General features: G+C 44.3%; 1 protein-coding gene across 1 annotated transcript; it reads right to left on the bottom strand.

Annotated features, from left to right (window-relative positions):
• Positions 1–14,359: 14,359 nt before the first annotated feature.
• On the bottom strand, positions 14,360–32,537 carry pgap2 (post-GPI attachment to proteins 2). Its single transcript, XM_083987342.1, has 6 exons — positions 32,261–32,537; positions 28,273–28,447; positions 23,109–23,358; positions 22,922–23,028; positions 16,765–16,873; positions 14,360–14,747 (listed from the first exon to the last, which is right to left on the bottom strand). Exons 2-6 carry the CDS (start codon positions 28,444–28,446, stop codon positions 14,617–14,619), a joined length of 771 nt encoding a protein of 256 aa, XP_083843468.1. The 5' UTR covers position 28,447; positions 32,261–32,537; the 3' UTR covers positions 14,360–14,616.
• Between the last annotated feature and the right edge of the window lie 38,024 nt (positions 32,538–70,561).

The raw sequence follows: 70,561 nt of genomic DNA, 5'->3' as shown, positions 1-70,561 counted from the left end.
AACAAAAAACTGTTAATACATAAATTGCATCTTGACAGCATGGAAATGTTATTTGTTTTTAACGATAAGTGTCTTGCTTCTCAAGAGAAAATCTGATGTTTAAAAATGTCACTCTTACATTGACTGCAGTTGTTCCCATGAGAGCAGAATTTAAAATGTTCTCAAAAATTCAGTTTTTGAGATAAAATTCTGATATTTGCCAAACTTCATCAACCATGACTCCAAAATATTCTCATTTTTTTTCAGGAAGATTGAAAATGTATTTAGCAGGAATTGGATGGTATATGTTTACAGTCAAACATTTTCATGCACTGTAGGCTCAATTTTTGTTTTGAATTTACGTGTTGGCATGTTGCGCCACCTAGCGCTCTCTCCCAGTCACGGCGGCGTCAGTGGCATTTCAGCCTCCGGTCTGGTCCACTGAGCTGCCGCTACGACTGGGAGGAAAAACCAGATCGCTGTGTTTTGAATTTGACTGCAGTAATCGTTTTTGGCCACATTCTTACATATGGCACCTTTAAATGCTTATTGTGCGGGGGGGGGGGGGGGGGGGGGTAACTTAAAGCAGAAGTAAGTGATATATTTGTGTTAATATAAGTCTTAAATAGTTATATCTTCCGACAGCAATCACTTACATAGAGTGTTTGGACCGAAACACGGGTCTGTCAGTCCCTCTGCTCTGCTCTGAGCCGAGGAGAAAACATTTATCGTATCCTACAGTTTTTATCCAATGAGGAGAGAGAACGGCATGCAGGGCTGTGTGTGCAGCCAAGGGACGCCGTGAATGTGGTGACATAGGGACGAGGACTGTTATGGTGCGTTCAAGGCAACTCGTAACTCGTGTTTTTCCGATCTGTGAAGTTGTACCAGTTCGATCTGGTACGAGTTCACGGGTCGGAAGTTACGAGTGGCCGTTATAGTGACTTTCACAGGTAAAACAGGTCGGAAAAACACGAGTGGGTTGCCTGGAACGCTACAGAGTCGTAAGTTGTGACTTGAAGCTGTAATTTACGGTTTCAAAAGCCTGCCTTGAACGCAGCATTAGCCAAAACGACCGGATTGCTTACTTCTGCTTTAACAGAATAAGTTCAAGTAAAGCAAAATAGAAATAATTACATAAAAGGTAAGGTAAATGAAAAACTAAAATAATTATGATATTTTTAAGTCAAATTAATTGAACGTTTATTAGTATTACGGTGTGTAATAGTGGTCAACCGATTATTAGCCGTTATTCTGCAGTTTTACATACTCGGCACCGATATCTGATTAAATAAATGGAATCGACAACGTGCTTCTCTGGCTCTGATGCAGTGTCTCTCTGCCTGAAGCCACTACTGTCCCACCCACAGCCCCCACTGAACCAAGGTTTGTGTTATTCTTCAAAAATTGAAGGTCAAAGTGTTGAAAAACTAACAATATACTGTATTCAGTCTAATCCCAGGTGTTTTATTCAAAATTTTCACACCAACTCAATATCGGTTCTAAATATTGGTTACCGTTTCCTGGAGTCATCCCTGCATTCTATGTTCCCCATTTATCCAAAAAAAAGGCAGGAAACTTAGCATTAGGGTCAGGGGTTAGGGTTTATGTTCTGTTGTGTGTTTAGAGATGTTAAAACTCATATTAATGCTAGTTTCCATAGCACATAGAACCCGGGGAACATAGATACGCTCCTGGTTTCCTTGATCACTTCAGTTATCAGCCCTGAAATCGGTGGATGTAACATGAAAACCAAACATTCAGGGGAAGAGAACAGGAAAGATAGAAAACACCCTGGTTCACATCAGTGGAGCTGGGCAGGGCTAGCTGGTGGATCATCCCTATGTTCCCCGGGTCCTATGTTCCCCACTTTGTATGGGACCGTGGAACATAGAACCCTTTTTCTAAAAAAGGGTCCTATATTCCCCGCTTTTCCCCAAAAGGACCTGGGGAACATGCAATTTTTGTACCCATAACTGGAAGTGGAGTTGTGAGCGACTTGGCATATTTTTGCCTATTTTTGAGTGAGAAGTTGAGTTGTGACTTTGAGTGAGAAGTGCAGGCTAATTGTCCCATTGGTTGGGTTTAGGCTGAAGAAAGGAGTTGGTTAAGTTTAGTAAAAAGACCAGGTAGAGGCTAGACAGGCCAGATAGATAGAGAGAGTCCACCGACCAGCAACAGTGGGGAACATAGGACCCTTTTTCAGAAAAAGGGTCCGATGTTCCCCAATATGTATTGCGACCAGGGAGCATAGGACCCTTTTTGGTCAAATCGGGGAACATAGGACCCATTTTCAAAAAGAGGGTCCTATATTCCCCTATAGGGGAACATAGAACCTGGGGAACATAGGTACGCTCCCCTAGCTGGTTAGCATGTTAGCATTACAGAAGCCAGAGTTGACACCTGAACTCCAGACACCTGCTAATGCTAACGTTAGCTATGTAGCACTAGCTGTACTGAAGACTGGCCACGCCCACTTTACATCCTGGTTACTCTCACCTGTATCACAGTACACTGTGTGTCCACACTTCCTCCAGGTGAGCGTCCTGCTGTTCTGATAAATACAGTTGGGGGAGGCCAGTTTCATAAATGTCCTGCAGAAAAAACACTTCCCCAAAACCATGGGAGGGCTTTTATGGTGTCAGGTGTGAAGTAACCGAATCACAAACACCTGGATCATGTGACCTCACTCAGACTGACTCTGATGTTTGTTTATGTTACTGAGCCATGATCACACAGAGGAAACAGATAACTGTCACAGATGTAGGAGGATCTATAGGGCCTGTGGAGGCCCCTACAGTCCCCCAAAGGCTCTGCAGGCCCTACAGACCCCAAGTTATCCCCTCCTAGAGCCACTGACATGTTTTAAAAACCAAACATGAGCCAGAGTAGAGACCTGAGGACTCATTTGTCTGGATAAATGAACATATTTGGAGACTTTACTGTCAAAAACTTAAAGGGATAGTTCACCCAAAATTCAAATTTCACTCATTATCTACTCACCCTCATGTCGATTAAGAGCTGTGAGAATTTTCAGAGTCCTCCGTTCCTTCTCTGAGTTACGGGGGGGTCCGCGCAGCAGTATTTGTCCATATAATGGTTGTGAATGGATACCAACTTTCTTCGTCCAAAAAGACACACCAAAAACATCCAAATACCTCCATACTGCTCGTCTGTAATGTCCCTCTTGTATTGAAGCCCCGACATGAGAAATTGTTCTGAAAAAAAAAAAAAAAGTCTATGTTTTAAGCTTGTTTGTAGCGGAAGCTCCCAGTGTCTCAGTTCACTGCTCTTCCTGTGACCGGCGGAACAATTTCTCATGTCGGGGCTTCAATACAAGAGGGACATTACAGACGAGCAGTATGGAGGTATTTGGATGTTTTTTGGTGTGTCTTTTTGGACGAAGAAAGTTGGTATCCATTCACAACCATTATATGGACAAATACTGCTGCGCGGACCCCCCCGTAACTCAGAGAAGGAACGGAGGACTCTGAAAATTCTCACAGCTCTTAGTCGACATGAGGGTGAGTAGATAATGAGTGAAATTTGAATTTTGGGTGAACTATCCCTTTAATGAAATGAGGGTTTCTGGGTAAATGGAGATGTATGAGGTGACATCATTGTGGCTCTCTGGCCCATAGAAACACAGACCACTTCTTAGAAGATTCAAGTTGAACCAAAATGAAGGAGCTGTAGAACCGGCCCAGAAGTGGCTCCAGGTTCATCTGGGTGGACAAGGGTCCAGCTGACGACCCTGAACGCCTCACAGTCACCGACAGTTTGGTGAGAAAACTCTCCGTCAGTGGGAGGAAGACAACCAGCTGACCACCTTTGACCTCCACTCAGTCTGTTTCTGTTTCTCCTCGGTTCAGGATGTCGTCTTTTCCTCCACAGCGTCTCCGTGGAGACAGGGAGCCACTTCCTCTTCCTGTCCCTCGTCTCCTGCTGCAGCGTCTCTGACTGTGAGTTGACCAGAGATAAAGGAGACGAGGAGCTGCTGCTGTCCTCAGTGCAGGACCGGAGCTCAGAGTCCTGTTCAGTCTCAGTTCAGGTCATTCCAAACCTTCCCTATGAGGAGGAGGAGGAGGAGGAGGAGGAGGAGGAGGAGGAGGAGGAGGAGGAGGAGGAGGAGGAGGAAGGGCACTTCCACTACACTGAGCATCACCTCCATTACAGAAACCATTTCATATAAACAGCAAACTGGCCATGTACTGGGTGGCACCAGTTCTGGTCTAGAACCAAGAATGGTTTATGTCAGAGGCTGGAGGTGGAGTTGTTGTGTTCTAACCAACTACTGTACAACATGACGTCAGCCAGTTTAGAAAAAACAGGCAGAGCTGAACCAGAGACTTCATCTACACAATATACACTGACAGACCAGAAAACAACACTGACAGACCATAGTTACAGAAACATGCACTGCAAAAACTCAAAATCTTTCCATGAATATTTGTCTTATTTCTTGTCAAAATGTCTAATTTCTAGTCAAAACTAAACTCTTTTCACTTAAAATAAGACTCATCACCTAAAAATGAACTTGTTTTTAGATCATTTTCACTTGTTTCAAACAAATTTTCACTTGAAACAAGTAGAAAGTTTTTTGTGCTTGTAATAAGAAAGAAAAACTTGCTCCACTATCAGATTTTGCTACTTATTTCAAGTGAAAATATGCCTGAAAGAAAGAAAAAAAAAAGTGTCTAAAAACAAGCTACTTTTTAATGTTGAGTCTTATTTTAAGTAGAATGAGATTTGTTTTGACTAGAAATGAGACAAATATTCTTGGTAAGATGTTGAGGTTTTGCAGTGTGGAACAAATAAATTCCATTTATTTGTGTGTTTGTACAGAGCTGTTATTAAAGCAACATTGCAGAGTTTTTCGGCCTTAAAATAATGTTTCCAGACTCATTGCAATGGTAGAAAAATGGTTAATAGGATGAATGGTGCTGCCGCTGCAGCCTGAAACTGCACTATGTAACTTCCCTGTGCGGGTAGGAACACGGCCCCTCCCCCCTCTGCGTAGAGCCGTAGAGTGCGACCTGCTTTACGGCATACGTCACACGCTTACCTGACTGTAGCCTAGAGTGAGACAGCAACGAATTCCCCATTGGACGGTCTGATGGGGGAGCGGATAGCAATTTGAACACATTAGTACAACAACAGTAAATGAATAAAAGGCTGCAGACGTGGTTCACTCTGAGCAGTCGGACCTAGGAGCCAGGCAGCAGCAGCTGATCCCTGCCTCCTCCTCCTCTGGTGGGGCACTCACATCTCCAAAAGCACCCACACAAACTTACAAGCAGGCACCATATTTGTCATATTTGACATATCTGAGTTTTAAAGGGGACATATTATGGAAATATCATTTTTTGAAAGCTCTTTAACATATATTTAGGTGTTTGTCTTGCTTTCAGGACCCTAAAATGTGAGAACTGACACAAAAATCTGTAATGTTCAGGGTCCCTAGGTTGAAATCCATGTGGTTTTATGAGCTGTTCCCTCAGTTGTTTAATAATTATGTTATTAGTTTTCAAATTTGCATAACCCCACCCCTACCTGGTACCAGTAGAAGGGGCGGGGCAAGCAGTGGTTCATTTGCATTTAAAGGGACAGGCACTGAAAGCAGCCGTTCTGGACAGGGATGTTTAGAGAGGATGAAAAGAGCTGTGGTGTTTGATCCTTGGGGGATTTTGACCAAAGCATGTCACAGACATGTCTTTAAGACACCTGGGAACTATTTTAATTTGTGGAGAAGGGGCAGAATATGTCTCCTTTAATGGTCAGTTTCTCACCTGAAATGAAATGGACGAGTGTTGCTGGGGAATGTAGCATGAGATGATGTCCTGAAGAAGTTCTACTGTAGCTCCGTGGCCTGTAGAAATGCTACTGGTTCTTAGATGTTCATGAGTTGAAGCAGTTAGAAAGCAGCTTGAGCAGCAGCCCAGCACCAGGTTCACCAGAGACACATCAGGACTGAGCAGTCTCAGCTGAGGAGTGACTCACCAGACCTGAGTCAGCTCAACAACAACGCCTCTCTCTCTCTCTCTCTCTCTCTCACACACACACACACACACACACACACACACCTCCTGACTCTGACTCCAGTGTTTGTCCTCCAGCTCAGAGGGCTCAACAGTGAGAACTGAACTGATCAATAATGATCATCCTCATGCCCATTCTTAAAGCTCTGTGTTGTTATTCTCCTGTATTGTATTTTGAAGTGTTAATCATCTATAAATTTAAATCATCCTAATGTACCGTAAAACTTCAAATAATGGCCGACTCCCAATTTGCCGCCGGGTCTAGCAAAATATTTTTTGTATTAAACACCTATCCCAAATAAACGCCAGGTCAAATATTGTTTTTCTTGTTGCCAAAAATTATTCTATACAAATATAGCCTATACCTTAATACAAACAAATAACCTTAAACGAATTGAAGAGGGGGTCTAGAGACATTAAAGATGGCCGGTTGCTCCTGCCTGGTCTGTCCACTCCTCTCATCCACACATCACCTGTCCTGGGCTCGGCTCGCTGCTCCTTTTAAATGACTTATTACTCCTTTTGGTCATCACTGCGCATGTGTCGGCGTCCATGTCGCCCGTGAAAGAGCTCCCTTCAAACTGACTCTTTTACTCGATTTTACCCAATTTTAAGCCTTATTTTTACAATACAGTTATCCAGATTGCACGTCTTAAACCACACCGCTTAACCGGGTAAAGAATTTCAGCCATCGGGCGAGGATTTTAACGGATTTTTACAGATCAAAGTCCTGCTCCGGCCGACCACCTCACCTGACAGCGTGGAAATAGCCTACCTGTCAGCTGTCAGTTTTCTACCTACAATGGCCTAACCCTTCATCAAGAAACAAAATCTACTGAGCCGAAATCACCGCAGTGGGCCTGTCTCAGGCCCCTGTCCGTAAGTTTCCTAATACTCAGCCTACCTTAACCACATTGTCGAGTTGATTTATCCGCTGCGGGCTCCTACGGAGCCCTGGCATGTATGTCCCCGCTCCGGCGCCTTGCACTCTTCTGCCAAATAGTTCCCTCAGAACTCCGCCACTGTCTGTCCACGTCTTGCTGGCTGTGTGTCTTTCCTGTTTTCAGCTCCACCGATGGCTCCATCTGAGACTATAAGTGCGGAGACCGTGGAGCTGAAGACCGAGCTCAGGTCCATAGAGCGGCTCATAGAGGAACTTCTTCAGCGGCAATCTGACCTGTGTTCCCGGCTGGCGCGCCTTGAGCCCTCGGTCGACCAGCCGCCTTGGATCGCTGCTCCATCTGCTGCTCCTCCTGATGTCTCCGGCCCGTCCTCGCCTCTTCCCCCCACCTGGACCTCGATAGTGCAAGGCACCAACCGTCTTTCGTTTCCCCTCTATGACCCCCCTGATGTTGACATCCCGCTCAGTAACTTTTTCTCCCCGCTCGCCGAGCCTGAGCTGCCCGATCACTCCCCCCCTCAGCCGGCCGACAGAATGACTGTGTCCCGGCGTGCGACAAGAAAGCGCCGTGCACCTGTCCCTTCCATCTCTCCGTCAGGCTCCGCTTCCCCGACGGTCCCCGATGGCAAACGTCCTTGTCTGTCACTCGCCGACTCGGACCCCTCCGTGTCAGCGCCGGGTTTCTCTGCTCCTTCACGAAAGTCACCTGTTGTTGTGCAGGCGTCGGACCAGGTGCGTAATCACGCAGCCCCCCTGACCGCGACCAGCTCGCTGCCTATTGGTCATCACCTGAGATCAAAGCTTGCCGTCTACACTGATAACCTCGGTACAGCCCGACCGGAGATTTTAATTGTAGGTGATTCAATCGTGAGATTTGTAAACCTCCCTGGTGCAGTAACTTACTGTCTCTCTGGAGGTAAAACGACTGACTTTATTGAACTAATCCCAGTACTCCTGGACTTTCATCCCTCAATTCACACAGTGATTTCACACTCTGGCACAAATGACGTCATGACCAGGCATTCAAGTAAGCTTCACTATGACCTTGAGTCTCTGGCCACTACAGTTGAAAGCCTGGGGAGAAGGTTTATTTTGTCTGGCCCCATCCCCTCCCTGTCAAAAAGCTCTGAGCGTTTTAGCCGGCTCTTTAGCCTACACCAATGGATGGAAAATTTTTCTACTGCCACTGGTCTCAGTTTTATCAGCCATTTTGACTCCTTTTGGACCAAGCGGGTCTTGTTTAAACATGATGGGCTACATCTAAACAAGAGAGGAACTGGTGTACTTAGCCGGAACTTCATAAACTTCATTGCTTTTAACCTTAATTGATGGTTTCCCCAGCAGGCCCCTGCCCAGATCACTGGCGATTCATATAGCCTTGTCCCTGACAATGCGGGTCCTGCTGATGCCGATGCTGTCACAAATCCTGCTGTCCCGACTCATTCTTCAAACCTCTCAGTGTCATCTATTCCTGTTAGAATAACCAACAGGCGGCAGGCTATTTTTGGTTATACCTGTAATAGTCCACTTATAAATAATCTAATTTCTGTTCAAACCATCGCTCCAACTCCAGGATTTAAACCAGCTAAATTCTGCCTATTAAATGTAAGATCCCTGGCAAACAAGTCTTTTATCTGCCAGGACTTTATTTTAACCAACAAAATTGACTTTTTTATTGTCACAGAGTCCTGGATTAACCCTGATGATTGTTCGCCTCTTATTGAGTCATCCCCCCCAGATTACTTGTTTTTCCACCAACCTAGGTTGACTGGCCGTGGAGGGGGGCTTGCGGTAGTTCACAGAAATGATTTTAGCTGTTCCCGCCTCTCTCTAGGTCAATTTTCCACCTTTGAGAGCCTAGGGTTCATCTTAAAAAATAAATTACCTATTTTATGTGTTTTAATTTACCGACCTCCCAAATTTATCTCTGGTTTTATACAGGAATTCTCAGACTTTTTATCAGACATTATTCTAAAACATGACAGAGTTCTTATTGTAGGCGATTTTAATATACATGTGTGCTGTCCTACATCCTCACTTGCCTCTGAATTTATTAACCTTTTACAGTCTTTTAATTTAACTCAATCTGTGAAGCAGCCTAGTCATGTTAAAGGACACACACTTGATCTTGTGCTTTCTCATGGTTTCTCTGTGGACGATGTGAACATTGTTGATTTTGCAGTATCTGATCACAACGCAGTGTTTTTCACAGTTCCATCTCTCTGCCCTGATCCTAAACCCACCACTCTGATTCGCTCACGTCCCCTAAATTCCAGCTGCACTCATCACTTTTCGCAAGCCTTTACTGCTTCAAGATCATTTTTAAATCTTGATCAACAAAATCTTACTGTTGAAGAACATCTCAGTGTTTTTAACAACTCCTGCCTGAACATTTTAGACTCCATAGCGCCTGTCAGACTCAAAAGGCCAAAACCCTCATTCACACCCTGGATGAGTGAGGACTTAAGGATTCTTAAAAGACAATCTAGAAAAGCAGAGAGGAAATGGAAGAAAGACAAGCTTGGGGCCTCCCTTGTCTCCCTGAAATATCTTATGGCTCAATATCAGCACTCAGTCAAAGTGGCAAGAAACAACTATTTTGCCAAACTTATCGCTGAGCAAAGAGGAAACCCCAGAATTCTATTCAAAACTATAAACTCTGTTATTGCCCCCCCTCCCAACCAGCCAGATGACCCTTCTCCAGAGAGATGTGAAGAATTTTTAAACTACTTCAGTGACAAAATATCTATGATCCGGCAACGGTTCTGTACCGATGGCAGAAAGACTCCGGACGACTGCTGTCCAACCTCCACTCTCACACATTTCTCTGAAATCACTCTCTCAACCCTGGAGCATACTGTTGCACTTTCTAAATCCTCCACTTGCTCCTCTGACTGCATTCCTACCTGGTTTTTAAAATCAGTCTTTCAGACGGTTGGTCCGGATATTTTAGCTATTATTAATTCGTCTCTCACCTCAGGTATCTTCCCATCAAATTTTAAACATGCTATTGTTCACCCCCTTTTAAAGAAGCCATCCCTTGATCCTTCTGTTCTAAGTAATTTTAGACCTATTTCAAAGCTCCCTTTCTTATCTAAGATTTTAGAAAAAACTGTTTCTACGCAACTAATTTCTTTTATGAACAATAATCAGCTCTTTGAAAAATTTCAATCTGGCTTCCGCTCCCTACACAGTACCGAGACAGCTTTGGTCAAGGTTTCAAATGACCTACTGCTCACAAGTGATTCAGGCCATTACTCGATTTTAATTCTCCTTGACCTCAGCTCAGCTTTCGATACGGTGGATCATGGTATCTTGATTAGCCGTCTGAAAAATTTGGTTGGAATCAGTGATGTGGCGCTCGACTGGCTTACTTCATACCTTTCTAATAGGTCCTTCTCCGTCATGCTTGGGGACTCTTCCTCCTCTAGGGCTCCTCTTGTTTGCGGGGTCCCGCAGGGGTCCATTTTAGGACCCCTCCTATTTACAATATACATCCTACCCCTTGGGGAAATTATTGAGAAGCATGATGTCAATTTTCATTGTTATGCTGATGATACCCAGCTGTATGTACCTTTAAAACCTGGCTGTTCTGATATGTCTCGCATAACGTCTTGTCTTGCTGACATCAAAGAATGGATGTCTAGCAACTTTTTGCAGTTGAATGACACAAAGTCAGAAGTGCTCATTGTCTCCCCTGCTGGCTCCAGCACGAGCACTGTGTTTTTCTCTTCTAGTCTGGGTGCTCTGTCCAACAGCGTTCACAAAGAGGCCCGTAACCTGGGTGTCATCTTTGATTCCGAACTCTCATTTGATACTCAGGTTACCAAGGTGCTGCAGTCCTGTTTCTCACAGCTAAGACAGTTGACCAAAATTAAACCCTTCCTTTCCCATATTGATTTAGAAAAGGTTATCCACGCCTTCATTTTTTCCAGGCTAGATTATTGTAATGCTCTGTATTCTGGTATTAGTAAACGCAACATTCAGAGACTACAGTCTATCCAAAATGCAGCTGCCAGGTTTTTAACAGGTACCAAAAGAAGTGACCACATCACACCAGTCCTTGCTGCTCTTCACTGGTTACCTGTGAGTTTTAGAATTGATTTTAAGATTTTACTGCTTGTTTTTAAAGCCTTACACGGTCTGGCTCCTGCCTATATTGTAGACATGCTGGCCCCCTATGAGCCAGACCGGAGCCTGAGGTCCTCTGGTAGGGCCCTCTTACATGTTCCCAAAACTCGCTTGATCACCAGAGGGGACCGGGCTTTCGCTGCCCGGGCCCCTCGGCTCTGGAATGCCCTGCCTGGGGATCTCAGGCATGCAGACTCAGTGTCCTCTTTTAAATCACTTCTTAAAACTCACTTTTATCGTTTGGCCTTCTTAAACTGATTCTCTTTTACTATTGTTGTGACTCTTTTTATTTTGTATTCCTGTATTTTAATGTTGTTTTATTGTTATGTATTTTAATATGCATCAATTGTTTTATTGTTAAGCACCTTGTAACTTTGTTTTGAAAGGTGCTCTACAAATAAAATTATTATTATTATTATTATTTTAAAAGTAGCGTAAACAATTTACTGTTCTGTTAAGTCCTACGCTTATTTAGTTACCTCACATTGCGTTGGACCGACATGGCTGGGGGTCTCGGTCTCCTGGTACCTGTGCGGTCCAGGACCGCGGGGGTCAGCGAGACTGAAAACGAGTCCATCGCGGCCGTCTTTAATGTCTCGAGAAGCAAAGGTTGAATGGAGACACACTATTTATAAAGGCAGGTCCCTAATAAACGCCTGTTGATTGGAGCGATTTAACCAGAGATGGACAGAGTACTCCACCCCAGTACTTGAGTAAGAGTACAAATACTACAGGTCAAAATGTACTCCGTTACAAGTAAAAGTAGCTCAGTCGACATATTACTCCAGTAACTTTAAAGACCCCCTCCCGTGAAAATCGTGTTTTTTGAGCTTTTCACATGTTCCTGTGGCATTTTTCTTGTGTTAGAGCACATATCAGCAGAAAAGGAAGTGCAAAATTGCATTTCTGAGTTTTTCTGCCTTCAAATTGCTGTGAACCAACGGCAGACGCAAACTGGCAGTTTCAGGGAGACTGGAGTTGACGTGTCACAGCTCCAGGGGAGGGCACTAGTGCTACAAGCTCCCGCCCCGCTCTGCATCTGGCTCAGAGGTGAAAGCCTTCACAGCTCGGTGTAGCTGTTAAGGTGTAACAAGTGTAGCTCAACTGGTAGAGCAGCTTGCACCGTGAGCAAGGCCTACAGTCCAGTCTGGGATCGAATCCCAGTGTGGAGTTTTACACTAAACGCGCTGAATCTGTAATTGTACAATGTCCAGCTGTCAGCCAGCGGGGGGTGGGGTGTGAGGAGGTGGCTGGGCGGGTGCAGAGCAGCGCAGTCTCCGCCCACCCTCCAGAGGTGCATTGCTAATGAGCTGGTTTTAAAATTACCAAAAAGGGTCGCGGGAGGGGGACTATAAGTAAGAGTAAATTTCTTAATTTTCACATCAATGAATTACTATATTTTTCTGAATGAATTTAAGGAGCTTTTAACTCACCTGCTTGCTTTTAGGGGTTAGGGTTTCCTTCTTTGACAAACACAGCTTGTGTCCAATAGGATTTTAGAAAAAGACCTGAAAGTAACCAGTACTTTTCAGTCTTCCTACAAATTAACTCGAGCAAAAGTAAAAATATTTGTCTTGGAAATGTATTCAAGTAAGAGTAATAAGTACCAAAGAAATCTAATACTCGAGTAAAGTACAAATCCTCTGGATATGTAAACGGAGTAAATTTACTTGAGTACTGTACTTAAGTACAGTACTGTACTTAAGTACAGTACTCAAGTAAATTTACTCCGTTACTGTCCACCACTGGATTTAAGCAAATGAACGGCTTAACGGTTTTACGGTAGCCCGCCCCACTCCAGCTGACCTGTATGGTCCAACTCGCAGCCCTTTGCTGTATGCCATCTGCTCTCTCCATTGGTTTCCTGTCTCTCTCCTACTTCATAACAAATGTCATTTAAATGCAAAGCCTGAAAAATATATATGGAAAAATTATCTCAGTTTATTACACGGCTCTATTGAATGCTGCTCTCTGATTGGTCCAGCGCTGAGTTCTGCGGTCTATTATTTCTGTATAACGGACCGTCATCATGTATAACAGACCGTTGCTAGGGAAGCCGCTCTGATCAGCGCAGCACAGAAAAGAGAAACTATGCAGGATATTTACCTTGTGTTTCATTTTTACCGTCATTAAACAGCGTCGGACTAATAGTGATGTTAGAGATAAATGACTTGTAACTTGTTACAAGTAGAGTGGAGGCTCCTTCCACACCATGCTGGAAACCAAACCTGCTGATCAGAGCCTCTGACCCGGTGTCAGCTCTCCTCTCGTCTCGGTGCAGCTGGCACCGTGGCTCCGCGACACAAACGCACCCCGTAAACGGTAAAGTTAATCTCTTGTTTATGACAGATACGACTACACACAATACACACATTTTAACACGTGTATGGTAATCCATCGATCCACTGATTGATTATCAAAGGCTTCAAATGCACGAACGGGAGGAGGCTCGGCAAAACAGCGGAAGTGACCGGTCTTGCAGATTCGCTAAATGCAATTTTAAATCGATGAAAGTCGTATTTTGATCAACATTATGTTTCAAATTAATAATTTCACTCGTAAACCGTGTAATAAGCGGGATAATGTACAGTTGGTCGGTTGTTATGGAGAAATAAACCCCTTCATGTTGTATGAAACCCCTCCGCTTCGCGTCGGGGTTCCATACAACCGTCGGGGTTTATTTCTCCATAACAACCTCCGAACTATACATTATCCCTTACGTAGTTTTCCATCTCCTCTCTCAGCTGCTTTTGGTGGGCTTTGTTGTGACATCACAAAGTGACAGGAAGTCCTGACGGCTAGTTTAAAGGCTCAGTTTCTGAATACAGGCTGTGTGCATTTATTTACAGATCCTAGAGCTGCTTTATAATCACACTGGACATCTACCTTTATACTGTATGGAGCTTTAACACAAACATCTACCTTTATACTGTATGGAGCTTTAACACAAACATCTGCTTAAATGACTCATTATTTCTTCAGTCATTGACAATGTTTTTTTTTTTTACGTATTTCTCAGGAAGCTTGTTCTGCTGCTCATTTTACTGTCAAATCTCTACACTATACAGTTGCCTATTGTCCCACAGCATATGTGTGTGTGTGTGTGTGTGTGTGTGTGGGGTGTTTGATACGTGATCCTAGATCGTAATAATTTATAACCAGCTGTTTTGCAGCAGATTTAGTGTCTTGTTTCCCGTTATGACGTTTGATAATTTCCATCAAATCATCTGTTTCACACCATGTTCTGTTTCCAGTGATTCACTATGAAGCTAAAACTACAATGATGAAAGAATGAAGCAAACTTAATAAACACTTTTATAGCAACGTCTCTTTATTAAAACTGTGTGTGTGTGAGTTTTGAACATATGAGTCCAGTTCAGTGTCAGTGAGTTGTCCTCTACAGTTTCAATCTTTGGTTGGACTAATCCTCAGGGTAAAGGAGACTTGTCTTCTGTGGACACAACTGTTCTCTGCAGGTCTGGGACCCGTCTCAGAGTCCATTCACCAAAAGGTCCGTGAGGGTTTCAGGGTTTCAAAATCCCAACCTGGAGCTACTGAAGCTGCTGCTCAGTACCGTTTGTCCTCAGGCGGCGTGGCCACCATCACCTCTTTGCCACCGAAGTCCCAGAAGGCCGTCATGTGGAAGGCCATGTTGGAGAAAACCACCAGGTACTCGAAGAAGGCAAACAGGGTGTAGACTGGAGGGGGGAGGGACAGACAGTGAGTAGAACTGTATTCCTAAAGATTCTAAGAATCCTCTCAGAGAGCTCCTAACTTAACCTAAACATTCCTAGCAAGGAGTCTTAGCTTAGGAGTGATTCCAGAACACTCTCAGAGAACTCTGATCAAGGAGTGGACAGAAACTCCTATCTTAGGGTGTTTTCACACATGTTTAGCACCAAATGTTAAAATGATACATTGTTTCATTTTTCAGTTAGTGCGGTTGCTTTCACACCTGCTTTTTGTCACTCGGGACCAAACTTGGAGAACGTCGTGTCTCCATGACTACCGGTTGGAATCTGGAAGCGCTGCTTGATAAAACTTTCATGATGGAGACTCCAGTAGGGCCGGTTGTTAGTAGCTCTGGTCATTTATTTCTATATTGTTTGCATGTATAACTCTGTTTGGTACTTCCGGCTGGTTTCCGGTTGCGTTCACCCAGCTCGGTCCCGTTAGTTCCCGGTTAAACGTTAAACACGGCGGACCTCTGCAGCTCGGTAATCAGCTGCTCCGCGGACCCGAGGGACGGAGCCGCCGACCTGTCTGGTGTCTGAGCGGACTCAGCGGACACGCACCGACCGGCTGCCCCGCTGCTGCTGCTTCGTTTGTGGGGACAGAGCTCCGCAGCACCGGAGCACCGGGCGTCCCCCCGCGGCGTTAACCCGTTGTCAGTGACTATGGGAGCCCTTTTAGCTCAAACTTGTTGAGTTCGCCTGGCAGTTGGCTCGCACCAGAGTGCGGTTGCTTTCACACATCAACTAGTGCGCACCAGAGTTCAGCTGGAGCCGAACCGAGACCACCTCCTCAGGCCGCACTAGTTCTGGTGCATTAGAGTGCGATGGTGCTTTCACACTGACCCAAATGGGACCAAATTTAGTGCGATCTAAATTTAGTGCGCACTAACACTGCAGGTGTGAAAACACCCTTAGTGAGGAGGTGTGGTTGACCCCTGGTGCTAGGTATGAGTCATCATTTCAAACGCTGTGATTGGTTGATCCTAAAAGTTAGATAAAGGGTCGGTGTTTAGCTCAGTTGGTAGAGCACCCGCCCCATGTGTTGAGGCTATAGTCCTCACTGCAGGCGACCCGGTTCGAATCCCATGTCGAGCGGCCCTATCCTGCATGTCATTCCCACTCTTTCTGCCTCCCATTTCCTGTCTCCCTCTCAACTGTTCTGTCAATTAAAGGCCAAAAAGCCCCAAAAGAAGATAAAAAATATACTTTTGGTGATAATGGGCCGAGGATGGACCCTCAAATCGATAAATTTAACCATAGAATCCAATCTTATGAAGACTGTGTAATTGTAAAAAATATTTCACATAAAAGAAAATATCTGTTAAATGAATAGTAAGCTATACTTTAAAATTATCCTACAAAATGTGTGAAAACTTGCACAGTATTCACATAGTGAAACTTATATTTATTTGCTTATATTAATTACCATGCTGGTAATTTTTGCACTTTCAACATTTCAACTCAATTTGGTATTAACGAGGGTAAAATGGCTCAGCTTTCATCAGTGTCTGTGATTGCTGACTGGCCTATAAGAAGCAGTGTTGGTTGGCTTTGAAATCTACCACAAACCAGTGAACAGCAGTGGAGAAGAAAAGAACAAGGAAACCCAACTGGACAGAGGAACAGGAACAATCTGTAGCGTTTCATTAATTCACTGTCATCCAGTGTTTGGAGAATATCTCTCCTGCCTCTTCTGTCCACCATTTCCTCTGCTTAGGGAACTCCTAAGCCACTTAAAAGTCCTCTTCCCTGCTCTTAACAGATCCCACCTTAGGAGCTCTAAGAAAACATCATGATTCTAAGAATTTTCTTAGAATTTGGCCACTAGGAGCAACTCTTTGCACTAAGAATCTTTAGGAGTACGGCCACTGGTCTTTAGTCACTGAAATCCAATCAGGTTTGTCCTTGAGTTCAACCTTCTGAACCAGATGTGAAGGCCTGAGCTGGGACTCAGCTTCAGAGTCTGGACCTGAACACTTACCTCCGCTCTCACAGTATTCGTTGTGGCGTCTGAAGAAGTACGCCGCGGCCAGACAGCAGCCAACGTTGAACAGGAAGAGACGCACTTTCCATCGATACGACGTCACTTCCTGAGACACAGAGAGGAGAGGAGATGGTTTCTAGATACGAACCACAGAGGAGATGCTGCCTCCTGATACACACTTACAACTTCACACACACATTCTGCCAGTGGACCAAACATGTAGCAAAGTGTCAATGTGAGTGTGACTTGTAGAACACACCCACACAGTCTTCAGAGGGGGCGTGGCCTAAAGAGCTCCAGATCTAGATGTTTTCTCACATGACCGGAATCTTTTATAAAGTTTCATGATAAAACTTCAACTCCCCGTCAGCAGATCAGCAGAGTTCTTCTAGACTGCAGGAAACATCACCATCTATAGGTCGCCTGGCAACCAGAGCTGCAGCTGAACTGGACTCTGGATTCTGTTATGTGCAGTAGTTGTAGCATTTGATCTCTGAGCAACATCTGTGTGAAAAATGTTCTAGAAATAAAGTTTATTTTTATCCTCATTACATTGTTGTTGCATCTGCGTTCACATGCAGACTGATGAAAGGGTTATTAGCAGGGATGCAAACGGGTCAGGACCAAAAAAGAGAGGAATTGTCTGGCGCTATCATGGAAAAGTCTATTTCCAGTAGTTCAACCCCAACCAAGTATTGATTGATTGATTATAGATGGACATAGTTTTCAGAAGGCCAACATTTCTATATTAAAAATGATTAAAAACTTAAATTTTGGAGATACTGAATTTTAGGTCTTCACTGAATGTTAGTCATAATTATTACTATTAAAATAAACTGAATAAATAAAGACATGGGATGTTTCATTCAGTGTGTAATGGACATATATATAATGTGTTAGTTTCACTTTAGTTGAACACATTCGACATCGGAGGCGACGTCTCTCCTTCACCTCTGAAACGGGGCAGAGCTCCGTGGAAACACCTGCCTGACACAGCAACGTAGGGAACCGTGCATGTCCGCGGTGCACAGCTCCACGGACGGGAAGGGGGGGAAAAACGGCGTCGCAGTCGCACCGACTGCACGCGGATACGCGCCGCTTTAATGAGAGCGCACGTCGCGCGTCTACTTTGGAGGTAGGCTGTTATCAGTATAATCAGAGACAACCATGAATGAGTTCGCCTCAGTTTCACGTGATTGTCACTGTCACTGTCAGCCAGAAAAACATTTTACTGACCCCAGCTGAGACGCTGAGACCCCCCCCCCTCCCTCAAAAACAAAAACTCTTCGGATCTGAACGATTCACACAAGTCACCTAATTGGTCATGAAAAAAGCGAGTTTCGCTTTTCGGCGCGCTGTTTGCATCCCTGTATTAGGAATAATCTGTTAATGCTAATAATGTGTATGATGCATCTACGTGCTCTTCAATCATCTGTTTTCTAAAAACCTCCAGTAGTGGAAGGAAAATGTGAAAGCTTTCATCATCGTGAGGTTTCCTAAAGTATGAGGATTGATTTATTTGGATTTATTTATTCTTTACTTATTTTTTTTGTTTTTCTCTCTCTCCCTTGTTGTTTATTTTTGCTTTACCCTTCTTTCTTTTTCACACTTTATTCAGTCATTCCAGTTCAACCTCGGCCCAATCCTCAGCGCATACTCTTCAATGCTCATAGGGACACACACACACACACACACTCACATACACACCTTCCACCACAATATATATATATATAAACAGCACCGCTAGCCAACACCATAGCACTTGTCTTTGTTATTTTGTCTTGTCAATCATTGTAATAAGTAGTTTTCTATGTCCTGTAACTGTAGCATAATAAAAAGACAAAAAAAATATGAGGATTGGTGAGTGAGACTTGTGTTAAAAAGGTACACTGTGTAGCATTGTGGTTGTATATCACAAGCAACTCAATCCTATTCTTCATGCTGCATTCACGTGAAATTGGGCAGATGGCAGACGGACGACAGCCGCTGCACGTAACGGCATAAACAAGCCTCTATGTAAACAAGTGGCAAAACAATACACGTGACAATATGTTGTCATGGCGATGTGGTATTGTTTACCTGACCCACGTTTTACCGGCTTTCTCTGGACTTCTGTGACTAAAATGACATCTGGTTTGTTAGCGACGGCCGTCTGCCCGACTGCAGGTGAATGCAGCATCAGTGTAACGCTCCATTCCTCCTCACTGCGTTACCGCGGTGACTTTTCACAGACGCCACCTCCACCTGAGCCGAAAACTCCAGTTTTCAGATGACAATAGTTTGAGTGTGCCTGTAAACACACTCACTGGTCTGGGTTTCTTTATGGACAGCGACAGAAAAAGCAGCAAAGGAACTGGACGGGGAAGCAGCAGGTCTTACAGCTGCACAACTCCAGAGAGAGTCACGGCTGGGCCCGCACATCTGGAAACTGAAACTTTAGTCCATTATTGTTTTGCAAAGCTGCTTAAAGGACAATTCCGGGCAAATTCAACTCAGGGGTGTATTTTCCTAACATTTTAGGTCTAAAAGAAGGAATCTGAAGATTTTCAGTTTAATTGCTCCTGTTTTGCGGTAGTTGTGTCTGTCCCCGCATCGCCACGGCAGCGATGAATGGGAGCGGATGGAAGTTCCGCTGCTTAGGCTGTTTCCATCCCTCAAACCCACAGACAGCGTCAGATGGAGACTCAAACATGCACCCAGAAGTTTATTTACTTCAAGCAAGCCGACATGTTTGTAAAACTAGATCTAATTCAAAGTCTCGCACGAGACCCAAGTTGACGTACTCGGTGTATTCAGGTGCAATGGGAAAGTTACCGTTTGTGTCATAAACACAGGCATATCAACTCTTGACTTGCTTCAAGTGTAAAAATGTTTCCACAGACAGCGTCAGGTGGCGACTCAAACATGCGCAGATTAGTTTTTTTTACTTGAAGCAAGTCAAGAGTTGATATTCCTGTGTTTATGACACATATGGTAGCTCCAACTGCCCCTGAACACACCGAGCACGGCAACTTGGGTCTCGCTTCTCGGTTCATGTTTGAGTCGCCATCTGACGCTGTCTGTGGCTTTGAGGGATGTAAACAGCCTAAGCAGCGGAACTTGCATCCGCTCCCATTCACCGCTGCCGTGGCGATGCGGGGACAGACACAACCACCGCAAAACAGGAGACATTAAACTGAAAAACTTCAGATTCCTGCTTTTAGACCTAAAATGATAGGAATATAGACCCCCAAGTTGAATTCGCCTGGAATTGTCCTTTAAGCTCTGTGAAAGATGACAGACGGTGAGTGGTGGGCTTCTGCAGGACCTGTGGGAAACCTCCAGAACATGAAGGTCAATGAAACGGGCTGACCGAGGTTTCCTGACTCACATCATGTGACGGTGATGTCCGACAGAAGGAGCCGTGTGGATGTGTGAACGGCTCCGTCAGCAGGTTTGATCAGCGAGCGACGCCTCCACGCCGCCCAAACAGGGAACTACCAAAATAAAGTCTGAGTCACAACGCTAATTTGGAACTTATTCATCTATTTCCTGCTCGAATGGGAGAACTGATCCGAGTTCAGTAAAAATATCCACTCATCTGGTTCCTGCTCTGCTTTGACTGTTTTAATGATATGCTGAGAAACGCGATCTGGACTTCTCTTTTCCCTGAACATCAGACTGCTGCTCCCACATGATCAATGAAACCTCTTCAGAACGTCAGAGACCTGCTTCAATCTCCTCCAACACTCCTGACTCAGAGAACTCCAGGCTCAGTCCACTCCCACAGAGCTTCACTGAGCTCTGCTGCCCCCTGCAGGTCAAAGCTGCTCACTGCTCCTCAGGATCTCAACCTGACCTCCACAGACACACTGAGCCTAGAGAACATCACCACACCACTTTGAGATAGCAACATTATTTGTCATACAACCTGAAATTAAAACCCATAAAACTAGTTTTTTGGCACCCCCCCTTCCACTGCATCTGAGAATGTGAGAAGATGCTAAACTTTTAGAAGAAGTAATTCATCTGATTTCCCATTCCTGTCTCCCAAGAATCCTGTATCTTAGGCCTCCACCCTGAAAATCTTTCCTTAAAATCACATGAAATCGAATTAATTAATCTTTGCCTTGTCCATTCAAAACGTCTCATTGTATTGTATGCAATAGGTCATGTCCCCCTATTAGTCATTGGCTTAAAGGGACAACGAGGAGTTTGTATTTGGATATAAAAAAGTCTCATATTAATGTGGATGAATCTACGTTACCCACACTTGTTAATGGCTCCATTTACTATAAATATATAGTTTTGTCTCTATCGTTATTTTGTTATTATTAGTGATGGTGGAAATGCTGGGTGAGCCGACCAGCGGTTCCTACTTTCGGCGGCTGCCCAGCAGGCCATGAGAATAACACCGCCGAATCGCCGTTTATGGTCGGAACTATGACGGTATCTGATCGTCTTCCAACCTCCGACTTTCATTCTTGATGAATGAAAACATTCTTGGCAAATGTTTTTGCTTTTGTCGGTCTTGCGCCGGCCCAAGAATTTCACCATACGCGCAGAGGCTCATGGGAAATGTAGTGTGAAAACACTTTGCTTTCCAAAACTCCTTGTTGTCCCTTTAAAGACTTATCATTGTGCCTGGCTTTAGAGAAACTGACTTAGGGGCTGTGTCCACCAGACGCGTTTTCAGCTCTAACAGCGCTCTCAGCGCTGCTTTCCCAGCGCTTAGCGCTCTCTCTCTCCCTCGTCAGAATGCTGCTGTTGCTAGGTTACAAAACGAGTCCTCTGACACTTCCGTGTTCCGGCCTTGTTTAATGTAAACACTACAACGAGTGTCAGAAATACACAACAGCATTAGCGGCAGCTTTTGACATGGACCCTGAGGTCGGCCTACCTTCAATACAAGTGTGGGTCATGATATAAACCGAGCCACGTCTCCGGTTGTGTTGCTGCCGGTAACGTATGTCCCGCCCCTTCTTGATTCTGATTGGTCAGTGCGGGGAAAAATGACATTGACGAGCGCGGCGCTGTTCTAAAAGTTGAACAGATTTCAACTCGAAGCGCTCTGAGCGCCGCGACAAAAAGAAGCAAGCGCCCAGGGCGTTTTACCGCCGAGGGCGCTGAGAGCTGTGAGCGCCCAACTCAATAGGGTTTGAATGTAAAATAGACGCCCAGAGCGCTGAAAACGCGTCTGGTGGACACGGCCCCTTATTAAACATAGGCTTTGTGAATTCCATGAACTCTGGAGCCTTTTCTTGCATTTTCTTGGAAGCAGCGATCTGCAGTGACCCTTGACCCTTGAAATTCACGGCTCTACACTGGCTCTGTAATGGTCTGGTTGTCGCTCTGTTGTCTGTGCATTATTTTCTTTAGTGGCATTGCACTGTGTGTTTGTTTTTATGGCTCTATGTAGCTCAGCTGCCAGGACACTATTGTATTCCTAGGAATTCTTCTTCTTCTTCTTCTTCCAAGGAAGTCATACTTCCCATGGGTGAAAACTCACCAAACTTCACAGAAACATCCAACCTCATGCCAGATTCACTCAACTCCAAGGACATGTGCCCCCCCCCCCTCCTCCTAGGGGGGGCACAATAAGCGTTTAAATTTAAAAACTTTAAAAATTCCTACCAAACCAACGGTAGATGCTACAGTGTTGAAACTTCACCACAATGTAGCCGCAATACTGCTGAAACTTTTGTCCACTTAAACTCATTACACTATAATAAAACAGAATTCAAAATAGGCTAGGACAATAAATCAAAGGCAAAGTTTATCCAAAAAAAAACAAAAAAGCATTGCTCCACTCCACAAAAATAAAACAAATTAATAATCTTCTTTTCTTTTTCATGTACCAGTTCATCTTTGTTTTTTTAATAAAATGAATAAATTCACACACTTTTACAATGTTTTTTAGGACTCAAACTCTTGGACAGCAGATTCAGAAAAAATACCTTCAAAATTTAAGACTTTATAAAGTTGTGAAAAGACTTTTTAATACTTTTTAAGGGTTTAATTTTCCCAGAATTGATTTATCACCTTTTAATACTTTTCAAGACCCTGCGGATACCCTGGTGTGTGTGTGTGTGTGTGTGTGTGTGTGTGTGTGTGTGTGTGTGTGTGTGTGTGTGTGTGTGTGTGTGTGTGTGTGTGTGTGATGATGATGAGTTACCTCTGGGTTCACACTGTGTCTCCTGATCTGCCGCCACAGCCAGCAGGAGATGAGCATGTGCAGCAGCGAGCCGGCTATGAACGCGATGAACCCGTCTTTGTGAACACCTGGCGAGACAACAACAGCTGGTTAACCCGCTGACTCGGCCCACCTGGGATCAGATCCACCAGAGCCACCAGACACTCACTGTAGGTCTCTGTGGAGGACACGTATGTGAGCAGCAGCAGCCCCGTGTTCTCGGCCAGGCTGCAGAGGAAGGCCAGGCCGCTCAGCAGCAGCTCCGGCTGCCGCCTGGCCCAGCGGCCGCGGTACAGGTTGAAGTAGGCGACAGACACCAGGTAGCGCGGCGCCGAGTGCAGCCCGATGCAGCAGCGCCAGATGTAGCGCTCCGGAACCAGGCTGATGGCGGCGCTGATGGACGGGAGGTAGTTGGACACCTGGTGGGACGGAGGACACGTCAGAGGATTAAAGGGGTCATATTATGGAAATATCACTTTTTTTTTTTTTAAGTATATTTTTTTGGCGTTTTTGCCTTTATTTGATCACACAGTGAGATAGACAGGAAAGGGGGAGGTGGAGAGAGGGGGAATGACATGCAGGAAAGGTCTGCCCGACGCGGGATTCGAACCGGGGACGCCTGCGTTGAGGACTGCAGCCTCTACATGGGGCGGCCGCCTTAACCGCTGCGCCACGCACCACCCCGGAAATATCACTTTTTGAAGGCTCTTTAAAGGGATAGTTCACCCAAAATTCAAATTTCACTCATTTTCTACTCACCCTCATGTCGACTAAAGTCTGGTTTATGCTTCTCCGTCGCGGCGACGTAGCTACGCAGACGACGCAGACCCCTACGCAGACCCTACGCCGTAGCCTGACGTGCACCTCCAAAGAATCCTGACTACGCGTCGACGCGAACCGCAAGGAATGTGTTTGGTCCGCTCAGAACATCAGTGTGGTAATTCACCCGTTCAGGCTCGACTGGTCGGACAGACCTCCGCAAACATCTTTTTCGTCACCTGCTTCAACATTTGCAATAAAAGCGTTTGTTTTTCAGTTGCCATTGTTTACTGTGAACCGAAGCAACACGTTCCTCGACGCGGAACTTCGAATGCTCAACGACGCCGTCTACACGACGCGGAAGCATAAACCAGGCTTAAGGGCTGGGAGAAGTTTCAGAGTCCTCCGTGGCCTCTCAGAGTTACAAGGGGGCTCGGCGCAGCACTGCATGTCCATATAACGGTAGCGAACGGGGCTCACTTTTCTTCGTCCAAAAAGACTAGGGCTGACCCAAAGAATTCGAAGCTTCTCGTTCGTTGTCATGGTAATCGATCATAAAGTCTGTGATCGATTTTTTTTTTCTCCCCCTTTTTTCCTTTTTGACACCGGTTCTCATCGGCAATTGTTACATTAAAATGAATAGGCTACTTGGCATCCTGGAAACCTGCCTGGTTTTGGAGACATGCAGTGTTTGTTTGCCATTCACTTTCATTATTTCCGCTACGTGCAACCCCCCCCCCCCCCCCCCCCCCCCCCCCGTCAGCCGTTACGATCGTGCACCCCCCGGCCGTCGAAGCTTCGATTTTGATCGATTTCATGTCCGCGAATATTCGATTATCTAAATATGATGATCAGGACAGCCCTAAAAAAGACACACCCAAAAACATCCAAATACCTCCATAGTGCTCATCTGTAATGTCCCTCTTGTATTGAAGCCCCGACATGAGAAATTGTTCCGAAAAAATTTAAGTCTATATTTAGTCTATATTTTAAGCTGTCAGAGCACAGGCAGAGCAGTGGACTGAGACACTGGGAGCTTCTGCTACAAACAAGCTTAAAACAAAGACTTATTTAATTTTTTTCGGAACAATTTCTCATGTCGGGGCTTCAATACAAGAGGGACATTACAGACGAGCACTATGGAGGTATTTGGATGTTTTTTGGTGTGTCTTTTTGGACGAAGAAAAGTGAGCTCCGTTCTCAACCGTCATATGGACATGCAGTGCTGCACGGAGCCCCGCTGTAACTCAGAGAAGCCACGGAGGACTCTGAAACTTCTCACAGACCTTAGTCCACATGAGGGGGAGTAGATAAGATAAGACAAGATAAGTTTGTCGTCTTCCGGCCCCCAAAATGTCAGAATTGACAAAAAAATGTGTAATGTTCAGGCTCCCTAGGTTGAAATCCATGTGGTTTTATGAGCTGTTCGTTAATTTTCGAATTTCCCCTACCTGGTAGCAGTAGAAGGGGGCGGGGCAAGCAGTGGTTCATTTGCATTTAAAGGGACAGACACTGAAAGCAGCCGTTGTGAACAGGGCTGTTTAGAGAGGATGAAAAGAGCTGTGATGTTTGATCCTTGGGGGATTTTGACCAAAGCATGTCACAGACATGTCTTTAAGACACCTGGGAACTATTTGAATCTGTGGAGAAGGGGCAGAATATGTCTCCTTTAAAGGCTTTAACCAGCATCAGGATCAGAGCTGGGCCAGGCCTCCACCTGCTGAGGGGCGGAGCTTCACTGCCTCCTCTCCTTCAGCAGAGGGAACTAGTGGTCAGCACGGGGAACCTAAAAACTGTACAAACAGATGACCACACTCTCTAAAGCAAGAGCCTTGCTATATGTATATAGAAGAAGAATTATAAGGCTACGAAAACCAAACTAATTTGATTTTATAGCGATTATACACAGATTTTGCCAATAAACATTGCTATGTATTATTATTTTATTTTATTTTATTTTATTTCATTTTATGTGTTTTATTGCCGATAAAGAATATTTAGAAAAAGAAATCGATCCAAACATTGACAGCAGTCTGTTAGTAGTGCTGATAGGAATAGTAGTCTGAGTGATATAGTATTTCTCCATCCCCACCCAACATAATATAACCCACGGTCTCAAAGACTATGTTTCTTACAGTTAATAACAGTTCCATAAAAACTAATGTGAGGCTTCATAACTCTGGGTTTGTTAATGTCACAATATGTAGCTCAACAGTGAAACTCAGTGGACAAAGCATGTAAACAGGTTCACAGTTTTACTTCACAAACTTCTTTGGCACCCTCTGTTGATTCTCTGACTGCACTGCACGTTAGTAGCTCCTACTACAAACTCCTACTGCATGTGTTGTAGTGTTCGTGTGAGGGCATATCATCATTCAGGCAGATAAGTCATCTCAGTTTCTCTTTTGAATGCAAGAAGAATGATCATACTGATCATACTGACTCTCAGCGTGAGGACACCATACAAAAATGGTGACATCATTGAATTTTGCTCACAAGCCCTCCTTCTGACTCTGGCATTGCCCCGGTCAGCCCCACACATGGAGCAAAAAACTATCACTAGCACTTTCAAACATCGCCAATTATTACACACTGGACCTTTAAAGGACAATTCCGGGCAAATTCAACTCAGGCTGTATTTTCCTAACATTTTAGGTCTAAAAGAAGGAATCTGAAGATTTTCAGTTTAATTGCTCCTGTTTTGCGGTAGTTGTGTCTGTCCCCGCATCGCCACGGCAGCGATGAATGGGAGCGGATGCAAGTTCTGCTGCTTAGGCTGTTTACATCCCTCAAAGCCACAGACAGCGTCAGATGGCGACTCAAACATGCACCCAGAAGTTTATTTACTTCAAGCAAGCCGACATGTTTGTAAAACTAGATCTAATTCAAAGTCTCCCGGAGTCTCGCGCAAGACCCAAGTTGACGCTCGGTGTGTTCAGGTGCAGTTGGAGCTACCGTTTGTGTCATAAACACAGGAATATCAACTCTTCACTTGCTTGAAGTGTACATTTTTTCCCACAGACGGCGTCAGGTGGCGACTCAAACATGCGCCGAGAAGTTTTTATTACTTGAAGCAAGTCAAGAGTTGATATTCCTGTGTTTATGACACAAACGGTAGCTCCCACTGCACCTGAATACACCGAGCGTCAACTTGGGTCTCGCGCGAGACTCCGGGAGACTTTGAATTAGATCTAGTTTTACAAACATGTCGCTTGCTTGAAGTAAATAAACTTCTCGGTGCATGTTTGAGTCGCCATCTGACGCTGTCTGTGGAAAAACATTGCAGCTTTGAGGGATGTAAACAGCCTAAGCAGCGGAACTTGCACCCGCTCCCATTCATTGCTGCCGTGGCGATGCGGGGACAGACACAACTACCGCAAAACAGGAGCAATTAAACTGAAAATCTTCAGATTCATTCTTTTAGACCTAAAATGTTAGGAACATACAGCCCCGAGTTGAATTTGCCCGGAATTGTCCTTTAAGTTCATCTTGGATTTACTGAATTATTGAAGTGACTGATACCGATACCTGGGCTGAGCGTATCGGCCGATACCCGATACCGATCCGATGCTACTGTTGAATGAATGAACCGTATACCTCGCCATGTGAGTGAAGGCATCAGGCTTGACATAACATTTAGCCTTGTTAAAAAAAAGTAACAAATTAACACAGATATAAATGTAGCTAAAATTATTAAGTGTACATTAGCAGCAAAAATAAATAAATAACACTAGATCGCTGTAACTGTATTGCTGTGTATGATATTAATAAAAAAGAAATGACTGGATCGGAATGCTGGATCGGCCTCATTCATCTGATATCCAATACAGCTAATTAGTCAATATCGGAGCCGATATCCGATCTGGGTATCTCTACTTATTTTTTTACTCCTGATGAATTGCGAACTTAGTCGCACTGTCTGTAAGTGTGGTATGTTGGTTGTTGGTGTGTATGGTGTATGGTTTTGAAACTGTTTGACTGCAGGATGCACAGCACTGATTGTCCAAGACAAATTTCCCTCCGGGGACAATAAAGTTTGTTTTGATTTGATTTGATTTGAAGTTTAAACAGAAACACATTTTTCTGATTGACAGGTTAAAAAGGCCCAACTCCGAGGTAATGATGTCCTGATTGGCCGTGTAGAGGGAAGACTGGAGGAGACTGGAAAGGAATAAACGCCATCCCACAGTTCTTTGCTGCAGCAACAGTTCAAGTAATGTGAGGTGGGTTGGGGGGGGGGGGGGGGGGGGGGGGGGGGGCAGAGCAGCTGTTTGATCTGTCAGCTGATCCACAACCAGCAACACACATGAATTCTCTTTGTCCAATTAGAAGTTGTCATGGAGACCAAGCAGAGTGAATTTATAGTGAACAACATCAACAGTGGGAGCACTAACATGAGTTTTCTATTAAGATCATAATTTAGTGACTCAGCATTTTTCTTACATGTTCACCTCACTGTAACATTTCAGTCTTGTTCGTTTCTGTGGTCCGTCATGTGTTATAAATAAAGTTAGTTCAAATGAAAGAGCTGGGTGGAGTCAGCTGGATGATCCAGATGTTCTGTGGGGACTCACCTGACAGTGTGTGTACGTGGCGTCCTCAAAGTGGTAGACGAGGGACACGAAGACGCAGGCGATGAAGCCGGTCAGAGGGAGCAGCACCGTCGCCACGGAGAAGCTGGTGAAGGCCAGCCGGATGAGGGGCCGGTCCCGGTCTCGGTCCAGGCTGCTGTACGGACCCTGGAGCATCCTGGACCAAACACAGTGTCAGAGCCAACACAACACACACACACACACGTCTGCAGCGTGCAACATTCAACTGACTTCCTGTTTGACCTGGCTGTCCCTCAGGGTGGGTTGTGTGTCCTTTTTGCTGGATAACAGAGAAAAGTTAGTTTTAGTTTTCAACACGTCTCCTGAGGAATCTCTGCACATTCTTCTTTGGGAAATCTCTCCAGCTCCTCCAGATGTGATCCAACAAAAAGGACACACAACTGACTATTAAAGGGATAGTTCAACATTTTAGCAAATTGGCCCATTGCCATAATCCCTATAGTCATAGCTGTAGGTTCGTTACCTTTAGCCTAATTGTTGGTGCAAGCTGTTTTTAGAACGGCGGAGCAGAGCCGTGAGCTGCTCAGAGCTACGCTACGGAGGCTCATGGGATTTCTTGGTTTCCCTCATCAAACTCATTAAATACACAATCCAACAACTCCACAACGCTGTCGTGGACAAGTTGTGAGCTGCACATTCACTACGCTATGAGATAATAACACAACGTTACCAGACAGAGTTGTTTTAGAGGGAAATACATGCAAAACCGCTGATGCACGTTGCCTTCAGGGACAGTTTTTCACCAAGCAGTCTCTGCATTTACCTCTAAAACAACTCTGTCTGGCTCTGAGCAGCTCACGGCTCTGCTCCGTCGTTCTAAAAATAGCTCGCATTGACAATTAAAGGTAATGAATCTACTGCTATGACTATAGGGATTATGGCAATGGGCCAATTTGCCAAAATGTTTAACTATCCCTTTAACAGCAGGGGGGGCTAATAATTTTGACCCTGGTCATTTTTGTTTTTTGTCAAATAATTTAGTTTCTGCAAGTATCCAAAATAAAACTATGATATTTGAAAAAGCTGCTTAAAAATTCTCAGCTCTGTTTAAAGGTGTACAGAAAAGAAAACTGAATTTGAGCCCACTCTGGATCATAAAATTAATGTGATAACTCATCTTTCAGACGTTGTAGGCCAAACTTTGTGCAAAATTCTATTTTTGAGTAAATCCAGGATGAAAGTGTGTATTTTTTTTCCACATTGGATAATGCAGGTGCACGGATTATACTTCAGCCTGTACACGATTCACCAGCCACTGATATTGGATCCGTCATTCAAACGTCCGAGACACACACACACGGAGCTCGGGCTCGCCCCAAGCTTTGAATATCCCGCCCGCTCCATAACGACCAATCAATTTCGTTTTCCTTACTCGGGTAAACTCGTGTTGCAGCTCGTGACAACTCGGCGCGACAAACAGGACAAACGGCCATTTCTGTACACCTTTAACAGCACTTGGGAAATATTTACAAAAAAGTGAAATTTTCATAGGGGGGCTAATAATTTCATCCTCAACTGTAAATGCACCGAAATGTAGATCAACATTTACACAACTACTAGACAATAAGTAAAGTAACATTTTAGAGAAAAGTCAGCAGCTTCTGTTTTGTCTTAGGAAACTCACAAAGTTCCAGGTTGACTGATGACCACGTTGTATCGTTCTGTTACTGAGTCAGTGGTCTTTCATCTGTTGCTTTCAGTCTCTTAAGGTAAAGCAGAAATTAAATGAGCATGTACTGAATGGGGGGGGGGGGTGATGTCTGTTGTAAAATAACTGGAACTGTTCATGAAACTCTGCAGGATTTTTACCACAAACAGTTGTGCAGGAAAGCAGAATCTATTCCTGTCTGATTGTTCCCATCATTTACATCAACATCTCCAGTTCCTTCCATCTGCTTCGCTGCTCAGACTTCTGTAACCAAACTACAAGCATTCACTCTACCTCCTGTCAGCTCCCTGCTCAACTCACAAGGCAGATTATCTAGTTTATCTCCACTGTCTGGAGTATTTTTTAATTATGTATTTATGCTATTGGTTGAATTGTTGTATTTCTTTGCGCTGTGTTAAAGGGATAGTTCAATTTTTTAAGTTGAGCTACAAATGCCCATTAACTACACTATCTGCAGTGCAAAGATAATTACAACAAGTTAGTTTATCTGGAACTAACCAACTCACTCAGTACTCCTCCACACAGATAGGGCTCTGCATGCATCACATCACTCTGCTCATCAGCTGTTTGGATCAGTGGTGTGTGGAAGAGGCGGAGGGATACAGCACATGGCAGAGCCTGTCTGTGTGGAGGAGTACTGAGTGAGTTGGTTAGTTACAGATAAACTAACTTGTTTAACTGATGCATTGTTGTTGTTTTGTTTTGTACTTTAGATCGTACTGACCTTTCTACTGCAGATATTATACTTAAAGCAGAAGTAAGTGATCCGGTGGTTTTGTCTAACTTCCTGTCACCAGATGGAGTTAGCAGTCCCCGCCCTCGTCCCTACGTCACCACATTCACGCGCATCCCTTGGCTGCACACACAGAGAGGACCGCCCCTTTATGCCGTTCCCTCTCCTCATTGGATAAAGGTTGTAGGATACAAGGAAAGTTTTCTCCTCGGCTTACAGCAGAGCAGAGTGACTGACAGACCCGTGTTTCAGACCAAACACTCTATAGAAGTGATTGCTGGCGAAAGATACAACTATAGACTTATTAAAGGGATAGTTCACCCTAGAATGATATTTCGCTCATTATCTACTCACCCTCATGTTGACTAAGGGCTGGAAGAAGTTTCGGAGCCCACCGTCCCTTCTCTGAGTTACAGGGGGTCTTAGCGTAGCAGTGCATTTCAATGCCATGGTAGCAAAGGGACACCAGAGCTCTTCGTAAAAAAAACACACACAAAAAAACATCCAAATACCTCCATGATGCTCGTATGTAATGTCCGTCTTGTGCTGAAGCCCCAAATTGCGGAATTGTCCCGAAAAAAATTAAATAAGTCCACATTCCAAGCATGTTTGTAGCATTAGCTCCCAGTGTTGTTGTCCGGTCTTCCGCTGCCAGCGCGCATGCGCAAGAGCACATGAGAGCACTGAGACCGACTCGAGTCTCAGTGCGAACATTGCGCATGCGCGCTGGCAGCGGAAGACCGGACAACAACACTGGGAGCTAATGCTACAAACATGCTTGGAATGTGGACTTATTTATTTTTTTTCGGGACAATTCCGCAATTTGGGGCTTCAGCACAAGACGGACATTACATACGAGCATCATGGAGGTATTTGGATGTTTTTTTGTGTGTGTTTTTTTTACGAAGAGCTCTGGTGTCCCTTTGCTACCATGGCATTGAAATGCACTGCTACGCTAAGACCCCCTGTAACTCAGAGAAGGGACGGTGGGCTCCGAAACTTCTTCCAGCCCTTAGTCAACATGAGGGTGAGTAGATAATGAGCGAAATATCATTCTAGGGTGAACTATCCCTTTAACATAAATATTCCGCTTACCTCTGCTTTAATGGGCTATTGTAGCTCATAAAACTCCACTTCAAAAAAAGGTGAACTATCCCTTTAAATGCGTTACATGTTCTCCCACAGAGCTGTTCCATCTCTCTGGTCTTATTCACCTACCACTGACTTGAATAACATTCCAAACACCCGCCCTCTACTTTAACTAGTGTGTTTTTCCAGTGTGATAGAGCAGAGGGAGGTTCAACACTGAGCTCTGATCAACAGATTATCTGGAGTGGATCAGTAATGAGCTCATCTTCTCCTGCCAACCAGAGCTCCGTTCTGCTGCTGCTCACTTCACTTTCAATCAACAGTTCTTTACAAGAAGTTTGGACACTGTTGTGTGTTTGTGTCTGTGTTTGTGTGGACCGACGTCACCCCACTGAGCCGTCCCACTCCGCGGCTAGCTACCAGTCAGCCCGGCGGCACCGCCCGGTAACGTTACTCACTTTCACAGCTGGCCCGGCTGTCGCCACCTGGAGCTCCGGCCGACAGCCATCCACCTGAGCAGCTAGTCCTGTTAGCCCCGCAGCGTCGCAGCCTCCCAGCTGTCAGCACATAGTTCCCCGCCGTTAGCCGCGCTGCTCCGGCGGCTTCACGACTCAACACCGGTCTGTCTGTCGCTTCCTTCACCGCTCACATCTGCTTCACGTCGCTTCACTTTGTACTTTACAGTTTATTTCTGTTACCGGGACAAACAGTAACTTACACACTCAGCAGACTTTCCCCTGGCACCGGTATCATGCCAACCACTTCCGGCTACTGTACCCTTCAGAATAAAAGTTTCTCTCTGATTACGGCTCCAAAGTCGGACCAAAGACGGTTTATAAACCAAGACCTTCCATGACGAGTCAGCTTCCTGTATGCATGTCACGTGGGCTTCTGCACGGCCACGCCCCTTTAGGGAGACCAGAGGCAGCATAGAGTGTATTGACTCCAATGGGACAATTTAACGTGAACACCGATTATGGTTGATTCTTTCTCCCCACAGTCACTGAAGTAAATTTTGGACTCATTTTTCACAAGCCACATCTCTTCTGAACAGTTTAACATGGAAATGGCCATTTTCAGACGGACACATCAGGAGAAAATCCACTTTGTTCCATATATTGAATATCTTTGGACGGATGTATGGAAAGCCAAGAGGGTCATGATGCTTCATAAACGGAGTTTATTTCTCTAAAAATTAATGATATGCGATTTCATTTATAATATATTTTTTATATGGATCATTTAAGTCTTATTTGTCTCAGACATGATTAATATCATCCTATTGCTGGGTAAATACCACATCCAATAGCTGAATGGAGGAATTGCAAACACCATGGTTTTGTTCCTTTTCTTTATTAGGCTATTTCGCTTTCTGTAAAAATGACTGATAGATTGTATCCTTCACACCTTATGTGTTACTGTTTGGTGTTGTTTTGTTTTCCTTCATGGACTTTTATACTGCACTTAATTTTTCACCTGTATTATTATCCTCATTGAGAGTTTGCATTTTTCAATTGCTTAAAAAAGAGCTATTTATAAAACACCGTCTTTATCAAAATTAAATAAATATGCATCAGAATGACAATTGTGTTTATGGTCAAGTATGTTTACACATACCGGTACTCAGAATTTGTTTTTATATTTAGGTGCAGAAATGAATAAACAGATAAATATTTATTATTATTATTATTATTAGGCTGTTCTTATTATTATGATGTATTATTATTATTTCTTGCCTGTCCCAGATTATTTGAAAATATAAAAATAAAATTAAAAGATTTTATTTGGTTTTGGAGACTAACACCATTTGTTTTTTCCAACTTCTCTGCATTGGTCTCCATAGTTTAATACTGAGTAGTCTTTCACTGTGACACACAGTGAATGTGAAATATATTAGCAAATACTCTTAATACAAAAATATGGTTATGAGAAGGCATATGTATGATGTAACCTACAGCGGCGATGAATGTTAACTACAGACAAAGTGTGACAGGAACACTATACACAAAGAAGGAGCATAACATGCATGATTAGTTGAGTCTGACCTTGCTGATGTGAGATGTTACCTGCTGCATTATCAGGTTTGACTGACGAGTCTATCCTCCGGTATGCAGTCTTGACCAATGTTCCCTCTAATTTTTAAAACTCCTGAGCAGAAATTCAACTCCCCTGATGACCTGCTTGAGCAACTGTGAGCGACAGTACGTCCACATGCTGGTGCTATGGCCTCACCTCTCCAACTCCAAATATCAATACAATTGACTATTACTATAATGATTAATAACAGATTATTTTGACAACATTACTAGGCTGCTCCATATCTAGGTCACAGTTAATGAAAACAAAATACAATATTGTTTTGGCAAAATTGATTTTGCATTTATTGCCATATGAACAATTATGTCAAAAAATAACTAACATGTCATCAACTCTTGACACAGAAGCATTTTTGATATCAACAGTAATAAAAATCTCAGGCAAAAACATAAATTGTAGTTGCACTACAGACCACAGTGCATGTGTGTGTCTGTGTGTCTGAGTGTGTGTGAGAGCTTGCAAAATTGTAATGAACTGTAACTGTAATGGATGGAAACATTGTCCAATGTCCACAGCAATCCACAGAGTTGTACTGTGTCCAGTGAAAGACCTCCTTTGCTCCTTTGGCCTTATTCTGAAAAACAAAGAATAAAAACACACAGACAGCTGATTATATTAGCACTTAATACTAATGGTTAATTTTCATAGAGGATAATTATTAACGAGTGAGACAATATGAACATATATAATCTGATGACAGGGAATAAAATATCACCTTATTTTTCCCGCCTGTCCTTCTCACTTCTCCAGTGGTTGTAGACTTTGTCCACACTGATAGCAGCACCATCTTCTTCTTGCCTTGACATTATTCGCATCAGCTGGTCCAGATGTGTCACTTCAAGACGATTTCTGGATTTGGTCTTGATGCGATTCATCAAACTAAAGCCTCGTTCACAGTCAGCACTGGATGCTTGAAATGTATCACAAATGTCCACAAGCTGTGAGACCTCCTTCAGCTCCTCACATCTTAGTGTTGCAGCCACCATGTCAGAGAATGTCTTAATTGACCCTTGTTTGTGTTTTTGTTTCACTATGTACTTGAAATCAGCATATTCATGCTTGATGTCATCCATAGACCCTGGGTGGAGAATGGTCTCATACTTTTGTGCTAGCATTGCAATGTCTGTGGTTCCATAATCAAAACTGACATCTGTGCACAGGACTTCAATGTCGAATGCAGACCACTCTTTCAAACCATCCACTGGAAAACGAGCATCCAAGTGATCACACAGCTTTGAAATAAACTGAGTAATGTCCTTGGTAATGTCCCCATCAGCTTCTGAAGCCTTATCACCTCCATGACACAGTCACTCCACTGAGGCGTATTCTCCAAGTACTGGGCACGCAGCTTCTCAATCTTTGCTCTTGCATAGCAGTGTCCTTCCATCACAGTCAGGTTGCGTCTTTGAAGAGAAAGGCACAAGTTTGCCAGTTCCAAGAGCAGTGAGAGTAACCTTGTACTTTGGATCACTCAGCTTTTTGTAGCAGTATTTTGCCACTGGATCTCCATTGTCACTTGCTTGTGCTCTGCAGTATTCTTTGAGGACAGTGTAGTTTCGCAGAACAGCATTCACAGCTTGTTGGCGTGGGGTCATCCCTATGTTCCCACAGCCCTATGTTCCCTCAGCCCTATGTTCCCTCATTTCTAACTTTTGTTGTCACTTCAATTCAGAGGCCTGAATGACAGCGTTTCCTCATTTAGAACCTCAGCTAGTTCTCTGAATTTGCACTTCTTCACTGATGATCTTGAGAAAATGGAATATATAGTTCTTAGAAGAGTTTCCACATCTCGCATTAAGGGAACATCTTTCCAAGCATCATCAATGCCCAAGTCCTCCCTGTGGGCCACACAATGTTGTTCTGTGAGGTGTGGTTTGCTGCTTTAACAAAGCTGCTACACCATTGTGCTTTCCAAGCATTAACTGAAGCACCGTCAGAGGTCAGCATCACCATTTTCTGCAGGTCTAGTTCATGGCTGGAGTAGAAGTCTGTGATTGTCTTCACAAGATCATGAGCAGTGCATGCCTTCAATTGAATGATGCCACCAAACACAGTTTTGCAACTGACGTCATTCTCCTCTCTGTATTTGAAATACATCACTAGCATTTTATGCAGTGTTACGTCTGTGCTCTCATCAGTGTTGGGTATAGTTACTTTGGAAAGTAGTTAATTAGGTTACAATGTTACCATCAATTAAAAGTAATCAGTTACGTTACAGCGTTACCTATGCATAACGCGTTAGAGTACTCATGCGTTACCAAAAATTAAAAGCCGTTTGCAGGCCTCGCACATGCTGCAACTTAACTGACACAGACACACAGCCTCCTTTAAATGCACGGAGAAGTCGTGACAATGAATAACGTCAGTCATCCAACCAACCAAACTCTGCAGGATAACAATAACAGGAAAGACAGTCAGCATATGCCACATAGCGTTTTATTTTTTTTTTATTTTTTTATCACAGAACATATGAATCAAAATTCACACCTACCCAGCGCAGGTAGCCTATATGAGCACCAAACAAGATTAGGTAACTCCTGATTTAAAAAAAAAACCCGAATGCAGTTTTTAAAGTGCATAAAGTGCGCTTGTAAACACAATCTGAGGTAAACAGGAAGCAGATTCAGATCAATTTAGAAATTAACTACCAGTCAACGATCTAACAGAAATTTTAACAGCTGCCTCTATGTCAAACAAAAATGATAACAGGCCGAATAATAATGACAAATAGCCTAATAGCCTAACTAAAATACTATTCAAGTGTCACAGGCCGAAATTCACTTTACCATCGTCCACTTACATTTACTCTTCAAAGTAGTGATTAAAACGTAGCAGAAGAAGATTTTCGAAACGTCTGTCCGACAATCAATTTCTCCTGGGAGTAAGAACGAGACTCCCGAGGCTGAAAAGCCTCTCCACGGGTGCGCTGGATATGGGTGGGGTATTGAAGCGCAGAAACACTGTCTTGATCCTGGGGAACTTGTTTAACATATCGATCTCGACACCTGACTTAAGATAGTCAACAATTTCAGTGTCCACCGACTCTGAGACCTGTCTGTCCTCTGTAAATGAAAACAAGTCGGACTCGGCGTCTCTTCCGCTGACTGGTGCAGGTGGCAGTTCCTCCGGCACCGGCTGTGGATGCCCCAGCGCACGGCACTCGGCAGCAAGCAGCACCTTGGCAGCGTCTTTTTTACTCTCATCCTTTACCCAGCGCAGTTTGAATTTGGGAATGGTCACTGCAGCCAGCAGGGCCTCCTTGCTGTCCAGCGTGGATGCAAAGCGTTTCTTTATGGCCTGCAAGATACAGGCATATCGAAATTAGTTTAACCTGCAGTGTAAATCTTATCAATGTTTTTATAAGCTTGTTACGAAATGAGCAAAAACAAAAAGCAGACGAACAAACAATTTTACCTCATCTATGACATCAGGCAGGCCAGATGTCATCCGGGAGAGACTGTCTTTTAAATCCAGTGTTTTAGTCATCAGGGCCTCCAGTGTCGGCAGGATAGTTCCATAAAAGCAGTTCTCCTCCCCTTGAAGAATATCCAGAGCCATGGCCAGCGGTTTGAGAATCATGCAGTACTCTTTAATAAACTGGTACTCCCTGTCAGTAATGCACCTGATGCCCAGCTGGGTGCATAAGTTATGCAGGTCAGTGATGGGGATGTCTATGACCCTGCACAAAGCCTCATAAAAAGAGTTCCATCTGGTCGTCGTGGGAACCAGCAGCTTTCTCCTGCTGAATTTTTCCACAGTTTCTGATGCAAATGTTGATCTGCTCGCTTTGGTCCAGAGTGCCGAACATTTAGCGATGGCACTCCTGTATACTGCTCGTGTGTCACTGTTGGAAGACAACCATTTTTCTATGTCAGTGGTGGATATCAGATTCAGCGTATGAGACGCGCATCTGTGGTGTGGAGGGAGACTGATCATGCCATCACCATCAGAGCTGGACAGTACATCGTTTATATCCTCGAATGTGACACTTTCACTCCTTTCTTCCTCCTCCTCTGTTTCTGAGTCCGAGGCCGTTTTGTGAAACACCTGGAACGCCTTGACAAAATTAGATCCATTGTCAGTGACCGTGGCTGTCACTTTCCCACCAAGGCCATATGACGTATGAATTTGTTCAATCTCCCCGGCAACTACGTCATATGTGTGCCGTCCTCTCACCCGCCTACATGCGATTGCAGCTTTCCCCCGCTTCAGAGTGGAGGGATGAATCCAGTGCGCCGTCATTCCCATGAAGCTCTTATTATTAGCTGTCCACAAGTCTGCCGTGGTAGAAACATATTCCAGACCTTCAAATGTTTTTTTCAGTTCTTTCTCCATATCTAGGTAGGATTTGTCCAGATAGCTTGCAAAGGTTTTTCGATCCGGCACTGTTCCCTCTGTGTTACGTGTAGTTGGGATTTTACTTATTAATTTACGGAAAGATGGAGACTCCACAGTTGTTATTGGAAGCATCTCCTCAACTACATAACCGGCCACAAGCTTATGAATTTCGCTGGTAGGGACAGTTTTAGCAGAGCTAAAGCTCAGCCGCTGTTGCTTGGAAGCTGGGGCACCACCGTCGTCCTCCTCCTCCTCAGCAGGCCGTGCGACCAGGGTGGTAGAGTGGTGCTTGGATACGAGATGTTTTTTTAAATTTGAAGTTGAATTTTTTTGCGGTCGACAGAAGCTTTTGACCAACGCATTTTACCGTTATGTTGTTCTTGTCCTTTTCGCTGTCGAATTGAAAGTAATGTGCGTACTTCCATGACCCAAAAGCTGTCCTCTGCCATCTTGCCGGGGTTTCGAATTTGAAAACACTCACTCACACACACACACACACACACACACACACACACACACAGGTAACGTAGGTCAGCAGGGCACAGACGCATCACAGCGCTGCGCCTCCGCTGACACATCCGCAGGTGGCACAGTACTGTCTCACAAAAAGCAGGCTGCAGTCGGGATTTTCCGTTCCTTATCCGGAGAAATTCTTAAAGTAACGGATTACTTTTTTAAAAAAATAACGAAGTTACTGATTGTTTAATGCACGAATCTAACGCGTTACGTTACACGAAAAAAGTAATTAGAGTACTCTAACGCCTTACTTTGTAACTGTGCTGGTCCACAACACTGCTCATCAATGATCAAAGTATGCCATGGGGCGTTTCGGATACTGCACATAGTCTCATTCTGTACAACTGCATTGATTGACTCAGCAAATTCAAAGGAGTAATTTTTGCTCCTCCAGTGTTCTGGTATACTCACATATTTTGCCATGTGGTCGTGGATTTGTTGAACAGCTAGTATCGATGCGTTCATTTTGATGGCAAGTAGAACATCATCAATGAGAATTTTGATTTGCTCTGGATCTGACGTTTTCTTGAGTGACAGTTCATTTCTCTTCTGCCGCTCCTCCGCGCTTTCTTGGAGTAACGATCCAATCCCAAGCCCCTGCTTTCGTCTTTTTACAGTGTTAACAGCATGCAAATGTCCTTTTGTTCCAACATGTCGCTTTAGGTAGTCTAGCTTCCAGTCACTCCACACTTTCCCCTCTGAAAACTCGCCTTTTACGTTTGCGTCACTGCACGTCTTGCAAACGACTCCAGTCTCGGTTGAGAAAGAAAAAATGTCGCTGAGTTTCACCAGTGTTCCCTCGTCCGTATTTATGTACTGTGACAGCCACTCCACTTTAAACGACGCGTTTTTTCTTCACCTTTCCGCCGGCAGTCTCACTTCCCTCCCGTTTAGCCATGGCTGAATGCTATTGCTAATAACAACAATGCCACAACAGCGGCTACTCGTCATCAGAGTTATTGATTGGCTGTCAAGCTAAACAACCGCTGCGTATTGGATGGGCATGTTTTTATTTTTTTTTAATGATCACTGGCTGACAGCAGCCCTACACCTGTCACTCATTGCAGGGATAAACGCCCACACGGTTTAGGTCATACATTTCAGAATTCGAAGCACACAGGGAGGAGGAAAAAAAAAAAACTAGTCGGGGATATTCGAGTGCGCAATTTTTTTTGTCTTCTGCACAAAGAGGTGGGGGGCAGTGCGCAATTGCGCAGTAAAACACCTTAGAGCAGTGGTTCCCAACCTGGGGGGCGGGACCCCCCAAGGGGGGCGCCAAAGATCCAGGGGGGGTCGCGAAGCCCTCTTGATTTTAAAGGGTTTAATAATTTTTATGTAATTAAAATGTTAAATAAATGAGTAGGCTAAGCATTTAATTCATATATGTGACAAAATCAACTAAATTCAAGGGCCACATTAAACATTTATTTGTGTATTTAAATAGATAAACAAATAAATTATAAGCCTATATCAATAGATGATTGAATATCAACAGTTTTAAAACATTACATACATAATACAGCAGGGCAATATCAGTCACAATGAATTTGAAAAACTGCATGGAACAATGAGAAAAAATCTGTGTAAAATTACAACATATTCTTCAGAACTTGTACTTTTAAAAACACAATTATATTTTTAAAAGTACAAGTTCTGGAGAAATATGTTGTAATCATACACAGGTTCTCCTGATTGTTTGTCCCATGCTGTTATTAAATTACTGATGTAAAAGAAGTTATGATATTCCTTATTTTATTTTATTTTACATCGGGGGGGAGGGGGGTCACCAAAGTTTTCAATGGTAAAAATATGGGTCCCTTGAGAAAAAGGTTGGAAACCACTGCCTTAGAGGGAACAGTGGTCTTGACAAACCAACAGCATGCAGTCCAAAAGTTTGCTCACAGTTTATAAAAACAGAAAGCCGTCTTAGACGGGCCGTGAGCATCATAGCAGCCTCCCAAAAGCACTACAGAGTTTTATACAGTTAATTATCTTAGATTGTTCATTTGTATCCAGGGGCGGACTGGGGCAAAAAAAGTGACCCGGGAATTTAGTACCTGACCGGCCCACTCAGGGGCCGGGGGGGCGGATGCTGTCAATGTCGGCTAATGCCACTGAGCGCTGTCTGGCCTTAGTCCTGGACCTGGACCGGCCTTTACTCTGCCTCACCATGAGTCTCTTTCAGGCCACACTTTCTTCTTCCACCACTTCTTCCTTATTCTCATCTCTATCAGATAGTTCAACATTTTGGCAAATTGCACATTGCCATAATCCCTATAGTCATAGCAGTAGGTTCGTTACCTTTAATTGTCGGTGTAAGCTATTTTTAGAACGGCGCAGCTGAGCCTAGAGCTGCTCAGGGCTATGCTATGGAGGCTAAGGGAATTTCTTGGTTTCCCTCATCTCACTCATCAAATACACAACCCAACAACTCCACAACGCTCTGGTGGACAAGTTGTGACCTGCACATTCACCACGCTATAGATAATAATGGAATGTTACGAAACAGAGTTGTTTTTGAGGTAAATACAGAGTCTGCTTGCTGAAAAACTGTCCCTGAACGCAACGCGCATCAGCGGTTTTGCATGAATTCACAGCTCCGTCTCGTAATGTTCAGTTATTATCTCATAGCATGGTGATTGTGCAGCTCACAACTTGTCCACGACAGCGTAACAAACCTACTGCTATGACTATAGCGATTATGGCAATGGGCCAATTTGCCAAACAATCCCTTTAAATATGAAAGGAGGCTCCCAAAATCTCAGCTACATTAACGTTACTGTGAAACGGCAACAGCAGATAAACTTAACAGTTAAACAGCACCAACATCAATTTCAAACATCTTTAGCTCCTCTAGTTTTTGGTAGCTCCTTGCTTTGTTGTATTTTCTCTAACAAATTATTTGATGGTGTACATGTTAATATCATACATGGGTATGATAGTCTAGGCCAGGCCTGGAATTTCATCATCTTAGGGGCAGGGCCACTTGGCCTTTTGTGTTGACAATTTTTTGAGGGCACAAAGGTCAAAAGCCAGGGCAGCAAGGCCATAAAATAGAAACAATTATTTTAAACCCACTTCCATAATGAATTTAAAATAAGGACTAAGGATGTATACTTATCTGCGAAATTAATAATTAAAATAAGCTGCGCTTGCTTGACATAATTTAGAAAGCAATACAGTCTACAGGAGTGTAGACAATTAATTGGCGGCCGTGTTGTATTCCAGCTCTGTCCAGATAATATTAACTGGTATGTGTCAACCAGGTCCATGAGCCATGCATCTTACTCCAGTTCTTTACACACTGGACCAACTGGCATAGGACTGGGGCTGGAGGAGCTGACTGCTGCTTTGACTGCCCTGACACCAGTCTGGTGCAGAACGTAGAAGAGGAGCCGGAGACGACACCAGCAAAGTCTCCTGATTTGAAAGTGGGAGACCGGCGGGCCCCAAAGCTGAACCAGAGATGCAGGAGTGCTACGAGACCACTACGGATCTGGCATTGTGGAAAGATACGAGCAGTGACAGGATAAAGAGCGTTGTTATTCAGAGAGGCGCAGCAGGTCGACCTACCTGCAGCTTCTGCCAGGGACACAACTATTGGTTGTCACACTTTTTACTCATGTACGAATTCCTCATCTTCAAAAAAACTTTGAACAGCAATTTTTACATTAAACGAAAGCTTAAGGTCTTGGCTTGAAACTGGTATCCTTTTTGTTTTTAGAACATATTGCAATAAGAAGTAATTCACCATGAAAGACACTCTGACACAATGTGACAACCAACCCCATCACGGGGTGAAATCCTGCGGCCCCCCCACACACTGCCGAGGATTTTTATTTTTTTGGTTTAAATCAGGGACGACCGCGGCTGCCTTCCGTCGCAGCGGCAGGTAGCACAGAGTGTAACATCAGACTGGGTCACTGCATTATGTTGCATATTAAGGGGGGATACGAGTGGGCGCGGCCCCTCCCAATTTGAGCTGATCCATGCGTCTATTACATCAAATTAAACAACAGAAGCTGATCTACAACGTGTAAAAACCATGTTCCTATGACCCAAACACAGCCCAAACACTACTCAAATAAACAACTAAACATCAAACTTCATGAAGCACCTGTGTGTGGACCCAGTCACCACATTTCTGGCTCGTTTACTACTGTGCATTATGCAAAACAGTACACAGCTACCGCTCATATGAAAGGGCTACAAAGATTGGAACGTTACATAGCACACGGCAGAGAGAGAAGACAACAACCAGCAAAGTCCAGCACACACAGACACTGCTTGACCAAAACATGGTTGTACATTTCCTCTTACCTTTGCTGTTTTGCCGTGAAAAGTTTGTTTTATGGGTAAATCCCATAGACCAGGGGTGCTCATTACGATTGGGTCGATCGCGTGATGAAGAACAAAAAAAAAAGTATATTTAAAAAAACACAGTTGTCTGGACAGCAGGCATTTTTCTCACAACCGACCTCAAAAGCGAGGGCAGGTCCGCCGAAGCATCATTCCGGGTGAATCAGCTCTCCGCCCGTTGTCTTTGTTGTTACTTTGTTGCCGCTCCACAGAGCGCACATGGCTACTTAATTATGCACGTGCTGACCATATATGGTTGTGCTGAGGCATTCTGGGGGTGGAATATGAGGTGTGTTCATGTCCGCACCATTCTTGGGTCCGGTGTGATTTATCAATGGAATATTGCGGAGAGATGTGCGTACGCACAGCTTGATCAGTGTTTCCCACTAATTAAAGCAGAAGTAAGCGATCCGGTCGTTTTGGCTAATGCTGCGTTCCAGGCAGGCTTTTGAAACCGTAAATTACAGCTTCACGTCACAACTTACGACTTTGTAGCGTTCCAGGCAACCCACTCGTGTTTTTCCGACCTGTTTTACCGGTGAAAGTCACTATAACGGCCACTCGTAACTTCCGACCCGTGAACTCGTACCAGATCGAACTGGTACGACTTCATAGGTCGGAAAAACACGAGTTACGGGCTGCCTTGAACGCACCATAACAGTCCTCGTCCCTACGTCACCACATTCGGTTACATGCTGCTATTCCGACATGCCGCTATTTCGACATTGACTTCTAATTGTCGGAATAGCGGCATTAACATTATTTTTCAAACGTGCCACTACTCCGACAATTTTTCATTGTCGGAGTAGTGGCACTTTATTTCAAACATTCCGCTTTTCCGACATTGATTGATTACCTTATAGTCAGACGTGTCCTTCTGATTTTTTTTTTTTTTCATCTGAGACACTGTTTCTCATACACAAATACATAGGCCTATTAGAGAAGAAAAAACAAACCCGCCAAGTTTAAAAACACACAGGCAGCTGAGATTTGGGAGGCTTATTAAAATGCGAGATCATTTTTCTGACTGATTTATTGCCCGATGCCATGTATCTCGCTTTCTTTCCCCCACCCTCCGCCCGTTGTCTTCGTTGTCACTTTGTTGCCGCTCCACAGAGCGCACATAGCTAATTAATATGCACGTGCTGACCATATATGGTTGTGTAGGCATTCCGGGGACGGAGGTGTGTTCACGTGCGCAACTGCGCACCATTCTTGGATCCAGTTTGATTTATCAAAGATAAATTGTGGAGAGTTGTGCACGCACAGTTTGATAGATCTGAAAAAGGTGTAAATATTGTGGGTGTCTTTTCGCCGTAGGCCTAAGCAAAACATTTAGTAGCAGCAGTTTTACACTGCTTACTTACAGTTTTGATAAATGAGGCCCCTGGCCCTAAGCCCAGAGACGCTCACAGCGGCAGCTCTCCGCGGCTCATCCGCCGCGCTGTCTGTGGTGCTGAAGGTGACAGGTTAACTTGACAAACAAAATGCAGCATAGTTCTGTTTGTTTATCATGTGTGTCAGTTTTGTTTGTGACTTGATAGTTGAGTTGTTGAGATTAAGAACATCACTCCCTCATCAAACCAGTGATAGGCATACTGAAAAGAAAAGAGAGAGAGAGACGCGCCTGGGTATCGCAGCTGTAAAAAAAAAAAAAAAGACCACGTGTCGGAATAGCGGTATCAAAAAGTGTCGGACTACCGGCATGTCTAGATAGAGGGATGTCGTAATAGCGGGATGTCTAAATAGAGACATGTCGGAATAGCGGGATGTCTGAATAGCGGGCGGACCCCACCACATTCACGGCTGCACACACAGCCCTGCATGCCGTTCTCTCTCCTCATTGGATAAAAACTGTAGGATACGAGAAATGTTTTCTCCTCGGCTCAGAGCAGAGCAGATGACTGACAGACCCGTGTTTCGGTCCAAACACTCTATGTAAGTGATTGCTGTCGGAAGATAGAACTATTTAAGACTTATATTAACACAAATATATCACTTACTTCTGCTTTAACACAGAAAAAAAAAACGTGTGTTTACGTGCGGTGCGCACGCACGCGAGAGAGGTGGCAGGTTGAGAGGCTGGCTGGCGGAGATGAGAGATGGTGAAACGCTAGCATGATTATTAAAAAAACACCATCTCTTATCTCTGCCCGCACATAGACAGACACAGGTTCACATACAGACAGGGGCGCACGACAAATGCAGCTGCAGCGCTATTAACCCCCCGCATAGTCCGACAAACGACTGGATGACCAAAAATGTATGGGCATTTATTGTGCCATATGGATTCATGCAGTTATGAAAGGTAGGCTACACCGACATATTGTATATGAAGTGTTATGTATGTTCATATACTAGGCTATATAAATAAACGTGAATCATTAATAATGTTGGTAGATCATTTTGACTTGGTCACTTGAAAAGTATAGCTCTCAGGCTGAAAAAGTGTGAGCACCCCTGCCATAGACTGTAAGGTAAATCCACAATATTTCCAGTTTGAACAGAACTTTGACAGGTAGCTACATCTAAATCGGTCCGGACGGGCTTTTTTGTTGTTGTTTTTTTTCAACTTTATTTAAAGTTGTAGCAACAACAACATTTCAGTCTTTCCAGCTCACATTCGTTACAACAGTAACAGCACACTTTATCAGAATCAACCACTGCAGAGATAATGTTCATACATTGTACAATCATTTGATAGAGGTTTTGAGCTTTAGCAGCATCATTCTGAAGGACACTCATCTAAAATATGATTTAAAAATCTTTTTTTTGGGGGGGGGGGGGGGGGGGGGGCTTTTTTTCTGTCCTCTATTTGTGTGTGCAATGTGGTCCGCTGAGCACGCGGGCCCCTTGGACCTCAAAACCCATGTGGAATACAGCCCAGCTACGCCACTGGAATGGCCCCTTTAACAGTGATTTACCGTATTGCGGTTTGCCTAATGGACAGAAAGTAGGCTAATGAGAGACTGGATGATGTAGGCTACTCCCCCTCAAATGGAAATATTCACTGTTTTGCTTGTAAACTTGTCTCAAAATGTCATCATCAGTTTGTTGAGGGATTTAGTGACTGGAAACATTCAGAACGCATCGGGGACCATGAGAGGAGTGAGGAGGTTATCCTTACTCCACAGGGGCAAGGGACTGTTGATGTTTCTATGGCAACAGAAATGGAAGCAGCAAGGCAATACTGGAAAGAAGTCCTCAAAAGAGTTGTTGCTGTCACAAAGTTCCTGGGGGAGAGAGGGCTTCCATTTAGAGGAGATAGTGAATTGCTGGGGTCATCTCATAATGGGAATTTCCTCGGTGTGTTGGAACTGATCGCTCAGTTTGATCCATTTTTTTGTATATATATTTTTGGGCCTTTTTGCCTTTATTTGATAGCACAGTGAGATAGACAGGAAAGAGGGAGGCAGAGAGAGGGGGAATGACATGCAGGAAATGTCTGCCCGACGGGGGATTTGAACCAGGGACGCCTGCGTTGAGGACTATAGCCTCTACATGGGCGGCCACTCTAACCACTGCGCCACGCACTGCCCCAGTTTGATCCATTTTTGTATAAGGAAGTATGGGCAGAAAGGCCGGGGAAGTGTGTCTTACCTGTCATCAACGATTTGTGAGGAATTTATTGAAGTCATGGGAGATAAAACTAGACAGATTATTGCAGAGGAAATTAAGGGGACAAAATACTTCTCTGTGGGGCGGTGCGTGGCGTGGTATTCACTGTATTTGTATTATTGCACTTATTGTATTCAGTATCTTTTATCCTTCTTTAGCCTGACCAGGGACAAAGACTGCAAATTAGCTGAAGCTAGACGTTCATTCTTTGTGGCAATGTTGTATGTATCGTCCCTGTTAAACATTAAAATGAAAATAAATACATTTCACAAAGGGTGTTTAGGAAAGTCCTATAAGAACAAGTCTCTTTTTTTAAAGTGAACAATGAACAGTTCTTCAGAACATAGGACTCTCTTGCATACTTTTTGCCGCCAGAGACCTGACAAAAATGTGAAAGATGGACCTGTGTGTTTTAGGGCGTATTCACACCAGGAAAGTCCGATAGTCCACTTGCTTTGATCCAGACCTTTAAAAAAAAAAAACTTGGTTCGGTTTGTATTCACATTGCATTTTATGACAAGCGGACCAACACTGTTACAAAAGCACTTGTGTCCCGTAGCCGCCCCATCATGGGATAACAAATATTGGCAGGATCTGATACAAAATAAAAATAAAAAGGGAGTCCACAATGGAGGTCATCCACGGCTTTCTCTCTGTCCTTTTGCTCTTTTATTTTCAAGCGCAATTTTGGCAAATGTTTATAGAGTATCAACGCCGTGTACGTGTGCGCAATTTGCGCAACATTCTCATTCTGCATCATTGGGGACAGAGGCACGTAAGTGTTACCGGCCTCAAGCCTAGGGGGTACTTGGGCCGGTAGCTATTGTTGCTACACAGCGATAATGACTGTGGAACAATGAGAAACAACACGGTTTCAGCAGTGTGCGACTTCCTCAAGCACCATTTTATTCTGCCTCCTATGTAAAATGTCACACATCTCATTTCACATTTAATGGCGAATTATCAGCCTTAATATCAGACAAATGCTTGAGATTATAACTCAAATACATGTAAATAATAACAAAAGAAATGACAGTATACTGTGGCTGCATAGTGCATTCACCAAAATCATCAAAAGATTCCAACCACATTCAAAAATCACATAACTTTAACAACATGTTTACATGTAGGCTATTTCATTCACCCCTGACACAATATCTCCCTTTGCATGAACCGATATGATGTGGTGGCGACTATTACAACAACTACAGTGCCATAAACCACAATAAACTTATTAGAATCATGTCTCAAGTCCAATGCACTCAAACCTATTACTTGCTCTTCACACAGTCGGCAGTGAAAACAATAGCTAAAATGCTAGCTTGCTACATAACATAAACACACACATGAATTAAGTTCAAACTCGGTTTTCGAGCACTTTTAAACCTCATGAACGTAACCGAATGTTTTTCCAATGTCTAGGCAGTGTACCGACCAATTATTAAGTTGCTTTTTTCACGTTTTACATACCTGTGGAACAATGAGAAACAACACGGTTTCAGCAGTGTGCGACTTCCTCGAGCACCATTTTATTCTGCCTCCTATGGGAGGAGGATGGGCTTGAGTTAGAGGTTTTCTCACTGAACCTGGTATCACAGTGCCACCTATGGTCACAAAGTGGAATTACAACATGAACTGTATGGGAGTCTAACTTAACTCTTTCGCGACCACACTAATTCCTCAGCACATCCGCTCAGGACCACATGTTTTTGGCTATTTGTTTACCTTTTATCTCACGTCGAACCGAACTCTGTACATCACCTAGAAACAAACGGTCTTCACGTGGTTGAAGAGTGACTTTACAACGTGCTTCTCGAAAAAACGGCGAGTTTTTCCGCCGTTTCGTTCGTGAGTACGAAGGAGAAGAAGAGAGCTGGGTTTCTCCAAAAACGGAGCTCCCGCTCTAGTTTCAGAGAAAAACGCACTTTTGTGTCACGTGGCAATCTGCTCATTTTACCGGTACTCTGCAGTGTGGCGTCTCCCAAATCATTTCTACGGCTAAATAAATATATTTGTAGGCAAATCTGGGGGGTGTGGCAGCTTGGAGAGCAGCGGTGCAGCGGTGTGGGTCTCTGGCCGCAGCGGAGCAGCTCCGTGACACTGCTGTGTGACTGGCCGCGGTGCTCTGGGGCGGGGGCGGCCCGTCACAGCCCCCGCTGCAGAGCGCCCGCTCCGCTGCACGGTGAAAACAGCAGAGATAACGGGCTTTCAGATCCGAGTCTCCAAACCAGAAACGTTTGTAACGCACCGGAGAAAGTCGCCAGATTTGTCGTCGGTCGCTTTTGTCAAAAGAGGGTTTGGAAAGTCGCCAGATTCAGCGAGAAAGTGGCAACACTGTAGCCGACAGCCGCACAGCGCTGCACGCTGCCCCCAGAGCAGCATTCAAGGAGAACGATTACTCAAACAAAACCAAGATCACACAGTTTATAAAAAACATTATGTTTTGATTTTAGTTTAAAACAGTTTTACATATCAGAGGACTACCATATTCACACACAGGGTACCTCAGAGTGTCTATTATCGTAATCTGTAAAAAAACGGTTTTGACGAGTTTACTCGTCAATGGTCGTGAACGTTCGGCAGGCTGTGACGAGTTTACTCGTCAATGGTCGCGAAAGAGTTAAAATGTAACTGAAATAAATGAAAATGAAGAGAAAGAAGAAAAATAAAAAAATAAAGGGGGGTGCTTGTGTAATACATATACTAATGAGAGGCTCTTTATTTCCCGACCTCTACATAAGGCGGTGACGTCGTAGAGCATTTATTAGGCTCGTTCGAGATGAACTGCACCTCGTCTGGACGGTCGGCGAGAGCAGGCGGCAGCAGCAGTGGGCGGTGACAGAAAGCTGCAGTCAAGTAGTAGTATAAGGAGTATAGGCCTACAACATGAGATTCATATAATCTAGCATTATACAACAACACGTAGTGTTTGCAGTCCTAACTAAGAGCCAATCAGCTCGTGATCCGGCGCGTTTCCCATCATGCCCTGAGGCTGCAGGCGGTAGCAGTCGGTGGAGAGCAACTGCGGCGCCTGGCTCTAAAAACTGCGGCCGCCTTGATCTCGTGAGGTTATCGTTGCAGGCGCGTGCACGACGTCAGAGCAAGTCGGGATCAAGTCGGACACAAATCTAACCGGCATGCATTGTGCGCTGGTCACCGGCGATCGATTCTGCGCACGCCTGGCTCATCTCGAACGCACCTAATTGCCTTCTACTTGCTGACAACCCCAGGCTTTCTGTGTTCTCACAATAAAATGCACTCCTTCCCCAATAAGTGCAATCTGCACAATCTCTGTAAAATCAGGAAGACCTGCAGTAGAACCATAGGCCACAATCATGCCTTTTGAGTACCTCGTTCCCTGATAGGTGACTGTGTCAGCCAGCTGAACTTGAGACTGAGGAGATAGATGCCTAATTGACTCCTGAATATCCACATGCAAGACATCCACTGGAACTGCTGTTACTCTTGCAACACTGAGAGCAGGCAAAACTGTTGTAGAATGCAGGTGGTGGCTTATCATAAGCTGGTGCTTCGTAGGGACATGAGTGTTATAGCCCTATGTTTATTAGTGTTAGGCTGTGTGTGTTATGCTGTGTGTGGTGCCTGTGTCTCTCTGTCTCCCTCTATGCAATCAGTGTGTGTGTGGAAGAGTGTGTGTGTGTGCAGGTGTGTGCTGCAGGACCACATGGCCGAAGAGGAGTGCTGCTGATTGGTGGATGGGGACTATTTATGCTGCCTGGTTCCGGCCTTCGCTCTCTCTCCCTCCCTCATCCCCAACCAAGGCCTGATGTGTGTGTCTCTGCAACCTTTTGTTAACCTTATATTAAAGTAGTAGCCCGTAGGAATGAGAAGCCCTTTACCTTAACCCTTTTTCTCCTGTTTTTGCACCTCAGTTAGGTTAGATCTCTGTATTTTGGTTTTCTTTGTTTTGAGTAGGTCAGTTTAGAGAACTGAGTTTTGTTTGTTGTTTTGGGTCGTTTCTCATGTCCGAGCAAAATAAAGGCTACTGTATAGAGTGAAAACCCTGCTTTTGGCCATTTTTCTTGGGGATGGGAGGAGCGAGGGGGCTCAACAGGTCATGTTGCATCCAGTTCCCCTAGGCTGAGACGTAACAATGAGTATGTTCTTAAAGTTGCCAGTATGCCTTACAATCCTTTTGAACTGACTATGTTTAGCTTCAAACCTCATCGTCCAAAAAGCTATCACAGGTCCAAATGCCTTCATCAATTCAGGGTAGTGTTCTAAGAAGTGATGTTTGGGGATCAACTGTTCATTAGGGAACACTTCCTGGAATCTGTGTCGGTGTTTTTGAGTCAAGATATGCAATGCTTTCCTCATTATGGACTGGAGCAACAACAAGCTCAATAATATCTTTTAAAGACATGAGCAGAAGCCAGGATGGATCATTCAAAGGTATTCTGTGTCCAATAATGAATGGCAACAGCCGTATCAGGGCCCAATTTTCATGAGCATTTCCTCCAATCCGTTTCCGTGAGGAGAAGGTGGCAGGCACTGGCTGAGGACAGTTAGTCTTGTCAGCCCATTTATATGGAAACTGTGAGATAGCAGTGTTAAGTTCACTACATGTGAAATATTTCTTAGAAATGAAAACACTGAAGCACAGACCCAGTTCCAAGGGAACAATCCCTTCAAAAATGTTGTGTAATATGTCAGGTGGGTAGCCAGTGACGCAATGGAATGAATGAATGAATGAATGAATTTATATTTATTTACGTGTCGTGCACCAATTAAGGCACCCAGCCTATAAGGGCTTACAAGACACATTATCATCATATTTAGACACCAAACAAAATCATCAGAGCACAGACAAAACCAAACAAAAACAAAAACCACATGGCATTCACATGAATAATTCACTTTTTCTTTTTGACCAGGCACTTTTTATAAAAGTAGCTATAGTAAAGACTTCTTTTCTGAAGAACCATTCCAACTTTACCTCATCATCAACCCAAAACAACTCCGGTTTCACATTTTGCATTTTCTGAAACAAAAACTGCCTGGCTTCGTCATATAACGGACAATGAAACACAAAATACAGTTCATCCTCAATTACATTTAAAGTACATAATGTGCATAGTCTTTCATCCTCAGGTACTGAGTCGGTACTGATTCTCAGTCAATGGACAAGCCTTTTTTACACCAAAACAGTGCGTCAAAGCAGGGTTTTCTTTGACAGTCAATACATGAGCGGCATGTGCTTCTTGGGTGCGAGCAGGAAATACACCAGACCTCACCTCCTTTATTTGAAATTCGGATCGTTGTCCAAGGCAAAATCTGCAAACGAATGGTCCAGAAAAGTTTTCCACCAGTCCACAAATTGAGTGGGCCCCTAAATTGTCGGCAGCTACACACAACACACTTCCTTTTAAATTTTTTCCAACAGAGGAAATGTAGATGCCATCACGCTCCAAGACAGCAATGTCTTTTAACAGAGGGGCAAGTACTTCATAGCCAAATCTTTTGATGTCAACTGCTTTACATAAAAGAGCCAAGTATACAGAGCTGAGAGTGGATCGAGACAAGTGTGGAAGGTTGCCAAACACCCAGTAGACAGCTGTAATCTTGTGCTTCTTTCTGGATGTTCCGAGCGGATTGCAGATTTCGAAATCATCAACGTACAGTACAAGCGTAATTCTTAGTTCTTCAGAATAAAAATAATTTTCTTTATAGATTGTACCATCTCGATATGATTCATATTTAGTAGACGACTTGTTCTGTTCTTCACTTAGAACTTTTTCTCTAAGTCTACTTGCCAAAAATGAGTACCCGGAAATGTTGAGTACCCCAAAGTTTTATGTTAGAAATAGATAGTATGGGTCCCCAGTATTCAGAAACTGCCGGATGCTAACTTATATATATTGGGCAATTAGCACAATTGACATAATTAGCATAAATTAGCATAGTTGCCTATATGGGCAATATTTCAGCAAAATTGACTTGGCTGATCTGGGCAATATTGGAGTGGTTTTAGGGGTTATTGATGATGCTGAATCCATTTCTGACATTTTCAAAATTCAAAATGGCTGTCTAAACCGGAAGGGACCAGATTGAAATCCATCAAAATCGGCCCACTGGCGGTTTCAATCTGGTCACTTTGGGGTACTCAACATTTCCGGGTTCACAATGGGGCCCTATGGGCTGGCAAGTAGACTATTACCCAAAATCTGAATCAAGGATTTAAGAATTGGGATATATTGGAAGCTTCTCTTCTCATTTGGTTCAAGGACGTACTCAACAGGCTCAACAACTTCAAATTTTTCTTTTTAATACTGTCGTCTCTTGAACGATGAGGACAGAGGACCAACACTACTGAGTGCTGCGCTCAGGGGATTGGATTTGCACAATTCTTCCACCAAAGATGTAACAAAAGTGTCATCAATGGTTTGGTTATTTTTCTCAAGATGTGAAACAATAACACTTTTAACTGAAGAAATGGGGGCAGAACTTGCTATAAAGTGAAGATCATCAACCAATTCATCAATGCACCGAACTGAAACATTATGAACACTCTCTAATTTCAACAGGAGGGACGCTATATACTCTACAACGACGTTGCTTCCATCTTCCTCTTCGTAGTGTGTATTAATGCTACCTTCATAATTAGCACCACTGGGGTCACCACCGTCTTCAGAGGTTCCAAAATCAAGTACTTCCTCTGGTAACTCAGAGATAACCCCTGGTTTAAAATCTTGTGACGTATGTGGAGTATGCTTCCTGTATTTGTGCGTTGCAAAAATCCCATACACATTAGTTTGGTGATCGCAACCTTCAAAGACACATTTCACAGTCTCATTATTCTTGAGATGATGACCTATGTGTTCAAAAAAATCATTTTCATTAGGAAATCCAGGTTTTTTACACAGGGGGCAGGTGAATGAAGGACTTACTTGAGGTGAGTTGAGGAATTTGACTTCTGGGTGGTATCTTGAGAGATGAGAGCGAAGGGAACTACAGCATTTAAAAGAGCATGGGCAAGCTATATGAATGCAAGGCAAGGCATGGCTGTGTCCAAAAGTCCCATGGTGCAGTCTGTAATGCTTTAAAATGTCACTCTTGGTTGGTACAACAGTGCTGCACAATTTACAGGGCCATCCCATAGAGAGAGAGAGAGAGAGAGAGAGAGAGAGAGAGAGAGAGAGAGAGAGAGAGAGAGAGAGAGAGAGAGAGAGAGAGAGAGAGAGAGAGAGAGAGAGAGAGAGAGAGAGAGAGAGAGAGAGAGAGAGAGAGAGAGAGAGAGAGAGAGAGAGAGAGAGAGAGAGAGAGAGAGAGAGAGAGAGAGAGAGAGAGAGAGAGAGAGAGAGAGAGAGAGAGAGAGAGAGAGAGAGAGATCTGTTTTTTAACACCCTAATATACTCATTTGTGAAGACATAAAAGAATGATTTATATGACAGACAGAGAGAGAGAGAGAGAGAGATCTGTTTTTTAACACCCTAATATACTCATTTGTGAAGACATAAAAGAATGATTTATATGACAGACACAGCTTATTTCCTAAGGCAATATCAAAAATATGATGTAAATTAAAAACCCAACTGACTTCCTGTCAAAAGGAGTGATGCTAACTTCCGGGTTGGCCCACAAAAATACCATACAGCAACCTCAGTGTTTCCCATTAGACCAGCCACAGTCTCTTACAGAAAGAAAAAATAAAAATAAACAGGTTTCACCATCTCTCATCTCTGCCAGTCAGCCCCTCCACCTGCCGTCTCTGTAGCTTGCGGTCGCACCGCACACGCACGCACGCACACACACACGGACAGGTAGCAGACATTAAATGCGCTGATATCACGTACAGTAGCAGTTCTATTTTTAACGGAGTCGTTGCTAAATCGCGTGAAGCTCAACATAGCGGATCAAACCAGACAGGAAACCCGACACAGAATCAACGTAACACACTTCCGTATACTTTCAAAATAAAACATATTACGGAGTTCATACAGATAATCACAACTTCACATCAACATTACGCCAGGGTCTCGGAGATTCGGCACCATAGACGACGAGATATTAATCGTGGAAGTTGAAAAACACACAATTATTTAATCCTTTTCACAAGGTAAATGGCAGAAAGGACTGGAGATTATAAAAACCACACCACATTCAGCTCCACCAAACGATTATCCCTCGCCACAGGTACCATCGTGTGTGTGTGTGTGTGCGTGTGGGGGCAGCCTACACAGCCAAATACGTCGTCGAAGCGCCGATAGTTTTTTGTACAAGTCACTATATCTTTAAAATATTAAACTACCACGCAAAGAAAACGCTAATTATAAAGTGCACAGGTATAAACAGTGTTTGGTTTAAGTTAATGAGATGTTGGAGGTAAGAGCACATGTGAAATAGCGGTCGGCGACGGGAAAAGTAACAAACAAAATATGTTGAGCCATGCTTTTGCAAATTGCAAATGTATACATTTCAATTCTGGCAAAATCTGACTTTTAACAATATAAATTGTTACTTACATGAGTTCGGTAAAGTGTTTTCCTCCGTGAAGAAAGGGGTCTTCAGGAACATTCCACAGTGAGGCCTGCCCGGGGCTTGTCTTCCGTACGTTAGCTGCGTGCAGGTGGGCGGGTCTTGACGTTTTACGTCTGATATAAACGTTTAAACTGAGTTTAGTCAAATCAATTTATGTTGAAGTCCAATAAAATTAATTTAATCGTTTAAAAAAGTAAGTTCCGAAAATATTCACACCTTTTACTTATAGATAACTCAAAAAACTAAAAAAGAAAAATAAATTGATTTATTGGAATAAATATATTTTTAAAAATAAAGTAAAATGGACAATACCACTGAAAGACTTCTTACAGTGTATAGCCTACGTGATATGAAGCACCCAACTTGCCTGCCTTTTGTTATTGTTGCACTTCTTAATTATTTTGCTGCTTTCAACCCTGCATTGCACCAAGAATGTCTGAAAATCAACTCAAAGAAAGCAGCATAGTAGGACCCATCCTGCATAGTAGGACCCATCCTGCCTCATTCGTTAACTGTTGGGTAACAAGATTCCGTGGCATCTTTGGGCCGGAATCTTGTTACCCAACAGTTAAAGTTGTGCAGCCAGTGGTGAGAGGTTCATTTGATGCAGAGAAAAAGCATGAAGAGGTATGGATGAATGCAGTAAATGACACCCTCTAAGTCAATTCTGATTTAGAAAGTGGCACTCCAACAATGTGGCCCTCCTGCTAGAGTTCTCAACGGGCCTGACAATTACAACCCGAACCGACCCGACTTGGGTTATTAAGCCCGGACCCGACGGAGACTGAGACACCAGCATTAATTATCTGCCCGAACCCAGTCCGGCCCGAGAGAGAGAGAAAAAAAAAAAGCTTTCTTTGCAGCGGGAGGTGCCGCTGCCGGTGACGTAGCACTCGTCTTCTGCCTAACGTCATCTGGCTCCTCCGGTACCGGCCTGCTAACAGGCGGGACTTAACGTACTGCTGTAGGCTACACTTGCCCTTTGATCAGCAGGCAGCGGGCGCAATTGATTAGTTTGTCGGGCTGGCCCGGCCCGTTGAGAACTCTACCTCCTGCCGCTTTTTCATGACAAAGCAGCAACCCCAGAAATGATTCACCATGGAATAAACCTGGTGAAAAAAAACAGTGAGCACCTCAACCCACAACAAATGGTAAATGGTCTGTATTTATATAGCGCTTTTATACCTTAAAAGATACCCAAAGCGCTTTACAGTACATCACATTCACCCATTCACACACTGATGGCGGAAGCTGCCATGCAAGGCGCGAACCACGACCCATCAGGAGCAAGGTGGGTAAGGTGTCTTGCCCAAGGACACTACGGCAGCAACCGGGACAGAGCGGGGCCACTGCCGCCCCAGTCCCAGTGATGGTAGTGGACCAACCCCTCTATGACCTTGCGAAAGAAATGCAGTGGTCCTTCCCTGACATCTTCGGAGAAGACACGTTTGTGGTGATGTTAGGTGGGCTCCACATTGAAATGGCTTTGTGGAGTACCATGGGAGATCTTCTGCGTGGATCTGGATGGTCTGAAGCCCTGAAAGAAGCTGGGCTAGTGAATTCAGTGGCAGCAGCCACATCATTTCTGAAGGCATCCAATGTGATGAGAACAAGATATGCCCATCAAGTTACTGTTGTGGTACTCCACAGCCTTCTAAAGTGAGCCTATGAGGACAGTGGAACCGGGATGGTCCTTGAGGACTGGGTTGAGAGAGTTGCCCATGAGAGCCCAACATTCTCCTTCTGGCTGCTTGTGTACAAGTACCAACAGAGTATCTTCCTGTTCATACGAGCACATCGCGAACGGAAGTTTGAACTCATGGTCACAACCCTGCAGAAGCTTGTTCTTTGCTCGACCATCATACCTATGCCCAGTGGCTTCCAGTCTTTATAAAGGACATGGAACGGTCCTTTGGTCTCCAAGATAGTATCCCAGCAGAGTTTGAAAAGGGACATTGGACGGTAACTTGCAGCAATTGGCATTTTTCAGCTATGCCGATTGACCAAGCACACGAGCAAGCCAACAAAAGGGTGAAAGGAGTGGGTGGCATAACGGGCCTCACAGAGAACCCGGATATGTTGGAATTCTGGATTGTGACCTGATGGCTGGATTGATTGATTGATTGATTGATTGATTGATTGATTGATTGATTGATTGATTGATTGATTGATTGATTGATTGATTGATTGATCGATCGATTGAAAAAAGTTACCCCTGATCCTAAATCCATACATACAAAGATTATGGCTGTTACTACATTTTGCGGCACCCCCTAGGGCATAGAATAGAAGAGTGATGAGCATTTGAATTTCAGCTTAATCACTACACAGTCTTGCCTTAATGAAATAACAATAAGTAAAATTCCTTAGCAACTGTGGGGATATTTTCAGACTTTATCTTTAAAAAAGCATAATTTTGCTTGTGTCCATTTCATATTTGGGGCTAAAAGTGTATTTATTTTTAATCTGGTCACCAAATGCTTAGCATACCAGTTTCTCATTTTAATTCTGAATCCATACATACCTCATATGTTAAAATTGGATAATCTAATCAAAAGTTGTAGCAGTTTACATATTTTGCGACGCCCCCTAGAGGCCATTTTATATCTGTGTGTTTGACACTCGGACTCACATTGTTCTATACTTCAACTTAGAAGTGAAAACCAAACTTAAACACCAATTTGAAATGACTGAGAAAAATTACACATGCATCCGACCCCACTATGGAGGCTAGCAACTAACCTTGAGTATAGGTCGATTTCCCACCTCTTCGGCATTGGGATATCGATGCGCTGTCGTGTCACTCAAGAGGTTATCACAGCCATTAACACTACTCTTAAAGCACTGTATCTCAAAACACCCACTGCTGAGGACTTCAGAGTCATTGTCCAGGGCTTCAGAGACAAATGGAGGTTCCCCCAAGTTGCCGGAGCCATAGATGGCACACACATTTCTATTAAAGCGCCATCAGAAACTCCGGCTGATTACTATAATACGAAAGGCCAGTATTCAGTGATTCTACAGGCTGTCGTAGACCACAAAATGAGATTCTGGGATGTTAATATTGGACAGCCAGGACGAGTACACGATGCCCGGGTCTTTGCCCTGTCTTCTCTTTTTGAATGATGAAATTTGTCAAATGTTAAAAGAACTCTAGTTCAGTACTTGTACATAAACAGTGTGAATTGATTTGCATGAGTTTGTATATTTATTGTGAATTGATTACAAATTGAGAGAACATTGTTTAACCAAAACTTTATTGTTAAGGCATGGTTTCTTTTGCAAAACATTTTTGTTCATGTACATAGCAAAGTCCCTTAGTACTCTGCAGTTTCTGTATGGAGAACATGAAGACCAAGACAAATGTTTGGAATATTAAATTAACCTTGGAGGAAAAAAAGGAAAGGTTTGAAATGTCTCCTTTTTGCTTAAGTGCAAACATTGCTATTACAGACACAGCAGGCTAACACACATCCTTGCAGCTGAATAGCCTACTGCATCATGACCTAAAACAAACATTAGTGAACAGATCACCACATGAGGTAGACCACAGCCCAACAATTGCTGACAGAACACAAAAAAAGTGTGCAAATGTTGTATTACTGCCACAAAAGACCTACAAACATTATAAACATCAGTGAACAGAACATGTCTTTATGGGGTACAGGTAACACATTAAAAACTGTAATTATAAGCCATAATAATGTTGATTGGCATTTGCTTGGTGTAGTACTGCAGACAAGGGAAGGTCGCCATCTTCTGCTGCCCCACTTTCTTCTGCCATGAGAGACTGCATAGGCTGCAGGGTCATGTGCTGCTGCGTTCTGCTCCTTTTGACGGTTTTCAGCATCTTCACACATGTCGCGTAGCACCTTGCTTTGCTGATCCATTACAGCCTGTAGCCCACTCTCAATCAAGCAAGACTTCCGCTTCCTTCCCAGATGCTTCCTCGCTTGAGCCCCAGGAACGGCCAGCTTTCCTCTCTCTTGTGGTGTTTGCACATCATCGCTGGGTGAAGGGCTGTCCCCTGTGTCTGGAGATATAGGAGGAGCATCTCTAGGGCCACTCTCTTCTGTCAGAAAAAAAGTAGACATGAATTACTATCAATAAACCACTTTTAACCACAATGACAGGATATGTGTATATGGTAATAACATCATAATAACGGGGACAGCTCTCCATTCCGACACACCTCCACTTCGACACCCCGCTGTTCCGAAATACCCCCACTTCGAAACACCGCTGTTCCGAAATACCCTCCCCACAGCTGTCCAAGGTGCTGAACCGCGTGACGTTGTTTACACTCTGTGTTGCGGCTTGTCTGTGAAACGTGCGCTGCTCAGGGACTGGGCAGATCTGTCCCACTTGCTTTCTCCACTACTCCGTTGTTGGAGATCTCCACACAGTAATATTTATACACTTTTTTTCTCCCCCGCTCGAGCACGGCTGAACCCGGTTTGAGCTCACACAGGCGCGAGGCTGCTGCAGCCGCCGCTCATGCTGACAGCTGACTGAGGGAGATGCTTTGGTCGGGCTTAGGCAATGAAGAAAGGAGTTGGTTAAGTTTAGTAAAAAGACCAGGTAGAGGTAGACAGGCTAGAAGCATAATGAACATTATTATGTCATTAATATGAAGTATTTGCTTGTTTTGCAATTAATTATGCACATGATCCGTTTGACCCCAAAAAGGAAAAAAGGATCAATGCGCACTGAGCACTGGGGGTTTCCCCCAATAGCCTTTTCGGAGTAGCGGGGTCTTTAGAAAAAATAGAAAACCCCGCTATTACGATGAATGGAAGTCTATTGTCGGAAAGGCGGGGCTTCGGAAAGGCGGGGTGTAACCCATAATAACATTACTCACCATTGTTTTCTTCTTGAACAGTCTCATCATCCATATCCGTATGGATGCTGTGGTTAGAGTCAACTATGTCCACTATGGTTGGTCTTGTACCTAGAATTTTTTCAAGTTCGTCAAACCATGGACATTTGTCTTTAACGTCAGTGGAGCTCCCACTCTTTTTTAGAGCGTCCCGCACTTTTATATAATTTTGGCGAAGTTTTTTCACCTTAAGCCGGCGTTGCGTCGGAGTGCGGGTAAAGCCCGCCTCGCACATTCTCTCTGCCATTTGGCCGTAGACGTCGGCATTTTTGTACGTCTTTTCCAGCAGCTGATAAATGCTCTCCTCTGACCATATGCCGATGAGGCAGCGCGTCTCCTCTGTCCCCCACGTTGACCCACGGCTCATTTTTTGTAAACAAAATGAATGAATGAATGAATGAATGAACGAATGACTTCCGCAATCTTCCTCATAAAAATCCCGCACTTTGCAATAACAACGGAAGCCCGTTAAATCCAAAAAGGCGCTCAAATTTTGCATTTGGTTCGGAAAAGGTTCAGATTGCATTCACACCACAAACGAAGCAGACCATGGTCCGTTTGGGACTTTGGCGCGGATCATGTGCATAATTAACTGCAAAACAAGCAAATACTTCATATTAATGACATATATTGTTAATTATGCTTCTAGACTGTCTAGCCTCTACCTGGTCTTTTTACTAAACTTAACCAACTCCTTTCTTCATTGCCTAAGCCTAACCAAAGCATCTCCCTCAGTCAGCTGTCAGCATGAGCGGCGGCTGCAGCAGCCTCGCGCCCCTGTGAGCTCAAGCCGGGTTCAGCCGTGCTCGAGCGGAGCAGGGGGGGAGAAAGAAAAGTGTATTTCTATTACTGTGTGGGAGATCTCCAACAACGGAGTCGGGGAGAAAGCAAGTGGGACAGATCTGCCCAGTCTCTGAGCAGCGTACGTTTCACAGACAAGCCACGTAAACAACGTCACACGGTTCAGCACCTTGGACATTGGACAGCTGTGGGGGGGGGGGGGGGGGGGGGGTCGGAACAGCGGTGTGTCGGAGTGGAGGTGTGTCGGAATGGCGTCCATTAGTCCGACCTCCCACTTCTCCGACTTAAGTAGCCCTAACCCTTAACCCTACCCTAAACCTAACCTTAATAGTCCATGAGCCAGACCACCAATCGCAATCGAAAGGGTGGGCAAATTCTTGTTGCTATTTTATTATTCCTATATATGTCCAGATTATTAATTGGTATGATAACCTTCGCACAATAGTAGCTTAACAATATTTATCATGCATTCACTATTTTGACCATAAAAATGCCATATACACCAATTATGGCCATTCTCCGATGTTGCACATTTCATAATTTGTGTGCCACTACTGATGATTTAGAGCACCTTTGCAGTTGCAGAAAGGCCCTGCAGATAATATTTGTTTGCACCACTAGTTGGCGCTAATTCCACTGGGTGCATAAGGGAGCGAGGGGGAAAATCGGCTTTACTGTAATACTGCTGTTAGCAGGAAGTAGCAGAGGACTTTTGTGAAATCACATTATACAGGTAACATTTTTAATGGTTTATATATACATCCATGGTTAAGAAGGCTAAGATGTAGTGAGTAAAGATGACATTAACATTATAGCATATTACATCCATAGGTTTAGGGTTATTTACGGGGAACTGGGGCATTGTTCATTAGGCTGACTGCAGAGAGGAAGAAACTGTTCTTGTGGCGTAAGGTCTTGGACAAGAGTTTGTGTCCAGGGTGAGAGGGGTCAGCAGCTATTCTGGCTCTGGTCTCCGGGTCCTGGAGATGTACAGCTCTTGAAGAGATGGGAGGCTGCAGCCGATCACCCTCTGGGCAGAGTGAATGACACGCTGCAGTTTGGCCTTGTCTCTGGCTCACCAGACTGACATGGAGGATGTGAGGATGGATTCAGTGGTGGCAGTGTAGAAGTTCACCAGCATCTTCACAGGGAGGTGAAACTTCTTCAGCTGCAGCAGGAAGTATAGCCTATCCTCTGCTGAGGCTTCTTGGTGAGGGAGCTGATGTTCTGCTCCCATTGGAGCTCCTGGGAGATGGTGGTGCCCAGGAAGAAGAAGGACTCAACCAGGGTTGCTGTAGAGTCACAGAGGATGACAGAAGGTTGGGCAGGTGGGTCCTTTCTGAAGTCCACTATCATCTCCACTGTCTTCAGAGTGTTGAGCTCCAGGTTGTTCATGCTGCACCATGACACCAGAGGGTCCGTCTCGCTGCTGTAGGCCGACTCGTCCTCATCAGAGATGAGGCCGATGAGGGTGGTGTCAGCAAATTTCAGGAGCTTGACAGACTGGTGTCCAGATGTGCAGCTGTTGGTGTACAGGGAGAACAGCAGAGGAGAAAGGACACAGCCTTGGGGGGATCCAGTGCTGATGGTCCGGGTGTCAGAGACATGCTTCCCCAGCCTCATGAACTGCCGTCTGTCAGTCAGGAAGTCAGGAAGTCCGTAATCCACCTGCACATGGAGTCAGGCACATTAAGCTGGGAGAGCTTGTCACGGAGCAGAGCTGGGATGATCGTATTGAAGGCAGAGCTGAAGTCCACAAACTGTATCCTGGCGTAGGATCCTGGGGAGTCCAGGTGCTAGTGGAGGGCCATGTTTACAGCATCATCTACAGATCTGTTGGCTCTGTAGGTGAACTGTAATGTCCTTGAGGTGGGTCAAGACGAGGCACTCAAAAGTCTTCATGACCACAGAAGTCAGAGCAACGGGTCTGTAGTCATTAAGGCCTGTGAGCCTTGTCTTTTTGGGAACTGGAACAATGGCTGAGGCCTTGAAGCAAGCTGGCACATGACAGTTCTCCAGTGAGGTGTTAACAATGTGTGTGAACACCGGAGATAGCTGATTGGCTCAGTGCTTCAGGGTGGAGGGGGAGACTTATACCCCTTTCCCACTGGCCAAAAAACCCGTTTAAACCCACAAACGCACCGACCCGCGTCAACCCGGGACGTCTGTCTGACTACCCATTTCTCCGACCATACATTTCTTTATTTTTGCGTCCATTAGTCCGACCTCCCATTTCTCCGACTTAAGTAGCCCTAACCCTCAACCTTACCCTAAACCTAACCTTAACACTGTAGAATGGGTAGTCGGAGAAATGAGCCGTCTGACTTTTCAGTCGGAGTGATGTATGCCCCCCCGTCGACCCGTGTCAAATGACTCGGCAAGCGACGCGGGTTAAAATCACCTTCAATCGGCTCGGCTCTGATCGGCTTGCAGTGGGAACACCAGACCCGGCTCAATCCGCTAATTTATGTGATGACATTGGGCATTACGTGATGCCACATCATCGCACCAGTCGCGTCTCACGTAGGCTACCAAAACAAAGCTCTGCTTGCATTCAAGACTGGGATTTGAAGATCAAAGAACACTGACCAAAAAAGATTGAAAAAAAAGAAGCGACAGTCTGTTTAACTGACATGTTGTGCCGCGGACGTCCATCATAAGATGGCCGCGGCAGACTCGCTGTCCTCCGTGGCGGGCGGCTGGGGCATGACACTGTGTTTCTCGCACTGCGAATGAAAGCGGGGCGACTGGTTTATGCGGGGATTAGACAGACAGACCCGGCTCATTTTGGTCAATGGGAAAGGAGCCAAATGCCGATTGTTAGCGGGTCGACCCGCATTTAAAAAACCTGCGTCGACCCGCTGATGTTAGTAGGAAAACGGCTAGAGTTTGGGCCTGCTGCTTTGCACGGGTTCAGCCGTTTAAACAGTCTCTTCACCTCTCCTTCTTTGATTGTGTGGCGGTACGAGGGGTGGACCAAAAATAATTATTAAATTAATAAAGGGAATTTACTCAAATCTATAATTGCTGTAACTTAAACCGACAACGCCACCTGGGGGGTTTCACCCCAGGACCTTTAAAGTGAAATTTAAATATAATCAACAAAACAAAAAGGACACACAGGTACGCAACTCAAAATGGCAGGAGACGTGGTTCAATAAATTATAACAATAGATTTTATTTTCACAACAGATATCCAAATATTGCAAGCTTAAAAGTATAGGGGGGGAATGGGGGGATAACTAGTTCCTGTAATGATGAGAAGGCACAGCAGGGAGGGGTAAGAGGGGAAGGAAATCCTTCATGTTAAAGAGCACCCCATTCACACGTGAAACAACTCAAAACTATAATGTGTAGAGAAAACAAACCAAGAAGGTGTCACACAGCACACAGAGGGAAACCATCACCCAGGGACACCACCTCCACCGCTGGCTCTCAGATACTAGGAACAGGAAACAGAAAGGGGACAATTAATAAGGGAACCACCATAAACAATAAACAAACAATATATATATAACAGTTTCCATGAAACAAAAAATAGAAACAATTTATCTTAATACAAAATTAACCAGGTTAAGGGAAAAACACAGATTAGACCAATAAATGATTGGTGCTTAACCCAAAACCAAATGAAACAAAGAAACCAAAAAGTAACCAAAGAAAATAATCTCTGGCCAGAAATAGCCTAAATGATTTCTTAAAGCAGATATCAGCTTCACGGCCGTTTCGGCTAATGCTGCGTTCAAGGCAGGCTTTTGAAACCGTAAGTTACAGCTTCAAGTCACAACTACGACTTGGTAGCGTTCCAGGTAACCCGTAGCTCGTGTTTTTACCATCCTGTTGTCTGTGAAAGTTCCCTATAACGGCCACTCGTAACTTCCGACCCGTGAACTCGTACCAGATCGAACTGGTATGACTTCACAGGAAGGAAAAACACAAAGTACGAGTTTCTTTGAACGCACCATGAGTTAGCAGCCCCCGCCCTTGTCAGGCATCAATTGGTCCTCGTGCTACGTCACCACATTCACGCGCATCCCTTGGCTGCACACACAGCCCTTCATGCCGTTCTCTCTCCTCATTGGATAACACTTGTATCCCACAAGGAAAATTTTCTCCTCGGGTTACAGCAGAGCAGAGTGACGGAGAGACTCGTGTTTAGGCTGAAATACTTCATGTAAGTGATTGCTGACGGAAAATAGGACTATTTAGGACTTATATTAACAAAAACATTCCACTGATATCTGCTTTAATTAATCATGAAACAAATACTGAATCAAGAAAAATAAAGAAAACAATAAACATAAATCCTAAATCTGATGGTTCACACTCACACTCATCAACCTGTTTCTCTCACCCACACACGCACACACACACGCACACACACACACACACACAGAGAGACACCACACAGCCACGAATCCTCGTGATACAGCCGCTCTGCCCGTAGCGCAGGACGGGGCAGAGGGAGCGTCTGCAGGCGGCAGGTGTCACAGTCTGTGGCGAGCAGAGAATGCGCCGAGGCGCAGCGTTGAGCAGCGGTGAAATCCGCCGACAACAATTAAAAAGTCAGACAATCAGTTTACAGTCTTCACTGAGTCGCGGCTCGACTCGAGGCCCGGCGAAGCAGCAGTGATCCCAGGCTACTTATCTTAATGTGTCCAAGCAGTAGTAGAATATTTTGCAGGCGTCCTTGTGACCAACCAAGGAGGGAGAATGTACTGCTCCGTGGAGGATGGAGCGTCTCAGGTCTGCGGATGGAGCGTCCGGAAGCTACAGGGAAAATCAACAGGTTGCCAATCAGCTGATGCCACTAATTACTCAAAACACAAGAGATGCTGCGAGTACGCACCTTAGTCCTCCAGTCACAGTTGCGTACTGGAACGGGGACAGTAACCGCGGCCAAAACTACCCGCTAACAACACAAATAAAATAAATTAATACCATCCAGTGAGAGCCAAAACACGAGCAGCAGCACTGCAGCCATGCTCCTTACCTGTATGAAAGCGGAAGGCTGCAACCAGGAAGTGGGTGGAGCTCAGTGCCAGGGAGCAAGAGGAAGAGAGGGGGGCTAGAGCCTCCCTATATGCCCTCACTCCTCCACCTCATAGGCCAACCAACTCACGTCAATTAAGGAGGCAGAAATGTGACAGCACATACCATTACAATTGGATTTGATTTCTATGATGGAGAGAGGTGTGAGAGGTGTGGGGGAGGGTGGCACTTGGGTGTGGGGCTGTGTAGGTGATCCAGGTGTGGAGGAGCTGTTGCTGATCGATGGCTGGTGGTCGGAGGTGTGGGGGATATCAGGTCTGTCCTATTGTCTTTCAAAGCGGCAGTAGAACTTTAGGCTGTTGGCCAGGCGTAGGTCATTGACAGAGGGACACTTGAAATATTGTACTGGCAGTATGCTCCACATTATTTGTGACAGAAGGAGCAAGCTCTTTAGTTGATTTTAATTGTGTAAAAAAATATTTGTTTGTTCTTGTTATTCCATGAAAAGTAAAACACTCTAAAAACGTTGGCTCTTTCATGTGTATGTTCTAATGTTTATCACATTTTCATTCACATATTCCTGAGGTGAGTCTGTTATTATTACAGTAGGGTCTTGATAAAAGGGAAAAACATCCTTGAAGTGATTTAGGCACTGAGTGGTCAACAAACAGCATAATACCGAACAAGCGCTATACACAGTTTTCAAGTTTCCACTCTACCGGTCCACCTATTCAACACATGATAACCACCACTAAGCTACCTGTTTGCAATGGTTATCATGCCAAACTGTTCACTAGAGATGTCTACCAAGTCAAAAAAACAAACTAGAAATTGCCCACCCGTTCGATTGCGGGAGGCCAATTTTGGGGTCTTGGCTCATGGACTATAACACTGTAGAATGGGTAGTCGGAGAAATGAGCCGTCGGACTTTTGGGCAGTCGGACTGACGTATGCTCCCCGTCCACCACATCCAGGACTTTGAAGAAGTCAGCTCTATAGCATTCTTCTGGGGTTGTGGGTGAGTATGGAGTTGCATTGCCAGAGAAGCGTTTTGGTGGGCGGTGAATGTGGGGCGTTGTTAGAGGCATGATGTTGTAACTTGTTGATCATCTCCGTTGTTTGTTGCTACATCTCCTGGAACTTCTCCTCAGTTCTCTTTGCCCTCAGGGTGTTTCTAACACAATCTACCGCAGACAGCATACCATACACAGTTTGTGTTCTTTTCTGCAGTGTGGAATTACACACTAACACACTAAGAATTCTGTACTGTACATTTATTTTGCCATATCTTAATTACTGCGTGGAGGTGTGGGGCAACACTTATGTAAGTAACATCGCTCCTCTGTTTCTGCTACAAAAAAGAGCAGTAAGAGTTATCCACGAGGCAGGTAATAGAGATCCCTCACATAGATTATTTATTTCTGCAGGTTTGTTGAAAATGGCCGATATAATAGAATTACATATAATCATTACAAAAGGAATATGACAAGTGTTTCAGATTCATCAGAGTCTGAAATCATTTTAGAAAAGCTTACTATATAGATTTTGATGAAGAGCTTGCTTTTGCAAAAGTTAAGATGTCTTATGGCTTTTGTTTGTGTGGTTACATGCTGCTATTCCGACATGCCGCTATTTCGACATTGACTTCTAATTGTCGGAATAGCGGCATTAACATTATTTTTTAAGCGTCCCACTATTCCGACATTTTTTTTTTCATTGTCGGAGTAGCAGCACTTAACTATTTTTCAAACATTCCGCTTTTCCGACATTGATTGATTACGTTATAGTCAGACGTGTCCTGATTAATTTTTATTTTTTCATCTGAGACACTGTTTCTCATACACAAATACATAGGCCTATTAGAGAAGAAAAAACATACCCTCCAAGTTTAAAAACACACCGGCAGCAGCGCACACTGATCTGCAGCTACTGAGACTGTTATTATTCTGTCACCTGAGTTTATCCTGCTGCTTTACATTGTTTTAACATAGGTAAAATAAGAAGAAAAAAAGATTGTCTGGAATAAAGGGGCAGATAACATAAGATTATTCTTTTTTCTGCTCCCTTTTGTTGAGATTTGGGAGGTTTTTGCCTGATTTATTGCCCGATGCCATGTATCTAGCTTCCCCCCCCCCCCCCCCCCCCCCTCCGCCCGTTGTCTTCGTTGTCACTTTGTTGTCGCTCCACAGAGCGCACATGGCTAATTAATATGCACGTGCTGACCATATATGGTTGTGTCTAGGCATTCCGGGGACGGAGGTGTGTTCACGTGTGCAACTGCGGGGGAGCATACATCAGTCCGACTGCCCAAAAGTCCGACGGCTCATTTCTCCGACTACCCATTCTACAGTGTTAAGGTTAGGTTTAGGGTAAGGTTAAGGGTTAGGGCTACTTAAGTCGGAGAAGTGGGAGGTCGGACTAATGGACGCAAAAATAAAGAAATGTATGGTCGGAGAAATGGGTAGTCGGACAGACGTCATGCGCCCGCAACTGCGCACCATTCTTGGATCCAGTTATCAAAGTTGAGGTGCAGAGTTGTGCACGCACAGTTTGATAGATCTGAAAAAGGTGTAAATATGTCAGGTGTCTTTTCACCGTAGGCCTAAGCAAAACATTTAGTAGCAGCAGTTTTACACTGCTTACTTCCAGTTTTGATAAGTGAGGCCCCAGGCCATAAGCCCAGAGCCCAGACGCTCACAGCTTCTCTGCGGCTCATCCGCGGCGCTGTCCGTGGTGCTGAAGGTGACAGGTTAACTTGACAAACAAACTGCAGCATAGTTCTGTTTGTTTATCATATGTGTCAGTTTTGTTTGCGACTTGATAGTTGAGTTGTTGAGATTAAGAACATCACTCCCTCATCAAACCAGTGATAGGCATGCTGAAAAGAAAAGAGAGAGAGAGACGGGCCTGGGTATCGCAGCTTGTAACGCCGCATTATGTAATAATGTAATAAAAATCTTGAACGCAATATGTAATAAACTTTGCCGCATTTTGTAATAAGTTGTTACATTTTACATCACTTATTACATATTGCAGGTGTTACACTTTTTTATGAAAAAAATGTAATAATTTGGTGCATTATGTAATAAACCACCAAAATGGATGTCTTAATTAGAAGGAAAAAAAGACATTAGGACCATCAGAATAACACTAACTTTAAGCATACCAGCATGCATGAATCATAAATATGAATTAATTTCTAAAACCAGTAGGACGGTCAAATCTAACTATCTATCCCACTGACCAGGGGTGCTCAACCTGGGTGCTCCCTGAGGGGCACGCCACCAGATGCGCTTTTCTCCGTGCCGCTCGGCAGGCGCCTCGGCCCCTCAGGTGTGTGTGTGTGTTTGGGTATGTGTATCATGTGTAGCCCGTATGTGTGTGTCGCCTGTGTGAATGTGTGTGTTAAATCTCGCTCGCGCTCTGTTAGGATGAATAAACAAATCGCTGCAGAGCACGAGCCTGGCACAGAGGTGCGCGCTCTGGCGCATCTGGCACAATCTGTTAAAGGAAACTGGCTCCGCTCCGCGGCTATTTCGCGTCCGACGTCTATGTTAAGCACATGTTTTTATTGATATTGTAGCGTCCGACCCAACGTAACTATACAACAACATAACACAAACTTTATCAGACAGCTCTCACTTCTTCCTCTGCTCCACCTCACTCACTCACTCACCTACACATGCACACAGGACCCTCAAACTCACCTTTCAGTTGTGCAGTATTATTAATAATGAGCGAGTATGTAAAATAAAAAAAATTATTATAAAAAAAAACATGACATCATAATACACACATGGCTAGAGGAGAGTTAAAAGACCATCATACTTTTTACTGGACCTCAATCAACCAAGGGAAAGTGGTATAATCAGATATTTTAGATCGGAGTTTTGAAAAAAGCGTCAAATCATCCAGCCCTCTCCCTCACGTATTTTACCCGGGCGGCGATGCACCATTCTTGGGGAGCGCTCTGGCAGGGCCCCCTCTCTGGTTCTCCGGGCCTGGAGCTTCTGGGACTGGTTCTCGTTTTACAGCTGCTGCTTGCAGATGATGATAATTTTTCAGTAATGTAAATGGATCAGCTGGGCAAATTTTGATAAAATGTTAAATCTGGTGAAAATCAGAGGCAAAATCACTTCCAGCATCATCAGCCCGATGAAATCCCACAGCTCGACCCCCCCCAGCTCGCCCCAGCTGCGGCTCCGGGGGGCGGTGATCCCAGCCGCCCCTGCCGCTGCTGGAGCAGAGCTGGACCCGGCCTGGAGCTCCAGTCGGACCGTGGTCCATGTCATCCCTCCACAGACGAACATGACCCGGGCGTATTATTGTCGGTGGGAGAGAGGGAGAGACGCGGAGCGGTTACCATCCGCGTGGGACCCGCTGTCGGAGGAGACCGCTCTGCTCAGCGGGGAGGAGGAGCAGCGTGTATTATTGTTAATGTTTTTTCTAATTAAGACATCCATTTTGGTGGTTTATTACATAATGCACCAAATTATTACATTTTTTTCATAAAAAAGTGTAACACCCGCAATATGTAATAAGTGATGCAAAATGTAACAACTTATTACAAAATGCGGCAAAGTTTATTACATATTGCGTTCAAGATTTTTATTACAAAATGCGGCAGATTATTACAAAATGCGGCGTTATTACATAATGA

Source organism: Trachurus trachurus (assembly GCF_905171665.1).
Source record: "Trachurus trachurus genome assembly, chromosome: 14".
In the NCBI taxonomy this organism is placed as follows: Eukaryota; Metazoa; Chordata; class Actinopteri; order Carangiformes; family Carangidae; genus Trachurus; species Trachurus trachurus.
This window is presented reverse-complemented; position numbering and strand designations above follow the sequence as displayed.

Bases quoted from the DNA above. Each gene is read 5' to 3' on its own strand.
- pgap2 (XM_083987342.1), bottom strand. From the start codon at position 28,446: ATGCTCCAGGGTCCGTACAGCAGCCTGGACCGAGACCGGGACCGGCCC. The intron at 23,359-28,272 runs GTGAGTCCCCAC...CCGTCCCACCAG, and splicing joins CCACGTACACACACTGTCAG to GTGTCCAACTACCTCCCGTC. The intron at 16,874-22,921 runs GTAACTCATCAT...TCTGTGTCTCAG, and splicing joins GACACAGTGTGAACCCAGAG to GAAGTGACGTCGTATCGATG.